The following is a 71,202-nucleotide window of genomic DNA, read 5'->3' as shown; positions in this document are numbered from 1 at the left end:
CAATGATACTCTATTTTTACTGAGACCTTGATCGAACGCACGTTCTTGTTGTCATTGATGTTATTCATGAATGTTTATGACTTCAAGAAACTTAAATTATTGAGTAGGCGTGGTGTAATTCTAGGTTATGGCTGACGAACTTGATGCTGTGCCGTGCATACTTTTGGGTTTGATCGATATTTCAATAATAATATGGCTCTTAAATTTCAGGGGAATAATTTAGCATTCAATGACTGAATGAATAGCGAAAATTTTACTCAATATTGATTGCAATTTCAGGAAAAATGGCAAAGAGTTACTTCAAGCAAGAGCACGATCTTGGTATGTACTGTTGTTTTTATTTTTTATTTTTGGTTATTTCTGATTGTTCAGATTTTTTATATGGCAGGAAAGGTTATGTATTAAATTTACGAATATGTGATATCTTTTTGTCTTCAGAGAAGAGGCGTGCTGAAGCTGCTAGGATTAGGGAGAAATACCCTGATAGGATTCCGGTAAGCAATAATTGTTGCCTTTTAAATGATTTTATTTTATTCTGTGTGTTTTGAAGTATGTTATCCATATTTGCATATATTACTGGTTTTTCAGTTCATGACTGGAGCAATATAAACTGGGAAGTACTTTTTAATTTGCATTTGAAGATTCTCCCTACAAATTTATGTGGGATTAATGATTGCCAGTGACTTATTAATCGTTGAAAGATAACATTTAACTAAGAGCACCTGCTTGGGGGAATACATATTTATTGAAGCTTTAGCCAGATGATGAAGCACCATCCACTTTTGCTATTCAGTTTGGGAATTAGTCGAAATGACAGTCCTGATTCCTGCCTAGACCAAACGGAAATCTGATTATGCTTATTTTGTTTTATATCTGGTGTGGAGATATTTAAGTTTCTTTTGATCATCATTGGGCACATCCTTAATATTTTTCCTGGTTTCGTTTTTCTAGCTTGTATGTTCCATAACAAAGTCCCGTTTTTTAACTTTCTCATTGAAGGCTGTTTACTGTTTCATTGCATGCAAAGTACAAATAGTCTCTGACTTTTAATTCAGCTTGTCATGTTCAAATAGAATGGAATCTAATATTCTCACAGACTTTATAGCCGAACAATGAAATAACTGAGTTTCATTTATGGAAAAGCATTATTTTTTTCGGGAAAAAAGAGGCTGATACTGGGTCTTTGCAGGAAATTACAAGTCTTTAGGTTGTGTGATAAGCTATTTTCTATCATTGTTTACACTTATGTTTAATTTCTCCTCGGAAATTGGAAAGCCTCAGCCAATGAAAAATTGATCATGGTGTTCAGTTGCAATATTTCTGTAGAGAAATTTTATAAGATATTTGGAACTGTTGCAAAGTCATACCCATGTTGAACCAGAGTATTTAGGTGGACTGTATTGGCGTTTATGTAGTGAACTGTTCTTGTTCTTCCATATCCAGGATTGTTTTGTCTCAATCAAGGGCTTGGTTTTTTTCTTTTTTCTTTTTATTTTCCTCTCAAAGATGAATTCTGCATTAATTACTGTCATGATTAAAATTGCGTGGAATCAGCATTCTACCCTTTTGGTTTCCTAAGCTTACTTTTCTGGAAACTTTCTCATTCAACTTCAAGGTTATTGTGGAGAAAGCGGAGAGAAGTGATATCCAAAGCATCAACAAGAAAAAGTAAGTAATTCCTAATCTTATTTGCTCAAAAATCCCTTGTTGCATTCCTCATTTCTTTTCCCATGTCCATGATATCGATGAAGTGTAATCTTATTTAATTCTTTTGAAGGCAGAGTCTGTACATATCTTGCTTCTGTAATATTGTTCCTTCAGTCAAACGGCTTTGTGGACGATGGTTGTAACATGTTCAACCCAAGTATGTTAACTCTTTTCATTGTGGTGGTGGTTTTCCCCCCTGTGCTCTCCTTTATAAAATCACAGGTATCTTGTTCCAGCTGATCTGACAGTGGGACAATTCGTCTATGTCATCCGCAAAAGGATTAAACTGAGTGCAGAAAAGGCAATCTTTATATTCGTGGATAATGTTCTTCCCCCAACAGGTGCACGGATTATGGTATCTCATCATATTATACAATATAATGCTTTATTTGGCCTTCTTGATTTGAGATGGCTTACTAATTTACTAAATTCTTTCTTCCTTTTGTTTTTGTTTTTTTTCTTTTTTTTGTTTGCACAGGTGCAATCATGTCTGCTATATACGAGGAGAAGAAGGATGAAGATGGGTTTCTCTATGTTACTTACAGTGGCGAAAACACATTTGGGCACTAGAGCCTACTGTAGCCATTGATCTTTTACTTGCACTTTTTTTTTTTTTTTTAAATATTTTTTCACCATATTTCATTTTCCTGTTGCCATCATCATTGCCTTATTCAATGTAATTTCGAGTATTTTGCGTACATGCAAAAACCTAGCTTCTATTTTTATTCCATCCAAAGTATATATATGTGCAGGTTGAGAAACTCTTGTTTTTAATCAGTATCATGCAGTCACTCTTGTTTTTGATGTTTTTTTTTTTTAAAGCTTGTTTTTGATATTGTGTTCTGTCATCAAGGTGCTTTGAAATGTTGAAAAGGTCTTATGGTAACCATAAAATTCTACCCATAAGTCTTGTGGGCGCGAGATTACCATCGTATTAAAAAGTTAATATCCAATAAAAAGGTTTTTATGCTAACTTGATAAATTTAAGGATCTAGAGTATGACTGCTGCTGCCCCATGACAATTGAAATAATATATTGAAAATCATTAGAAATGTCTCCAACTTAACTTTACAATGCAATTCAATTCTAAATAAATTTGTCGTCATCTTTATGATAAGTACAGATGCAGCTTTCATCATGTTCCAGAAAATCATTAGAAAGAACACCTGCTTCGAAAAGCAAAATTTTCACTGCACCAAAAATGGGTGACATGCAAAAATCAATGGATTTTTAACAGCAGCTGAAGAATGGCCTGCTTCAGACTCCACTGGGCAGTCATCCAAGATTACTTGTGCTCTAATGAGTTTGATAATGGTTCCATCTCAGGTAATCAACTGCTACTGCAGTTGACGATGAAAGGTTTCACATAGTCGATAAATTCAGAGGTCCTGATCCCTAGCTTGAGATCAATCTCCCCACCACCCAACCAGAAGAAATCAGGGTGAAGTTTTACAATTGCTTCATCCAAAATCACCTGAAACCGATTCAGTAGAATACTATATCAATCGAGTATAGATATAGTCATGAGTTGTGTAAATGCCGTACGCTCATTTTGAAAAAGAGTGGGATCCACCATTAAAAAAATATTTTTTTCACAAGAAGTGTGCAGTGCTTGCACACTCTATGACTCCAAATATCATTTCTCATATCAAAATACATGCCATCATGCTCCCTAAAGGATAGATATAACGACTGTCCTATTGAGCAAAAAAAAAAAAAAGGAAAAAGAACATCATTTCATTGATGTTTCTTCCTTTCTAATTTGTGATATTTTTGTGGCTGTGACAAATAAGAGTATTAATATCATTACCAAGAAAAGAAAAAGAAAAACAAACACAGTCTTCATTCATTCAATTTTGAGCACTATCTAGGTATGAACCACAAACATGCCTCCAAGAAATCATTAATACATTACCAAGCTAATTCCTTAAAGAACCCACTTTTAACAGATGTATCCGACTGGCAGAAAATCATTGATGCAGCCAATCAATACAATGGGCCACCAGAATACATTCCACAACTGACATATAGAATCCTAACTTTCACATACAGGGATTGAACAATGAGAGAAACGATATTGAACAGTAAACCCACCCAACAGCTGGCACATAAGGTTGGAAAGATTCAAGTCATAAACGGAGGACCTATAGGATGAAATACATATTGAATATAGAGAACGCTGCAATTTCCTACCAGAACATTTTTTACACCTGTTTGAAGACACCGGCTTCATGGCTGTCAGCAAGCCCAGGCAATTAAACCTAAAGGGCCAACGTGTTACTGCTACATCAAGCAGGAAAGGACACCCTAAGAGTGCTGTCTGGAAAACATGTGTCAAGTGCATATTATAACAAAAAGACCTTATACAAAGCTTCAAAACTTAAGCATGTTAGAAGAGCTAGTGACCAATAATTGTAGATAGAAGCTTCATCCCTATTCCCTGTTCTTTTAATCATTATATAAGAGTCATGAACATACAGTCAATTACTAGGTCAGGTAACTAGCAACGCATAAAACTTCAAGAATAATGCAGGATATGAAAAATCCAGTCAATGATAAAATATAAGCAGCAAAAAGATCAAATCAGCAACATGAACAAGAACTCACTTCAGCTCCCATATCAAGTTGGAATCTCTTTAGGATGTGAGAAATCTTACAAATGAATTGCACAAAGAGAGTGTTTTACCGGAATTTCTGTTTTCATGCCAATACATGTCACTGCATTGTGTTCATATCCAGTTAGCTCCACTGACGTCTCCTCAGGAGCAAGCCTCACTGCATAATCATAAATAAACCATTAATACCTTCTCGGACGGATTTTTTTCAAGTATTTCAGTAGGAAAATTTTAAAGAAAACAAATCATCACAAACGGACTCCATGATCTATATATAAGAGATTTATAAAATGCAACAAAAGGTAACAGTTCTAATAAGAGGAGCGTATATTCAACACTATTTGTTGGATTATGAAATACTGCAACAGTTATTAATAGAGTAAAACAAAAGTAAGAAGAAATGAATCCGTGAGTTGAAAAGTTGAGTCAAGAACATATCAAGATGATCTACGTTGGATAGGTTGCACAATGTATGCTCATTTTAGTTGTTTTTTACACCCATACATACTAATGTTTACGTTATTTTTTTTTTGGGGTATGGTAGAAAAGATCCCCTTTTTGCTTTGTTTTAGTAAGAAACAACCATATACACTGAGGCAAGTTCGCTCCATTTTGATCATTAACTAGATGAAAACTTTTTTTTTAATAAGTAGTGAATTCATTAACTAGATGAAAACTTACTGTTGAATTTCTTTTTAGCTATCTTTCCGTTGTTGAGTGAATACAGAAAGTTTTTAACAGTTTCAGCATTGAATCGAGCAGTATACTGCAACAAAGAAAATGTCCAGAATGCAATATATTTTAGGCAGGTCAGAACACAGATTGTTAATCACAGAGAGAGAGAGAGGCAAAAGCACCTGAACGACAACAACATAATATTTTGAATTGTTTCGATCGCTGCAATCAATTACATTTGACTGGGCTTGAGTGTTAACCTGATGGAATGAAATAACTTTAGACCCAAAGCAAAACAATTAATTGATCCTAACATGAATGCATGGGAAAGTGGTGAGTTAAATGCTAAACTTCAAAACTATTGCTTATTTTCAAAACACACGTAATCAATGTTCTCAACTAGTAAACACAAAGAAACGCAGAAGCCCTATTGTTTGACACAGTATAACTTGAATGATACTACGAGGCAACTAACACTAATTTCGATGGACAGCACTACATACTAAATAAGCAAGAAAACCAACCATCACAAAGTTCAATCCATGCAGTCAGAGATCCAATGTTTATCCCTATGAGTACTCTCACATATATCTAGAAGTATAAAAAAAATCTAGAAGGACCAAATAAGTTTTGAACTGTCATGTCATGGTGCATTTATCACGAGAGCATGTGCTTAAATGATTAGGTGATGCCAGGCTCTGATTTTTTCCTTCGAAATTACACGGCTTTAATCATAGCAGACAAACAAATCTCATGGCCAATGACCTGAGCTATGGCTCAGAATATTATTCCTAAAAAGTGTGTCTATGTGTGCCAACTTGAGCCACAAAACAAATTAAGCACTTTAAGTGATAATGTAGCCAAGTGAGAGAGAGAGAGGGAGAGCTTATAAACCAAACCGTTCAATCTCCAAAAGCATAACCCTGCGCCACTTCCCATTCCCAGTGGCGGAGTTAGGATTTTACTTTACTGGGTGCAAAATTTGAAACAAATATTTCATTCTCCAATAAAAGAACTCATTCAGTTATCTTGTGCAAATTTTCATATTCTAAAAGTATTGCATTATCGGACGATTTATTTTTAATTATATACAAAACATGTGTGATAATGAAACTTACAAATGATATAAATTTGCTATGCAAAATTAAGTAGTAACCAATCTTGATTGATGGTAAAATTAAAAGTTTTTTTTTCAAGAAGTCAAAAATGATTTGGTGCAATGATTTATATTTTCGATTTACATGTGTTACTTTTGTTTTGAATAATTCATTTTTTAAAATAAATGAGAATGATGGACTTATGGGTAGGATGCTTTAAGAGTTGACATCCCATTTTTTTGACATTTTGGGAATATTCTCATTAAATAAATTTTATGTATGTTATGAGAACATAAATTTTTTTAATGATTAAAATTTTTAAAGGGTTTTCCATAATTGAATCAAATTATTTTTATGGGTGTAGTTACAAAAAAAATTCTCATAATTAATCCTACAAATATTTTTGTGGGTGCAGCGGTAAAGCAGTTACATATATTTGCACCCACTGATGTGTATGTGGCTCCGCCACAGCCCACTCCCATTGAGTGCTTATAAACCAAGATATCATAGAAGACAATCTTTTTTTGATAAGTAAGACATCATAGAAGACAATCATGGTTACTTCACACGAACAAAATGATTATTATTAAGATTGTTAGGCTAAAATAAATTTTCATCCCTCCTAATTCGGCTAGAGTAATCGATTTGATCCCTAAAGTCTCAATTTGGTCCCCCGATTTTTGTACTTATTGCCAATGTAGCCCTAAATATTAGGGCAGGTTTGGGGGTGAGATGAGAATTTTGTGTTTTGTTTGAGAGTTTAAAATATTGTGTTTTAATATTATTATTGTATTGAGATTTGAAAAAGTTGAATTGTTTATTATATTTTGTATGAGAATTTGAAAAATGTGTAATGATGAGATGAGATGAGATGAAAATATTGTGTCTCATCCCATCCCGCAAACCTGCCAGGGGAATGTATTGGTTTTGCGACCATTGACCCATTTTCTGAAAAACTAATCAAGGGAACATCCTCATACATGAGTCCACCAAAATCTACGAATAAATCTTAAAATATGCAGTTCAGCTGCACAAATAGAGTCAGAGAACAACAAAAGGAGATAGAAGTCACAGGACCGAGAGAGTTACCAAGACGATGCTTTTGCAGAGATGTTGAATGGTGGGTGCGGCGAGGGCGTCTCTTCGTGATTCGAGGGGCCAATCGTAGTAATCGGAAGGGACCTTTTTGAAGGAGAAGTCGTTGACGCCGTTGGCACGGAGGATGGAGGAGAGGCGAGCTTGGGTGTCGCACACAGCGTGGGAGAAGGGAAGAGGAGCGAGGAGGGAAGATGCAGAGAGGTCATGGGATGAGAAAGAGAGCTCAAGTTTTGAGATGCGATGGAGGATCTGGGTTTGCACTCGCTCTAGCTCTTCTACCGCCTTTTCCATTGAGTTCTGCTAGCACTCCCCTCTCCCGTCTCTCCTTCTGCCTCTGGGTCAATGAGTCTCTATTTCCAATCATTTACGATGATAAAAGAGATTATGAGTAGCGAATAATTGAGGTTAACGATGTCTGTTTGCAACGTGTTAAATCTCTAATTCGATCACACATTTTAGTTCGGAGCAATCGTCCACCTACAATTTTTTTTACAACACTTCGTATAATCATGTTTTAAAATAAAAATATTTATATAAAATGATATTATTTTTATAAATTATTTCATAAAATACTCTTCATTTAAAATATATTTATATAAAAGATTGTGAAAAATATTGAAATCTCCAAATCACTCGTTAACCATACCAGAGGGTGTTGGGCCATGCAATTTTGCGACTACATAGTGACTAGTGAGCAGTTATTTAAACTATAAATACTATTTATCATCCTTACATCACAAATTAATATATAATTTATTATTTTCTATCATTTTATTTAAACGTACATATTTATATATTAATATATGTGTGTTTAAATAGAAGAGAAAAAAATACAAATTATATATTAATATGTGGTATATAAAATGATAAGCAGAATTTTTTTTATTTAAATTGTATTTGTGTTGGAGAAGCAATCCTCACTTTCTTTCTTTTTTTTTGAAGGAAATATGAAATGCCATTTGTTGGGAATAAAGGCCACCTGAGGCCTATAAAGTATAATATTAAGGATTGCTCAATCCATCAAAGTGATTATTAGTAAAATTATATATTTTTTTAATTTTTTTTAATAGTTAAGGATCTTAAAAAATACTTAAAATAAAATGATAAAAAAATAAAAAATTTGAAATGAATTATGAGTAAAAAAATGAGTAGTAATCCTATCAGTACCCATTACAGAGAGCTACAAGATATAAAAGATGTCACAAACTGATGTGTCATTGTATCACATTAGTTTAGGTTTTTTTTTTCCCCCTCCCCCTCCCCTCCCTCCGTTGCGAACCGGTGTCGCCGTCCTTAACAAATAGTCGATGTCGTTAGTCGAAGTTGGCCCCAAAAACCAGCTGACATTACCACCGTCGTTCCTATACCTCACCAATAGCAAACAACTGACATCTCTCTTGCAATCTCTCTCTCTCTCTATATTCCTTCCATTATCATTTTTCTCTCATATTCCTTCCATTTTCTCAACAATCAAATATAGAACAACCGTTATTTTCCTTTCATCTCCTCAACAATCAAATAGAGAAATACTCGGAGGTAGAGGGTTGTTGGCGACTCAATAGGATTGGGATGCGGGGGAATTGGCAAATGTCTCTCTGTCTGGGGGGCACTGTGAAAGGAAAGTGGGGGAAGGGGTATGAGCAAAGTTTTAAATTTCGTACCGTACCGGCCGGTACGGCCGAAATTTTTCGTTTCGGCCGTCCGGCCGGTACAGGTACTATACCTGTTCCGTACCGGCCAAAATACCGGCCGTACCGGCCGGTACCGGTCATACCGGCCTCTATTTCGGCCTGTACCGGCCTATATTTCGGCCGATACCGGCCGATATTTCGGCCTGTGTGTTTTTTTTTTTTTTTTTTCGTTTCTTTGTTTTTTCAAACTACAAACTTATTTTTTAACCCTCAATTCAGACTAGACTATTTATAATTTATATATATATGTATTTGTATATAATTTATTTATATATAGACTATTATTTTAGAATATAATTTTTATATATATTTATATATATAATTTATTTATAGATCGACTATCCCGAAACGTTATCCCGAAATGCTATCCCGAAACGGTACCGGTACCGAAATATTTCGTTCCAGTGCCTTGACCGGTACGCTATCCGGTACGGTATTCAAAACATTGGGTATGAGGCATAGCGGGGGAGTGAGAAAAAACAAAAGGAAAGGAAAGTTGGGAGAAGGGGCACAAATGAGGAAGTGAAATAGAAAAAAAAAACACAAAGAACAAAATGAAAATGGGGGAGAGGGTACTAGGGCGGGGAATTGAAATAATAATAATAAAAAATTAAAGATCACGTTAGTTTGTGCTATTCATTTATGTCTCTAATGTTTTTTACTCTATATTCTTCATACCTGTCATAGTACAGTGTGAGGAATTGGCAAGATGGCGAGGAAAGGAGCCATGGGATATGAGGTTGTGAAAGGTGTGATACCCTATTATGATAAGTGATAAGGATATGTGATGTATGAGACCCCACATTACTCAATAAGGAGAAGTTCTTACTCTTAGAATGGTCCAATAGGATTCCAATTGTATCATTAACTAGTTCTTTTAGAATATAGGTTATGTGGTTTAGTTTTTTCATTGGGGCATTACAAATGGTATCAGAGCCTATTCCAATTAGAAATGTAGAACTTGAGCCGTGCCACCTACAACAGATTTATTGTGATACCCCATTACGACAAGTGATAAGGGTAGGTAGTGTATGAGATCTCACATTATTTGTGAATGAATAGTTCTTAATCTTTATAATGGTCTAATGTGACTCCAATTGTATTATTGACTAGTCATTATAGAGTATAGGTCATGTCGTTTGGATTTTCCGTAAATGGCAAGCAACCCTAGAGTAAGTAGAGAATGCTAAACTAGTGATCGCAAGAATGAACATTTTGAAGAATTGGTCCCGTTTGGATATTGAAAGTATTTCGTTTCATTTCATCTCATCATTACAACTTTTTCAATTTTTCACGCAAAATATAATAAACAATCTAACTTTTTCAAATCCCAAAATAATAATAATGTTAAAAAATAATATTTTAATAATATTTTATTTCAACTTTCATATAAAATCATATGATCTCATTTCACTATCCAAACTGTATCTAAAATGTGACATGAGAATTAAAATTTTTCCATAAATGCTTCTAATTAGCGTGAATCTTATAATCATAAAAATAATATCTATCTAATCATAAAAAGAATTACAATTTCTTAAGTAGATATTAATCCTAACAAAAAGAGAGAGATTTCGAGTATAAGTCATGTCGTTTAGGTCTTCCATTGGGACGTTACAAAAGGAGATTTCGTTTCCATAAAATGGCAAGCAACCCTAGAGTAAGTAGAGAATGCTAAACTAGTGATCACAAGAATGAACATTTAGAAGAATTGGCCCCATTTGGATAGTGAAAGTGTTTCATCCCATTTCATCATTATAATTTTTTTAAATTTTCACACAAAATATAATAAACAATTTAACTTTTTCAAATCTTAAAACAATAATAATATTAAAAAATAATATTATAATAATATTTTATTCAACTTTCATCTAAAACTATTTAATTTCATCTCACTATCCAAACCGCATTTAAAATATGACATGAGAATTACAATTTTTCCATAAATGCTTCTAATTAGTGTGAATCTTATAATCATAAAAATAACTTCAGCCTAATCATAAAAAGAATTACAATTTCTTATGCAGATATTAATCCCAACAAAAAGAGAGAGATTTGGAGTATATGCCATGTCATTTAGGTCATCCATTGGGACATTACAAAAAGGAATTTCGTCTCCGTAAAATGGCAAGCAACCCTAGAATAAGTAGAGAATGCTAAACTAGTGATCGCAAGAATGAACATTTTGAAGAATTGACCCTATTTGTATAGTGAAAGTGTTTCATCTCATCATTACAACCTTTTTCAAATTTTTATACAAAATATAATAAATAATTAAACTTTTTCAAATCTTAAATAGTGAAAATGTTTCATCTCATCTCATCATTACAATTTTTTGAAATTCTCATATAAAATATAATAAACAATTTAACTTTTTCAAATATCAAAATAATAATAATATTAAAAAATAATATTTTAATAATATTTTATTCAACTTTTAACATTAATCTAAAACTATATGATCTCATTTTACTATCCAAACCGCACTTAAAATGTGACATGAGGATTACAATTTTTCCATAAATGCTTCTAATTAGCTTGAATCTTATAATCATAAAAATAATATCTACCTAATCATAAAAAGAATTACAATTTCTTAAGTACATATTAATCCCAATAAAAAGAGAGAGAAAAAAGAATAATCACACCACATATAAATGCCGTCTTTTTTATTTTTGGTAGACCTTTGAATGTTTGAAACTTCCGATTTAAAATTCAGTTTTTTTTTTTGTTTTTCAACTAAATGAACAGAAACTCAAAATCAATATTCTCCTGAACGATATTACCTTTTTTTTTTTTTTTTTTTGTTTAATGCATTATTCCCTCGGGTCATTGAAGAGAGTGTTCATTCTTTTTTCTTTTTGGTTCTCTTTCATCGATCTGTACATAATATACATACTTTTCGTCCCTGCAGCAGGGATTATTCCCTTCTTTGTTCTGTTCTTCATCATGTATCTATTTTCCCAGTAACGTCATGTTCTTATTGCTGGTTTTAATTTGTTTGCTTGTTTGTTTGAGATCGAATTCTAGCTAAAGCCATGAAAATCGTACCAGTTCTACCGTCTCTACAACATCAATGTGCTACAAGTAATTTATACCATTATAATTATCATAATTTTTTAAACTTCTTTCATGGGTCACAACAATTTTGGAGAAGTTAAATCTCATGCATAGATCACATATATATATATATATATATATATATATATATATATAATTCAGCAGCTTAAATAATTACAAAAAAAAAACCCTGAGAAAAGCTTGAGAAGCATTTCCGTGGGTTTAACCAGAATTGTGAATTGTTTTTAGCTAAATTGTGAATTCTATTGTTTAAAAAAAAAAAAAAAAAGGTACAACTTGGAAACTCGGGTTTCGTACTTTTAAAACCAGTTTCATTCAGGTTCCAGCCCGGGTTCTGACTCGGGCTAAACCCAAGTTTCGGTCGGGTATATCTGGATTTCTAGGCCAGAACCCAGATGAATAGTACTAGTTTGGATATTGAAAGTATTTCATATCATTTCATATAATCATTATAATTTTTTTAAATTCTCACACAATATATAATAAAAAAATTAATTTTCTCAAATTCTAAAATAATAATAATATTAAAAATAATATGTTAACAATATTTTATTAGTTAAAAACCATCTCATCTCATCTCACTATCCAAACCGCACCTAAAATGTGACATGAGAATTACAATTTGAAAAATGCTGGTCATCCCCACTGGTATCTCCCACTGGGTTTTTTTTTTTATTATTATTTTTACTTAATGATTAAGTAAATGTTTTTTTAATAATATTGTTAATTTTTTTAAAAAAAATTAAAAGTGTTAAAAAAAATACATGTAAAAAAAAGAAAAAAAAAATCAACTAATGAGAGCTCCCATCGGTGAGAGTAGAGCCACCCTTACAATTTTTCCATAAATGTTTCTAATTAGCGTGAATCTCATAATCATAAAAAGAATATCTATCTAATAATAAAAAAATTACAATTTCTTAAGTAGATATTAATCCCAACTAGGGCTGTGCATCCGGTTCCGGATCTGGCTTTTTAAAAGCAGACAGATATCCGCCCGGATAAACCTGATTGAAACCGGAGTGGATATCCGGATTTGAACCCGAATATACGGTTTCAAACTGGATATCTGGATTTTATACTTTATATTTTTTTGGGTTTTTGTTTTTTTTTTTTAAATATGCTTTTACCACTTTAAAAATACTTTTCTTTTAAAAAAAACTTGTTAACATTTTTTAAAAGGCTTTTTCTTCCAAATTTAGACTGGATATCCAGAATTTATTCCATGTTTTTTTTATGTTTATTATTTTTTATAGGCATTTTTTTTATATAATGAATATTTTTTAGGCATTTTTTAAAACTTTTTTTATTGCCTATTCAATTTTTTATAAAACAAAATAAATAATAATAGACATCAACATGCACAATACATTACATACACAATACATTACATACTTTATATTGTTGCTTACAAGGAACAAATAGTGAAAAATTTAAAGCAACAACAAAGAACCATGGAAGAACATTTGAAGTCGAGTCCCCTATCCTCTTCATTGTGAGCTGTGGGAAATAAAGAACTGGAAATCAAGAAATTAGTAGAAAAATCATATCCCAACTAATATGCATGTATATTAGAGAAAAAAGGAGAGTGAGAAAGCATAATAAGTACAATGGCAGGCCATGGAAGATGCATAACACAATCTTTCTCTTCATCTTTCACACACCACCATTATCTTATCTAAAGCTCATCTCCGAGAAATAGAAAGAGAAATAATGGTGTGAAGAAATGTAGTTCATAGTTTGAGTCATGTGGACAGTTTTCATGAACTTCACACAAAATAATCATCTCAGCAGGTCATGAAGTTCACTTCTTGAGAAAAGACAGATACCTGAATGAGACTAGAGATCAAGTGATGCCTATTAAACTGGAGTATGCGTTGGGGTTTCTGATCAGATTTCTCCAGACCCAGATGCAAACTAAAAAGGGAAAAAGAAGTTTAATGAATATAGTCCCAACATCCAGAGATCAGAAAAAAATAAATAAATAGAAAAATACCCTAGACGCAGAGATCCAAACCAAAAGATTATCAAGAAATAGAAAGGACAGAACAAACAACCAAGAACAGATTCAAATCATTCACTATCGACTATCAGAACGAGTCCGATATGCAAGAGATCTACGAGAACTTCAAAACCAAGACAGAAACCTTTCGCACAAACCAAATCTACAATATGAAATTTCAAAAACCCCCATAAAACGTTCAAATCTAGAATGACAACCAAGATTCACAAACCAAATAGTTTCTTTTTTTTTTTTAAAGAGTCAGGACCACATGTCCAAGAGTGGCCCCTCCCCAAATTTTATTAATAAAACCCTCACTTGTGGCGGATGAATACCGTGGAAAACAATCAATAACCCATTATGCCATAATCCAATAAATCCAAAACCTCCTACTACAAATACTAAACACAAAATAAAAACTAGCACTATCTTCGTCTTAGATACGGCAAATTATTTTTATCAAGTCTTAAAAGACCTCTAGTCTCCATTGGAAAGTCAAGCACCGAATAATACGTGGTATTGCACCCCGTTGCACCAAGCTTTGCCAGGCTATCAGCAACAGCATTACATTCTCTGAAAATATGTTTACAGGTAAAGGATCATCAAGATAATGCAAAATCTCCTCCAAAAAATCCTCAAGGTACCACAACCCACACCGTCTAGATGCTATCCACTCTATAATTAATTTAGAATCCATTTCAATCTCAAGAGTATTTAACCCCATCCGTTGAGCATTTCGCAAACCATACAACAAACCCATGACCTCAGCATATGTATTAGTACGGGATCCAATAGAGGCACAAAATCCCAATATGAAATTACCACCATGATCCCTGAGAACTCCCCCCACACCTGAAAGCCCTAGGTTACCCATCGAGCAACCATCCACATACACCGTCCACTTTTTGGTCCCAGATCTAATTTATCCATATCTACATCTAAAAAGTGAGAGATTCTCACATAGATATGAACTCAAACAAAAATGTAAATCCAGATTTGGGAGAAGCTGCACTGTGAGAGAGTGAGTAACCAGATTTAAAACCTATTTGTCCCAAGTTTTCTTAGTAACCAAACAGGAACGAACTAAATCGAGAGAGGAAAAGAGAGAGGGAAACCTTGTGGATCTTATTTTATAGCCTTTGGTAGAGACAATGGTGAGAGAGCGAAGCCTTTGAGTGAGGGCAGCGATTATGCAAAACATTTGAGGAAGAATCGAGCCACGGTTGCTGCTAGTCATTGGCGGCGATAGATTTCGTTTAGGGATGCTAGAGTTTCGAGAGAGAGAGAGAGAGAGCATCGATCTCATAAAATTTTTTATGTTGGGTAAATTAATTTCTAGCCCGTATTGGGATCAAGCAGAGGGAATGGTGCCTTAATCCAATGGACACAATAAGGAGCTACTTATGCTTAAAAGAAAAGCATCTGGTTGCGAATATTCAGCTTAAAAATCGGATTTCTAATCGGATCCGGGCAAGTATAAGATTTTTCTACTCACCCGGGTTCAATCCGGGCAATTATTTGCCTGGATTGACCCGGGTTTCGGACCTGACCGAAAAAAAATTCGGCCCAGTTCTACACCCTTAATCCCAACCAAAAAAGAGAGAGATAAAAGAACAATCACACCACATGTAGGAAAAATATGAATGCGGTCTCTTTTATTTTTGATGGACCTTTGAGGCATCGTTTGTTTTAACAACTCATCTCAACTAATTATTACAAAATTTTCAAATTTTTATATAAAATAAAATAAACAATTCAACTTTTTTAAATTTTAAAATAATAATAATATTAAAAAATATATTCTAATAATATTTTATTTAATTTTTAACTTTAATCTTAACTTATTTTATCTCATCTAGAAAAATAATTAAAGTTCGTAAAACTTCCGGTTTAGATATGGGAAACCATGTTCTTAGACTCGTAAAAAAGTCTTCTTTGCCGTTGGTTATATTGGAATTAGGCTGATTCCTTTAGAGAGTAACTAATAGTTTGATTAATTTACTAATTTATGGCAGAATGGCACCACCTATAGATAGTCTTTAGTACCATTCATCATCGATTGTAGTGGATTCAAATCTCTCAAGTTTCAACTATTAGAGCTGATGTCACCATAAAAATTTATCTAATAAAAAAAAAAAACTAACACTTTGTTTTACCTTTTTCTTTTTGAAAAAGTTTCCATGTACTTTTTTTTCTCACTTTAAATATTCTTAAGCAACGCGTCAATATAATTTTTATTGTCTCCAGTCATATAATTTCTTGATATGATATTTCTAATGAACATTTCAAGTGTCTGTGATACAAAATAATTTAAAATATTATATATATATATATAAACATCATTCTTTAATATATTTTAATTCAAAATATATATTCTAGCTCAATTTTCTTTCACATAACGATTTATTTAAAGATAAAAGTGTCAAAACATAAATATAAATAATAAAATCAATATTTTTCTTTCGATTTAAGTTTTTAGAATAAATAGTAATTTTATATAAAATTTAAACTTTTAAGATAAGTGATGATTTAAGAAAAAAAAAAAAGAGAAATAAAAATCGAAACGAATTTACAAAGCACGTCACAACAACATGAAGTTTCTATCAAGAATAACGTCTTCAACTTCTACTTTCACAAAATTAAATATAAAACCCCACATCGGAGATTTTTCTATTCAACTCACATAACCTCTCGTGTTCAAAATCAAAGATATTCGACGCGTTTACATGACTATTTAGCTCGCTTTTGATTAGATTGGAGTAGGCTGCAAGAAATTAAGCCGCATAGAAAGTAGGTATCTGGCTGGCTGGCATCGGGCTTTGATTGGAGTAGGTATAATAAACCCACAAAAAAGTGGGCCTCCTCATGAAGAATTCATTCCCTTGACCTTGCCTGCTCGATCTGACATTACATGCAACACCATGCGTGCTCTGCTGATCCATTACTTTCCTTTTTCCCATTTTACTTGCTCTACAAATCTTGACTACCAGCCCACCGCGCCTGACCATCATGATCCTTCTTGTCTGCGTTCAGCACGCACGTTAACATGGTGTGGGTCCTCTCCCTACATCCATATTGTTGATCCAATTGCATTCTCAAAAGCTTTTGCAACTTGTATACTCAAGTAGCTAGGGTTATAATAATTCACCTTACATGTCGATTAGAGATTATGTTAGCTGGATCGCGTCGTTCGTATTCTGAGTTTGTTTCTTGGGTCTGACGTATATTTTATTTTTTAAAAAATTGTTTAAAATAGTTACCACCAGAAAATGTATGTGCATTTTTTTAAAATGTTTAAAATATATTTAAAAAAGGGTTAAAAAAAGGATAGATTGCCTGCCCAGCAATAAGAGTTAGTTGGGCAATACAGTAGCACTGCCTTATAAATTAATCTAATATAAAGTAATGAGTTGAAAGAAAAATATTATTTATTATCTTAATATATCTATCACGAATATAATTAAAAAATAGAAATGAAGAGTAATAGAATATATAAGATTTTCATGTAAGTTGTCATTGGTTTAAACGCAAAAACCATGGTCCATGGTAGACTTTACTTAGAGGGTGGTTAAAGCAAAAGGGCCGATGGCGTTGGTATATATACTTCGAGCACGAGAAATGAATTTTCGTGATTAATTAATTCTAATAAAATGACTATTTATAATTAAAATTGATTATAAATAATCTTTTAATTGTAATAAATTGATTATAAAAATTTGTTTTTCTTGTAATAAAGTTTTGTCATGTACAAATAAGTTTTCGTATTAATCTGTATATTAATATTATTATTTTTATATTCTAAATTTAAATTAGTATTGTTTTCAATAAAATTTACTTTCTAACCAATCATATTGAATAAATGCACATAATAATGACTAAATTTTTCTGTATACTTCCTAATATTTCGGTCCTGAAGAAATAAACAAGTTAAGTCGGTCGTTCTTTCATCCATCGAGAACGTTGAACGACGTTCTCCCTACTCCAACTGCATGTTCTAGAATTTCTTTCTCTCCTTCCGATTAATATAAAAGTCCACAACTCCGCCATTGCTCTATGCAACAAATCCTACATACAAAGTTATACAAACAGCTAAATCTCTTCCATCACTGCTTTTCTCAATTTTCATAATGCACAAGAGTTCTTCAAACTCGTCTTTGGGACCGGGAGGCCTGGACCTAACCCAGGCCTTCTTCAAGCCCATCCACAGTGCCGCTCCTCCCTCCCCGACCAAGCGCCACACCAAGATCTCCGTCATCGGAGCCGGTAATGTGGGCATGGCCATAGCCCAAACCATCCTAACCCAAGACCTCGCCGACGAGCTCGTCCTCGTCGACGCCAAGCCCGAAAAGCTCCGCGGCGAAATGCTCGACCTTCAGCACGCCGCCGCCTTTCTCCCCCGCACCAAAATCATCGCCTCAGTCGAGTACTCCGTTACCTCCGGGTCCGATCTCTGCATTGTCACGGCAGGGGCCCGCCAAATCCAAGACGAGTCTAGGCTGAACCTCCTCCAGAGGAATGTGGCTCTTTTCCAGAAGATCATACCCCCGCTCGCGCAGTACTCCCCCGAAACCATTCTGCTGATCGTTTCCAATCCCGTGGATGTGCTGACTTACGTGGCGTGGAAGCTATCCGGTTTCCCGTCGAACCGGGTTATAGGGGCTGGCACGAATCTGGATTCTTCCCGGTTTCGGTTCCTCATTGCAGATCATCTTGACGTCAATGCTCAGGATGTGCAGGTGAGTGCATGGAGCTCCAAGTTCTGTTCCAGCAGACACTGCTCCGTCGGATAATTAATGTTTGTTTGAAAACATAACATCGATTTTCATTTTTTTCAAGATGTCATTTCAGTTTTACATGAGAATTAGCCATGCAAGTTTGGTCGTAACTCGTAAGGTTATAACTTATACTAACAATTGACAAAGTGTTTTGAATTTTACATCCATTTGTGGGAAATTTGAAAAATATTTACAAGTTTCTTTACACTTGATTTTCATTGATCCATTTATGTTGTGATAACCTTTTCTACTAAGTACGAAAACGACTAAAATAAAGTCCATATATTTGAGGAACAGCAGCTAATTGCTTAGCTAACCCGCCTTTTGCTTCGTGATTAACGTAGGCTTATATAGTTGGGGAGCATGGTGATAGCTCGGTGGCTCTATGGTCGAGCATAAGTGTCGGCGGCGTGCCCATACTGAGCTTCCTAGAGAAACAACAAATCGCGTACGAAAAGGAAACCTTGAAGAATATTCACAAAGCGGTCATAGGTGGTGCTTACGAAGTGATCAGCCTCAAGGGGTACACGTCGTGGGCGATTGGGTACTCGGTGGCAAACCTGGCTCGGTCCATACTCAGAAACCAGAGGAAGATCCACCCAATATCGGTACTTGCAAGTGGGTTCTATGGCATTGAAGGTGGGGAATTGTTCTTGAGCTTGCCAGCACAGCTTGGTAGGGTCGGTGTCCTGGGCGTCGCCAACGTTCATCTCACGGATGAGGAGGCGCAACAGCTGAGGGAGTCGGCTGAGACCATCCTCGAGGTGCAAAACCAGTTGAAGATATGACACATGAGTCGCAGTGGACCGCTAGCTACCTTTTGCATGCATCAGCATGTGTATGCGTACTATAGGAGTTTGAAATGTTCTGCCGTTGGGGAGCCAACTTACGGCATGGGTCCCTTGATTTTATATATTATGGACTAGTCTACTTAATATGCTTTGGTTTCGGTTTATTTTCCCCATGCAGTTTCGGTTTGTTTAACCGATCGATACCATTATATATATATATATATATATATATATAGTACAATATTAATTTGCTTTGGTATTGCAAATTAAAACATCCTTTTGTAACTTTGTTACCAATAAGAATTAGAAAAGTAAATATAATTTAAATTTTGAACCATAGATCTTCAATACATAATAAGGTTAATTTACATAGGGGCAATCAATCAGTTCATTCATTCGTGCCCTTCATTCAATTTATCTCTTAGCTCAACTTCTCGACCAATCTTGAACAAAATCTTTGGTAATCGATCAATTTACATTTGATTTATATTTTTATCTTAACCTATCTTCTTATTTTAGACGTTATTGTATTTGCATATGATACGATCATGTTCAAAATCGCTGAAATAGTTTTTCTATTTTAATATTTTGATTGCTGGTGATCTTCATCTCTAGTGGTTGTTGAGAGTGGTTTTTATTCTTCGGGAGCTATAAAACCATTTTTTTTTTCAAAGAAAAGGTTGTGTACATAGTAACAGGGCAAGCGAGTTCTGTTACATACAGTCATTTTTGCATACTCTTTATATATTTCACTGATGTGATTGGTCAAATCAATACTTATTTTATATTAAAAAAAGTGATGCAATCAATCATATTAGTGAAGTGCACAAAACATACGTAGAAGTGACTGCATATAAAATTTTTAATAATTTTTATGAGAAATGGTGTAATTCATCTCAATAAACGACAATAACAAGTTGGAGCTAATATTTGATAAGAATGCTGCTTGTTTGTTAGCCCATATGGTTTTGAAAAACCTTTATCTACCCCATTAGAGCACGTGGCCACGAACCACGGTGTCTAGGATTCGAATCCCTCCTCTTGTTGGCCAAACAAGGGAAGGGCATTCCCCCTGGGGTAGGAAAATCATGGAACTTTAGTTCTACTTATTTTTGTTTTGAATTGGTTAGGTGCTCTTTTACCTTGAAAATCATATAGTTCCATCATGGGGAATTAGCTGCACCTATAAATGATATAAATACTACCGTTGTTTTAGCGGTTAGCTATTAATTGATTGGTCGTATATTGAAATCCTATTTGGAAAGATTTGATTCATTCCGGATTCTTTAATTTGAAATGAAAGGGTTCATTTTGACCGTTCAGATTCTTCCTCCAACTAAAGAAGAAATATTGACAGAATTGTCACATATGAAATTGAGCACAATTTTGCAAAGAAATAGCCCACTTGTTTTTTGAGAAGAGGTAGGAAACATGCTCAATATCTTTTGATTGAATAGTTGACCCAACTACTTATTGTTTGAAGAAACCTTCCATTTCAATTGATATTTTTTCACCAAGGAGTAAACATGAGATAACTTCCTCATGAGAAATTTTACTAATCATTTTAATTTTCTATCAAAATAAATAACATAAATAGAGAGTGAATGTGATGGTTTTATAAAATCAATTTTCATTTGATAATTAAAAAACAAGGTATGTAGAAGTTGATCATGATGACATGCTAGTATAAGGCAAAATTCAAAAAATTATACAAGATATAAATATGGACAAGAAGCTAGAAGCTGTAGATATTATTTTAGGTCAATCTATTGGAGAACTAGGCACTCAACTAACATTAAGAACTTTTCATACCGACGAAGTATTCACAAGAGGTATTGCAGAACATATATACGAGCCCCTTCTAATAGAAAAATAAGATTCAATAAAGATTTGGTTCATCCCACACGTACATGTCATGGGCATCCCGCTTTTTTATATTATACAAACTTGTATGTAACTATCGAGAGTGATTTCCTTAGTTTGTCCATTGCCTCACATAAAAGAAAAAGAAACCAAATATGATTTCCTTAGAGCGAATGAGTATTTATTACTAGTTACCCATGGGGCTTGGTTTTAAGGTTTGGTGCAAGTAAGCAAATTAAGGGAAGTAGTTTAGCCACATAGATTGCATAAAAGTAAATTCATAAATTGATGTAGTTTGATATGATATGTCAGATTGTAAAATTACTTTTATTATAAAATAGATCTAACATATCTTATAAAGTCATATCAATTTATGAATTTACTTTAGTATAATTTCTTTGTGTTTGCAGTAATTCTCAATAAAATTGATATACTATCTCTACAAGAAATTGTTGCAACTTTGTTCACATAAAACCACGACCATCTCTTTCATAGGAGATGGATCCTAGCTTTTTGGACGGACCGAGATGGAGTGGATCAAGGTACTGCACGAGTGAAAATGTATGAAACATCATCCTTATTTTCTATATATGTTTTAGGTTACGTTTAGATGCTGAAGTAATCTTAGATAATTTGCAAATAGTAATAAATAATAGTAAAAAAATAATAAATAATTTATGAATAGTAGTAAGTTGTTTATAAATAATAATGACCAACTACTTTACCTACCAAACACAACCTTACTCGTTTGAGCACGGAGGCTTTTATAAAGTCCAGATGCATGATGATCTCTAGGTTACATTAATCCTTTACTAGAGACTCTTTGTTTCTTTTATTTTTTTCCTCCTACAAAAAAATGCAGAAGTAGAATCAAGCACTTGGTTTGCATGTCTCCTATTACTCCAATATTTTTTCTCAAAAAAAAAAAAAAAAAAAAAAACTATAGTCCAAAATAAAAAATTACTACAAAACAAAACATGCTCCTAAAATGATTTTACAAAGTTCTTGTTTTAAAATTATTATTGAAGAACAACGTTATCAAATTTATTTTTTTCAAAAAAATAAATCTTCTTCCCCTTTCAGCATAAGATAAAATAAAACCTTTCAATTCAAACATAGATATTGAATTTCTTCTTGAAAAGACGGCCAAGCCTTTTATTCTTTCTTTTTCTTTCAATAATTTTGCTTAAAATAAAGAAAATACAAATAAGAGAATAAAAATAGAATGGATAAAATTATAAAATAAACGCCTAAATTTATAAAATTATAAAGAAAATATCAAACATTTGATTCAAGTCACCCAGATTGATAATTTCCTTTTATAGAGAAACACATTTTCATAAAAAAAAAAAAATTCAATATATGGACGATAATATCACAAGGCAGCCATGCAATCTGCTGACCCGGAATACTTTAGGGGCCCAATATACACTTCCACGGCCCGACACAACTGGAACAACGCTTCCAACGGTGTCGTGGAACCCCAGCCCCGCACATACACAAGCGCGAGAGAGAGGTAGTGTTTACTGTTTCGTTCCAAAGAACTAGCAAATCAAGGTTACGAAAATGGCAGGAAGATTGGGCAACATGGCTTCTAGAATCATGGGCGGAAACGGCGTCGTTTGTCGCTCTGCGGCCTCCTCTCTTCGCCTCCGTTCCGGGATGGGCCTCCCAGTCGGCAAACACATCGTCCCCGACAAACCCGTGAGTACACTGACCCCTTTTACCCAAATCCCTAGAATTTCGATCCCGCACACGGTTGAAGATTGTCCTCTTTTGTTTACAATTTGGGTAGCATTGAAAACAATAACATCCAATTCCTAACAAGAATTTACTTTTTTTTTCCCGTTTCAGGTTCCTGTCAATGACGAGCTGGTTTGGGACAACGGTACCCCATATCCTGAGCCCTGTATAGATCGCATCGCCGATACAGTTGGAAAGGTAATAAATTACTCCTACCCTCGGAACTTCTCTATCTGATTATCTTTAGTATGTATTTGGAAGATTTTGTAGAAATCGAAGTGCAATCGTACGTGTATTTTTTTTTTTAATTTTTTCCCGAAAACAGTATGAAGCATTGGCTTGGCTGTGCGGAGGTTTGAGTTTTTTCGCGTCTCTTGGATTGTTGGCTGTGTGGAACGATAAAGCCTCCAAGACACCGTTTGTAAGTCAAAAGCTCCTACTCGATCCTTTGTTTCTGAATTTTCCAAATATATCGATTTGCTAATGATAGGTTGTCGTGTTATAAGGAACTTAGGTATGATTTGCTACATCTAGATTGATTTTTCACGTAGCGAATTTGTGTTTCCTTGTGTTATTCTGGGATGAGCTTCTTGCTATTTTTTTATGGCATAAAGAGATAGAAATTTAATTTTTGTAAGTAAATGTTCGGAAAGTATCAAGAAGGGAGTGTGATCAGGTAGAAGAGAAAATATGCAAAAAGCGGTTGTAGATGGCACAGAAGATATGATTTCCCATTTGTATTGGTAGACATCCCAAAGAGATTTTTACCTCAATTTTGATCTTAATTTGGGACCTCGAAGATGATTCAGTAGTTCTTTAGGCACTTTTTCAAGTGAATGAGCTCATGATGAATTAGGTTTCCTGCTTCTTGGAAGACCTTGACAGAAATTTTACATAGTTATCATATCAAGTAGATATCTTGGTTTTTTATCTATAAAGTTCATGCTCTTGTTTAATCATTGTAGAAGTTGTTAACTTAGCTATAACCATCAGTTTTGCTGCGATAGTAGAGCAACTTCATTGTTTCATGTGCCCCAATTGACATCTATTGATACTGTTGGGTGCTTTAAACTCATGGAGCAGTTGCAAAAGGTTCGATTCCTCTGCTTAATTATTGAACGTTATATACAAATGAGAGTGATCTTTTCGAAAGGATGATCCACTGCAGAACCCTGTTGCTGTTTTGAAGAGTTAGTTTTGAAGTTGATCATTAACTCGAACACCTTAAAATGTGGCCCATTGGATGAAAGAACAATTGAAAGTGGTCTTTGATGTTCGAATTTCTTCAAATTTAGCAAATCCCCAGTATTGACCCATCAAAAAAGAAAACAACTTTAAATTGCACCAGTAGATTTGAAACCAAATATTTTTTGATAAGAGATTTGAAACCAAATATGATGCTAAAACTAGTTCTTTTAGATGCTTAAACGATAATGCATACTGCTTGAATTGCTATTATGTTAGGAAGTGTATGGGTCCTCTCCCCATGCACTGAATCTGGTAGATCTATATGTTTCCTGTATCAAATTCTGTCTGTATATTCCTTTCTATATGGTATTCTTTTGCTCTTTACCCAACACATTTATAAATTACTTATTATTTTCTGATGCTGAAACATCATTTTTTTTTTTTTTTTTTTTCTGTTGAGCAGACACCAAAAGTCTACCCATACGACAACCTGCGAGTGGAGCTTGGTGGTGAACCTAGTTAGATCCACGGGCAACTAATTGAACAGTTCTTGTTGTTCAGTTTGTGTGGTGTCCCCTTTATTGTTTTTCGTTTTTGTATGCTTTTGGAGCCGAATGGTTAAAATAATGTGCCATGTCTATGTGTCAGTGAAACAAACATCCTCAAACATAAAGAAAATTTTTATTTTGCTTGAATGAGTTTATGTTATTTTCACTACAGATGCATAATTTCATGTTTTATTTATGATTACTGGATATTTTAAATGTGTGCTGTGTTGCAGTATTTGGGATAGGCTATCGGTTGTCACCGAGGAAACCTGCAATATGTGTATATCTACGAGAAGGGTAGTGTAAAATGCTTATTTTGGGTGTGTAAATAAGCATTTTGTCACTGATTAAATGTAAACAGTACAAAAATCAAGGATAAATGAAAATGATGGGGAATGAATAGCGTCTTGAGGAGCAGCTGGATGAAATGGGAGAAATCCATTTTGAAGCTTACATGGTGGCATAAATCAAAAGGAGTTGTTGTGATATGGTTTCCACGCAGGGATAGCCAACATTTTTTAAGTGTGTGACTGTGGCTTGACAATTGGCATGTAGAGTAGCGTCTGGATATAGCTTGTTTTGTTTGTGTTCTATTGTGCCAAGCAGTGTTGTCTTTTCGCAACATTTATAGCTTTCTATTTGCTTTTTTTTTTAGTCCGATCGAACATTATCTTTTAATTTGCTTGAATGTATTTATGATTCACGCCTTATGGCAAAATTCTGAGGCGACTGGTGCAGAACTATGACCTCTTTTGTGGTGGAGCCCCTCCTCCTCCCAGCGCTCTCATGCCCAAGCTGATCCCAGTTTTATCCCTTTTTGTTCCATCTCCAAGCATCAAAACTCTTTAAGAGGTTCCTAGTTACCGGAGTATTTCTTGTCAATGCTCCCTCCCAGGTCCCACTCCGGCCCTTTGCCACCCCTTGGTCTCTTCCCAACTGTCTCATGTTAATTTTGTATCTCTCTTGCTCATGCGAGAGTCGTGATTTTGCAATGGCTTTTCGGCTCGAATTAAAGAAATCGTAATGTAGGGCCATTTGACATTGTGAATTTCTAAGTTAATATATATTTGGGACTCACTCCTCTTTCGATAATCTTTTATCTTTAATTCGATTAATATTTGTTGAGAGAAAAAAAAAAGTTGTGACCACTTTACAACTGGATGATCTGGCATAAATGTTAGAATTCTTCATGTAAATTTCTAGAGAAATGATAGTTGCAGTCGTAGTATGTAAGTGCCGTGCAATCACTCTGAAAAAAAAAAATGAATAAATACAAGATTCACATGAAAAATATTGATTTTCTAATAGTAGATTCTCTTTTTCAAAACGACTGTACGATATTTATACACTCCATGACTGTACATAACATTACTCAAAATTTTAACTCAGCACATAATTGAGTTCTGTTGGTTGATTGACTGCAAAATAACACATCCCACCTTGGGTATGTCTTATTAGAGTAGCGTGGCATCAGTACACTCAAGCCTTCAGATGTGGATGAAGCTGCTCGTGGCAACATGGATGACTCTGATATGCAGCCACACCCTTCATCAAATGGACTTGCCTGTAGTTAAATTACTAGATGATCTTTCTTCTAGCTGAGTTGTAATGTATTATTTTGTAATTTTAGAAGCTGTTATTCTTAGCTGTATAACGCTGGTACAATGCTATAAAGATTCTTTAGTTTGTTAGGTTTGTTGGTCTATTTTTAGTATAAAGCAGCAATACTCTGTAAAGTTTTTTTTGGCAGTATCAATCGAATGCAGTAGCATCCTTTCATCCATCTTTCTCTGCTCTCTTTACCCTTTGCTATTCTTACATGGTATCACAGAGCCACTGAGATTAAGGATATTTTTCGAATGGCTCCTGATAAAAACAAATCTTTTTTTTTGGATTTCACCAACATTACCAATCCCTACAGACTCGACCATGGAGACAACCCCTCACTACCCTTGGTACTTGACCTTCCCAACACTAAGAATTATACAACCTGGTCAAGAGCTATGTCCCGAGCTCTTCGTGCCAAAAACAAAGCTTGGTTTCATCAATAGAACCTTGCTAAAATCAAAAAAGACCACTGACCCCCTTTATGATGTATGGGAACGATGCAATGACTTAGTTGTGTCTTGGCTTCACAACTCAATCAACCCTTCTCTTAAATCTAGTATTGCCTTGGTGGATAATGTTGCATAAACCTGGAATGAACTCAAAGATAGGTTCACCCAACAAAATAGTCACATAATTTTTCAGCTCAAAAGGGCTTTATTAGGTTTGCAACAAGATAATGATTATGTTAGTGTTTATTTTGGCAAACTTAAAACATTGTGGGATGAACTTATCATATATGATCCTATGCCTGATTGCACCTGTGGAAAACTTGCTGTCGTACTTGACAGATACCAAAGGGATTGTGTCATTCAATTCCTCATGGGTTTGAATGATTCATTCCTTGTCACCCGTGACCAAATCATGCTTTTAGATCCCTTACCTCCCATAAATAAAATCTTCTCCCTAATCCAGCAGCAAGAAATGCAACACCTCATGTTGTCTGGCCTTCCTTCACCTGACTCGATGGTTCTTATTGTCAAACAACCATATTCTTCATATAAACCAATTTTCAAATCATCCCAACAACCAAAACGTGACACTCTTTTGTAGCCATTGTAAAATTCAAGGGCATGTTCTGGATACATGCTTCAAGGATGGGAATGCCCAAGCCCTCATCTGTACTCACTGTCATATGACAGGTCACATAGTAGACAAATGCTATAAATTACATGGCTATCCACCTGAGCATAAACTACATGGCAAGGCTAAGCAGCATGGCATCTCTTCTGCCAATATGACTTCACTTGAATCCAACGATTCACCAGATGATAACTTCACTTTCACTAAGGACCAATACCAGCAACTGTTATCCCTATTGCAGACAAAATAGGTTTCCATTGCTAGTCACTCAGTCAATAATGTCCAGGCAAATCGTGGTCCTTCTTCCACCATGAATGGTATCACTTGTTGCTTCACCTCTTCCATTTCCACACATCACACTAACACACACTTGCCTTGGATCATTGACACTGGTATTACAAACCACATTGTCTGCAACACCTCCTTTTTTTCTTCTATCACATCTCAAGTCTCTTTTGTTGTTAAACTCCCAAATAATCACACTGCACCTGTCACTCACATTGGTAATGTTCATATCAGCACAATATTAACATTAAATAATGTTTTATGTGTTCTATCTTTCCATTTTAATTTGCTTTCTGCCAAACAGTTAATCAATTCACTCTTTTGCTGCTTTATTTTTCTTTCTCAATTTCGTTTCATACAGAACCTTTTGTCGTGGACCACGATTGGCATGGGTGAGATGAAGAATAGACTTTACCATTTGCTTGCTACACCAGTGTCCCCAACAGTCATTTTTGATCATTTCTCTACTTCATTACATAAAAATATTTCTGTTTCAACTACTTTCAAAGATGTTGATCTAATTTCTGATCTCTAGCATTGTAGAATGGGCCATACACCTATTTCTAGACTCAATGTAATCACAAATCCCCTTATTCAAAATCATGTTTCCACTATTACCCATACCAATCCATGTCTCATATGTCCACTTGCAAAGCACCATAAACTGCCATTTCCAGTTAGCTCATATAAAAGCAACACAATTTTTCAACTCATTCACTGTGATATTTGGGGACCCAACTCAGTAACAACATATGATGAAACAAAATACTTTTTGACCATTGTAGATGATTACTCTAGGAGTACTTGAATCTATTTACTAAAGGCCAAATCTAATACCAGATCATGCATTGAAGCTTTTTGTAACCTGGTTGAAACTCAATTTCACACCAAAGTGCAAAACCTTAGAAGTGACAATGGCATTGAGTTTCAAATGACAGAATTCTTCAATAAAAAGGGAATCATTCACCATAGAACTTGTGTGGAAACCCCATAACAAAATGAGATTGCAGAAAGGAAGCATCAACATCTTTTGAACATAGCTAGAGCTCTCAAATTCCAATCTAGTCTTCCAAATTTATATTGGAATGACTGCATCCTCACTGCAGCTTACATCATTAATTGAGTTCCCAACCCCTTGCTTTCTAATAAAACACCTTTTGAGCTTCTCTTTAACAAATCCCCCACATATTCTCACATGAAAATTTTTGGATGTCTCTATTTTTCCTTTACAATATCTCAACACAGACAAAAATTTGACCCTCGAGGTAGACATTGCATCTTCCTTGGTTATCCTTTTGGGGGTAAAAGGGTACAAGTTACTTGATCTAAACACTAAGTCAGTTTTTATCTCTCGGGATGTTACCTTTCATGAAAATATTTTTCCCTTCCATCATCAATCTAATATCCCATCATCTCCCAACTTGTTACCTTCTGCTTCATTTCATCCAATTCTACATTCTTCTATTTCTTCTCCTTCACACCCAATTAACACCTCCTTGCCCACCCTTTCAGAAACATCATCTCCATCATCTACTCCTTCTACTCTCCCTAACCTTTCACCAGAATCTCCCAACTCATTCATCACAGATTCTTCATCTCCACCTCCCCTTAAGAGATCTACTCAAACAAGAAAAACTCCTCAATATCTCAAAGACTTCCATTGCCACCAAGCAGCCTTCATCTCATCCACTCAATCAATGAGCATGGCATCAGCTTCTTCAGGTATTCCTTTCCCCATTTCTTCCTCACTTTCTTATGCCAATTTATCATGTACATTCTCTTTATTTTCTGCTACTATTTCCTCACACTATGATCCACTCACTTACAAACAAGCTGCCAAGGACCCCGACTGGTGTAAGGCAATGGATACTGAAATTGAAGCTTTAGAGCTTAACAATACACGGGTCCTTACTGACTTACCCCTGGCAAAACTCCCATTGCATGCAAATATGTTTATAAAACTAAGTACCATTCTAATGGTACTATTGAGAGAAAGAAAACAAGGTTAGTTGCTAAAGGTTTCACCCAGTAGGAAAGGGTGGATTATCATGAAACTTTCTCACTTGTAGTGAAAATTGTCACTGTCAGAACCATACTTGCCTTAGCTGCAATCAAAGGGTGGCACTTGCAACAATTTGATGTTAACAATGCTTTCTTCAATGGTAAACTCAATGAAGAGATATACATGCAAACACCACCTGGCTACACCAAAGGTCAACCTGGACAGGTCTGTAAGCTACTCAGAAGCCTCTATGGACTCAAACAGGCTTCACGCCAATGGTATGACAAGTTCTCTACTTCTTTGATTAAATTTGGTTTCACCCAATCCAAGTCTGATTACAGTTTGTTTACTCATATCACTGATACAAGGTTTACAGCACTACTAGTCTATGTTGATGACATAGTAGTTGCTAGTAATTCACTTGACTCAATTTCAGACCTCAAAACCTTTTTGAATGCCAACTTCAGAATTAAAGATCTTGGATCCTTAAGATATTTCCTTGGCATTGAGGTTGCTCGATCCCCCACTGGTATTCACCTCTGCCAAAGGAAATATACTTTAGATATTCTTGCTGAATTAGGGCAATTAGCTTCTAAACCTCTCAAGCTTCCAATGGATCAAAACCATAAATTAAGCAAGTCTTCTGGGACACCTCTAGCTGACCCCACCTCTTATAGACAACTCATTGGTCGTTTACTTTGCCTAACCTTAACCAGACCAGACATTAGTTATCCTATCCAAGTGCTAAGTCAATTCATGGACCACCCTTCTACATCCCATCTTGCTGCAGCCCACAAGGTATTAAGATACCTTAAAAATACACCTGGTCAAGGAATATTCCTGTCCTCCACTTCTTCAATCCATCTTAGAGGATATTGTGATTTAGATTGGGCTTCATGCCCAGACACACGGAATTCAGTCACTGGTTTTTGCATTTTGTTGGGTCAATCACCTATTTCTTGGAGATCCAAGAAACAAACAGTTGTCTCAAGGTCCTCTGCTTAGGCAGAATATCGTGCAATGGCATCTATTTATACTGAGTTCACTTGGCTTCGACAGTTGCTCATGGATCTTTCCATTTCTCATCCACAAGCTGCAGACTTATTTTGTGGCAACCAAGCTGCCTTACATATAGCAGCTAACCTAGTTTTTCATGAAATGACAAAACACATTGAAGTGGATTGTCATCTTATACGAGATAAAATACAAGAAGGCAACATTCACACTGCTCATGTTAATACAAAGTCACAGCTTGCTGAAATCTTCACTAAATCCCTTCCATCTTATCTCCTTTACTCACATCTGTCCAATATGGGAATAGTCAACATCAATTCTCTATCTTTTTTTTTTTTTTGGGGGGGGGGGGGGTATTAGAGCAACATGGCATCAACACACTCAAGCCTTCAGATGTGGATGCAGCTGCTCGTGGCAACATGGATGACTCTGTTATGTAGCCACGCCCTTCATCAAATGAACTTGCCTTTTGTAATAAATCTGTAGTTAAATTACTAGATGGTCCTTCTTCCAGCTGAGTTGTAATGTATTATTTTGTAATTTTAGAAGCTGTTATTCTTAGTTGTACAACGCTGGTACAATGCTGTAACGATTCTTTAGTTTGTTAGGTTTGTTGGTCTATTTTTAGTATAAAGTAGCAACACTTTGTAAAGTTTTTTTTGGCAGTATCAATCGAATGCAGTAGCATCCTTTCATCCATCTTTCTCTGCTCTCTTTACCCTTTGCTATTCTTACATGTCCACGCATGCGCTGAGTGCTTGCGACAGTGGCAAGGCCAGCATCATGTAAGAGTGTATATGTGGCAAGCGATTAGGATCTGTACTCTGTAATGTTGGTTGCCCTCGATTCAAACTAATCTTTTATTTCATTTATGGATCAATGGTACTGCTGCATATTTTCCAGTAGGATTTGTCATTAATTTGCAAGCAAGTGTCGAAGATAGTCACTATCACATAGACCTCGATTATCATGAGCTGCAAGTTGGATCAGTTTTGTAGGCAAAGAGGTTGCCTTTTTTTTTTTTTTGACATCGGCAAAGAGCTTACCTAGCTGCGTACCACATATTATAAATAAGAAACAATTCTCGCTGTCTTGGTATCAGAGCTAATTCTGGTATCTAATTGTTGTGAATTGTTTCTTCTTTATTAAACTTATTTTGTTTTTTGACAACCCCCACCCGGAGTTTCTACTTTGGTTGGTTCAGGATCATCTTTCGACAAGTAGGTCAGGAACCCGGAGGTATAAGTCTTGTGTTAAAGCCAAGGTTGGCGTGTGTAGGGTAGCTATAGGTTCAAACCCGAGGGCCGAGAGTAGTAAGTTCGCAAACCCCTGAGATGCGACGGTCGGTGTTGTCTTAGGACAAAATGAGTTGGATAAATAGATCCAATTCAACAATTAGTTCCAGGTCGGCTATGCCGCCTGACATAGTTAATGAGGAAGACTGTGCTTTCGAAGCAACAGAGTCGTCTGTGCTGGGATCGTGGAAGATTCCAAAACTTGATGTCAACAAGATCTATCGAACCAACTGGTTTGAAAGATCTTTACACACACAATTTTGCGTGCGTACTGTTGAACAAACTTATGCTATTTCCAAATCTCAAGAAAAATGTTATCTTTTCCCAAAAGAACAGATGACAAGATTTTTGAATGAAGGATTTAGATATATTCATATTGGATCTGTCCAGATTGCTGCCAAACCTTTAACAAGGAGAGGTATCAATGCATCCGTTCTATTTTGTTTAAGGGATGACAGATTCAATAATTTTGAAACAAGTATTCTCGGAATGATCCAATCCTCTTTAACGGATGGACCAGTCCATTTTAATTGTTTCCCCGATTTAACTCTTGCTATTGATGATGAACATATTTCAAAATGTTTAACTTTAAACATTTTAACTTCTGGTTATGATATGCTTAAGGGAAGTAAACTCCTTACTCTAATTTACAGGATTTATTATCGTCTTTTAAAAACGAATTTAAATCCAAAAGCTATTGCAAAACCCATCCAGGGAAAAACTCTTTTGATCCAGAGTTCAACCCCAGATGCTGATGTTTCAATTCCAAAAATGATTTTTTGGAACGATATAGTCCTACCCAAAGAATGGATTTTGGAAGAGGAGGCTCCTCCGATTCCTCAAAATCCAGTTGATTGTTACCCAAGTAACATTCAACAATATTTGGATGTAACTATTAAAATTAGTTTTGATCAGACTAGATCTCCAGGGCTAAGAAGAAATTCTTATGCTGGATCTAGTTCTTCTTTTGAAGGGTCAGAAATTCCAGTAAGAAGAGATCAAAATCTCAAACAATTTCTGGAAGATTCTGTTAAAACTGCCCAACCCGTTAATCCTGTTTTGAAACTGAAAGGACTCTCTACGTCCTCTCAAGTTACTTCTGCTTTTTATTCTGCACAGGATGCTGGATCCTCTAAAGACCAGTCTACTCATAATGAAGCAGATAAAGAGGATGACTCCTCTGTATCACCTACAGCTTCAGATATGGTAGCCCCCGTTGCACCACAGATCCATCACAGTTTAACTGTGTTGAACAAACCATTTGCGTTTGATCTTGTTTATCTTTTTGAAGAATACAAACTTTCAAAAAACAGTGCTAGGCGAAAAGCCTATCATGCAAAGTATTCTGAAAAAGAAAAACAACGTGTTAAACGAAAATGGAAAGAAGAAATGAATAAGCAGCAAAAGCATATTCTTTTCTTTGATTTTGTTGAAAATATTTATATTTCAAACAACACTTTAAATGTTGTTAAAACTGATTTTGTCAAGGAAGAAGATAAAATGGTAGTTCAGTCAAGCCATCCACCTTTGGAGACTGTTCTCATCACCCACATGGGAGTTGAGATAACTGCTTCACCTTTCAAAATCTCGGAAACTGTTTCCAGAGATCCTGAGAAGGACAAGATTCTCAAAGAAACAAAAAATGTTATTTCTGAAAATAACTTTGTGAATCTTGCTCTTCATACGATCGGACAACAGTTAGATCGGATTGAAGAAAAGGTTGAAAAACCTGATCCTATTCCTTTGGTTTTGAATACAGATCAACCAAAGAAAATAATTGAAAAACCTTTAATTATCTTACCTGAAAGTCGAGCCAAAATTGATTTTAAAAATCTCCAGGCAAAGACTTTAAATAAGATTGACCAAATGCTTAATGATCTGAAAAGAGAACAGCCTTCTACTAGTGCTTTGTCTAACAAAGAAATAGAAGAAGAAGTTCTAATTGAAACTACAAAAGAGTCTTCTAACGATCACTCCTCTGAAGAAAAGGATCTTGATTTACTTGAAAAGAATTTTCAAGATATAATTTTAAAACCTGAAATCGCCAGATTTTCTTCAAAAGGACCTCAACCAATGAGTCTAACGAAGAACTGGTATTCCAAGCCTACTTCTCCTGATTTACAATTTGAAGAAAAAGTTTTTCAAAACCAATCTTCTTACTCTGCTGACAAGGTTTACGAATGAAATATTGATGGTTTCTCTGAACAAGAAATCATGAATACCATGAGTAAAATGTCCCTTGTAGCAAATGCTTATGTGAATAATAATATCAGACAACCTGATATTGTTAAGATTTTAACACAAGGATTTTCCGGTGTTTTAAGAAACTGGTAGGATAAACACCTAACCAGAGATGCTAAGGAAACCATTCAGAACGCTGTCAAGTGTAATGATGAAGGGTTACCAATTTTTGATGAAACCATTGGATCTGCCAAATCTGATGGAGTTAATCCTTTGATTTATACAATTTTAAAGCATTTTATTGGTACACCATCTGATATAACTAGTCGCATCAGTGACCAGTTAAATAATCTTAGATGTCATCAGATGTCTGATTATAGATGGTACCAAGATGTTTTTATTTCAAAAGTAATGCTTCGTGATGATAGCCAGAAGCCTTACTGGAAGGAGAAATTTATTGATGGTTTACCTCGCTTGTTTGCATACAAAGTGAAGGATGAACTTACTATTACTGGGTCTCTTAATTACGACACATACACCTATGGTGATATCTGTGCAGTAATCAAGAAACTTGGTATTAGTATGTGTAATGATCAAAGAATGCTCCGAGAGCAGATGAGAAATAGCAAGAAAGCCAAATACGAAATGGGAACATTTTGTGAACAATTTGGACTTCCTGCTATAGCTCCCTCTAAAAGGTGACACAAGTTTTCTAAACCTCATGGTGGTATCAGGAGAAAACCCCATGATGAATTTTATAAGAAAACTTATAAAAAACCATTTTCTAAGCCATTTTCTAAGAAAAAGAAATCAAAAGATTTTTCTCAAGGAAAATGTTATATCTGTGGCAATCCAGGACATTTTGCTAATAAATGCCCCCAGAAAGCCAAAAAAGATAAAAAATTTTAAAAAAAAAGCTTAATCAGTTGAATATTGATAATAATGATAAAGAAGAACTATTTCGACTCCTAGAAATAGCTTCGTCTTCATCATCTGATATCCTTGAATTCAGTTCTAGTGATTCAGAATATCATTTAGAAACTGAATTTCCAGATTCTACTGGTCCTAAGCTAGGTTGCAATTGTAATGATACTTGTATTCAGAATAAAGGAAAGACAATTCATGTCTTAACCAAATCTGAAGAACAAGAGAATTTATTGCTAATCTTGATTTCTCAAATAACAAATCCTGAGCTTAAAAAAGAATATCTTCTTAAGTTAAGAAAGGTTATGGTTCGTCAAGAACCAGAAACCCCTAAGCAAATGATTAGTTTTCAAGAAACCTTGGAAAGATTTCAAAAGAAAAAACCCAAGGAAATTTCTACAAATGATTTACAACACGAAATAAATCTTGTTAAAAAAGAAAATCGTTGAACTCAGATCTGAGGTTAACAACCTTAAGTCTGAAAATGATATTTTAAAACAAGAATTTTTAGTGTTTAAAATTGATAAACAACTTGATCAGGATATTCCTTCTGATAATGAGCAAACAAATGATTCTGGTTCAAGCCAACATGAGTTAGCTGCTGATAACCAGATTTGTTTGATCCATCATACCATTCCTCCAAAATGGTTTTCAAGGGTTACTATCGTAGTCGCCCATGATTTTCAATTTTCTGTTGTTGCTATGATTGATTCTGGATCAGACCTGAATTGCATTCAGGAAGGACTCATTCCTAGCAAATATTTTGAAAAATCCTCTGAGAGATTGTTTTCTGCGAATGGCTCTCAGATGAAAATTACTTATGAGCTTAACAACGCTTATGTTTGTCAAAATAGTGTTTGCTTTAAAATCCCTTCTGTTTTAGTCAAAAACATGTCTGACAAAGTGATTTTAGGCATTCCATTTATTTCTGCTTTATATCATTTTTTGACTGAAAAAGATGGTATTACAACCGATCCTTTTGGTCAAAAGGTCAAATTCAATTTTGCATCTTGTCAAGAGATTAATTAAGATAAAGGTTTGAAATCTTTGCTTTCTGCAAAGTAAAAACATCTTAATTTCCTCCAACAGGAAATAAGATACAAAAAGATTTCCGATCAATTATCTTCACCAATTTTGATTTCAAAAATTGATGATTTTAACAAGCGTCTTGTTTTTTATGTTTGTTCTGATTTACCAAATACTTTTTGGCATAGGAAGAAACACATCGTTTCTCTACCCTATATCAAAAACTTTAATGAAAACACAATCACCACTAAAGCCAGACCAATTCAGATGAATAGTCAGACTTTAGAATTCTGCAAAAAGGAAATTGCAGATTTAGAGAAAAAAGGCATAATTAGGGAAAGCAAGTCACCTTGGTCTTGTCCAGCCTTCTATGTCTGGAAAAAAGCTGAGCTAGAGAGAGGTACCCCTCGTCTAGTCATTAATTATAAACCTTTGAACAAAGTCTTACAGTGGATTAGGTACCCTATTCCCAACAAAAATGACTTAATTCATAGGTTAAGTGATGCTGTAGTCTTTTCTAAATTTGACCTCAAATCTGGGTTTTGGCAAATCCAGATAGTCGAGTCAGACCGGTATAAGACTGCTTTTGTTACCCCCTTTGGTCATTACGAATGGAATGTGATGCCATTCGGTCTCAAAAATGCCCCAAGTGAGTTTCAACATATCATGAACGATATTTTTAATTCGTTCTCTGCTTTACCATCGTTTATATAGATGATGTCCTTGTTTTTTCAAAGTCTATTGATGAACACTGGAAACACTTGAATTCGTTTCTAGATATCATTAGACTCAATGGTCTTGTCGTTTCTGCGAGAAAGATCAAATTATTCCAAACCAAGATCAGATTCCTTGGTTATGATATTTCTGAAGGGAAAATCAGGCCCATCCAAAGAGCCATTGATTTTGCCGACAAATTCCCTGATGTCATTCTTGACAAAAACCAATTACAGAGATTTTTAGGATCTCTAATTATGTTGCTGATTTCTACAAGGATATGAGGAAACAATGTCGTCCTTTGTTCAAACGACTTCTTTCCAATCCTCCTCCTTGGACAGAAATCCATACTAAAATAGTGAGGAAAATCAAAGCACATGTCAAGACTCTTCCGTGCCTTGGTATCCCCACTTCTGATTCATTTAAAATCGTTGAAACAGATGCCTCAAACATCGGTTATGGTGGCATTCTGAAACAATCTGTTTCACCAGGTTCTTCCGAACAAATTGTTCGTTTCCATTCTGGAACCTGGAATCCTGCATAAGAAAAATATAGTACTATTAAACAAGAGATTTTATCTATAGTACTATGTATTTCTAAATTCCATATCTTCTATCTTTCCCTTGCTTCTCTTTCTTCTCTTCTTCTTTAGTCAGCTCCGACTTTTCATTCTTCTCGCTGGTCACTGATGCGACTAGTTATATCAGATGGTGTACCAATAAAATACTTTAAAATTGTATAAATCAAAGTATTAACTCCATCAGATTGGGCAGATCCAATATATATATGGGATCATTAATGCCAGTTGAATCGTAAAGTCATGAGGTCAAAGTCGATTGATATCCTGAGAGATTGTCCAAACCCGTGAAAATGCCACAAACATTACAAAGATGACGGCTTGTAGGTTTGTGGGTTCATGATCGGGCAGGTCTAATCGTCTTGATTCTCGGTGCACGAGTAATATTATGTCACGACACGAGTGATGCTACAAACATGCAGAAAGGATTCACGGAAATCGGAATCCATTCCTCCGTGTGATGTCTGTTCGTGAATCTTTTCGGGCAGCTAGAGACTAGAGTGCTTTTTTACTCATCATTTTACATATTATTTATATTTTTAATATTTTTTAAAATTTTTTTTAATTTTTTTCTCTTAAATTAATTGAATTTTTCTATTTATCATCCATACACCATACATTTAATAAGTAAAAAAAATTAAAAATTAAAAAATTATTTATGACATGTGATGGTACGCATAGATGATAAGTAGAATTTTTTAACTATTAATTACAATTAATGATGGTCTCCCAACTCATGATTTTTATTTTCGGATTAAGAAATTGAACCTATAACGTATTTACAATTAATTTACTTTAGCTAGATGGTACGTACCATGCACCTTCTTGGTGATATAATATTGAAACTTGGTGATATAATATTGAAAGAGTAATGTCAAGTTCAAGTCTCAAATAGACAAGTTGATCCCATACAAGTATTTTGTAAAAAAGTGGGTCTCACTAATAAATAATAATATTTTTTCACACTTTTTTTTAGATGAGATTCATCTTTTTACAAAGAATTGTATGAAATTTGTCTATTTAAAACTTGGACAAATAATTTCTGAACCTTTGAAACCCGATCACATATATAGCATGTACTTATCCCTTGGTACGTAACGATAAAAGGTGCACTTAGTTATGAAAAAGAATTGAGAACCTTTCAATTATTTTTTAAGGCATTTTCAATCCTATAAACTACTCCTACGTTCAATCCAATCATACATGTTTTCACATGATGGCACATGGGTTTTTCTGTTTGGCTGAAAATGAAACTTAGAAAATTGAATGGTTGTAACATACTTGATCACAAAGATTCGTACCAACATTGGAAATGGAAGTTATTAGATTTATATATACTGACTAGCTAGGCGCGCTATAGGTTACTCATGTAAGTAAGTCCAAGCGTGATTTGATCCCAACCTAACAAGCTTCAAAGTTACTCGATCCCGAGTTTAGTCACCTGCATGCATGATCAGGGTGATTTGTGCCCTGCACTCAGAGATCATGCTCTATTAATCACAAGAGATCAGCAGTAAGAGCAAGAGGTTTACAACTGAGGCTGGGCATCTAGAGATCATAATCCCCATGACATGTGCATCGCCCTGGTAGCAGAGGCTCACCATACGAGTACTGGAGATTAGAAAGCCTGTAGCGTTCTGAATTGTAGTTATATGTAAATCAGCATGGTAAGCAAACAGAACCATATATGCCTGTCTGTTGGAGCGAATTGCATGGATGATCGGGCCGAGGGCTGCCCCCTCTTCCCCTGATCAGCACTGCTTAATTCCCCCCTGATCTGTTAAAAGATAAAGAGCGAATAACCAGTACCCCGGCCATGAATTTCTAGGGTTTTTTTGTTTCCCTGAAAAAGAACACTACTGAATTATGTACAAAACTTAATTTAACCTGATCTCGTCTGTTCGGTTATATTATTGTTGTTCGATCTTATTCACCAGAAGATCGAAGCAAAGTACTAAATGGAATAGATCGAGAAAATAGACTGCAGTAGTACTACTATATAATAATGTACACGTTATTTTACATGACCTATATATATATAGTTTTGTTTTCTAGAAAGGCAATTGACAACTAACAATGCAGAAAACTCCAAGAGTCCATATAGTCAGTGCCAAATCATGCTTATCGCTCATGTTGCACTGCCAGGTTGTGCTGGCTAGTGGTATTACCTTCCAATGTGCCCACATATATGGGTCCTGTTTTAATTAATTTCTTTAGACCATAAAAGAAAAAACAAGGAAATTAAAGCACATTCATCTCCTATAAAACCCTAGGTTCACTTCATCAAATACACACTCAAATTTGCTCTAGAGGCCTTTCCCTATTTCACAAACCATCCATTAATTATTTTGGTTTTCTGTGAAATGGCTTCTAAGGCTTTAGCATCTGGTGCCCTCCTCCTCTCTCTCAACCTCCTTTTCTTTGTGATGGTCAGTTCTACTTATGTCCCTTGCCCACCACCCCCAAAGGGTCACAAACACCACCATCACAAGCCCTCCCCGGCACCGAAGCCCACTTGCCCCAAGGACACCCTTAAGTTGGGGGTGTGCGCCAACTTGTTGAATGACTTGGTACACCTTGTTGTCGGTACCCCACCAAAGACCCCTTGCTGCAGCCTCATTGAGGGTCTTGTGGATCTCGAAGCAGCTGTTTGCCTTTGCACCGCCATTAAAGCTAATATCTTGGGCATCAACCTTAACGTCCCCCTGTCATTGAGCTTGCTGCTCAACTACTGCGGAAAGAAGGTCCCCTCTGGCTTCCAGTGCGCATAAATCTACCCTAGATTTCACCATGTATCGTTTACTCTTTATTTTAATTTCCACTTCCCCATTGATCCCTTTTATAATCGTGTGACTGGGCTTTGGCTTGTTTATTTACGTATGCTATAAGCATTTATATATCAATAATTTGTTGCTGTTTCATTGTTTCGATGGATGCAAGGTTCCTCACCTTCATCTATTTTCGACTAAGTAGGGATCATCTTATGCTGTAAAAATAAACTGACACTGTTCCAGAATGAAGTGAATTATATATTTGTGTTCATTGTGTTTACTTCTTGCTCTCTAATTAGTATAGCTTGCGATTACTTCCATCTAGAAAGTATTTATGCTGTTTCAATCTTCTGTACAAGGATCATGTGGAGGAGATTATGGGGATTCTTTAATCTGCTTTAAGATTTGGTTCCTAGCTAGCTAGGAAAGCTCGATTCAATCAATGGTTCTGAGTAAGTCTCTACTCCTGCATGGGTGTTATTTATTGTTCCCCAAGATGGAAGAGAATAGCATTTATACTCCTCTCTTTAAGATCACGTGTACTGGTTAAAAAAAAAGAAAAAGTTTCAGTTAACCCTCTTCCAACCAGATTATGCCTTCTCATTCATTCCATAGATCTAGCAGCGGAAAATACAGCATGCTAATGTGCTATATAGGTCTTGGAGGACAGCAAACTACTTTTTTGTAATATTTATTAAGGATCATACAAGTGGACACCTAATAATTAAAAGCAAATGGAACACTACTAGATTAATTGGTGAATTTGCGGTAGAAACAAACGAAGCCCTAACAATGCTCATTAATATGCAGCTCATTTTTTTTTTTTTTTTTTTAATAAAGATGGAGGTCGAGCCTCCTTATTATAAATCATCCTCATCGAAAGGCTGTGGAGAAACCCGTGGAACAATAAAGAATAAAGCCTCCCAAAAAAACCAACAAAGCCAAAGCAAAAACCAAAACCAATCTAAGGCCTCTACCCAGAACTTTTTTTTGATCTAATAAAAGAACAACCCCCCTTATCCAAAAGAAAATGACACCGGAGACAACGAGGAAGCTCAGAACTATTATTCCAAATCTAGCAAACACCTGCAGCACCCATGCGTGCAAATCCAGCTGCCAAAAAATTGCACTCCCTATATATATGGCGAAAACAATAACATAGCACTCCCTATATAGTATCCAGCTCACTTAATATGCATTAATAGAGGGGAAAAAAAGAGAGATTGTCATCACTAGTACTTATTAATATCAAATCAAGCAGGAATCAGTACATGAATCGATCGCCTCATGGCAGCTCTCGGCCTTGAGAGCGTTCAATATAATTATATAGTGTAGGCATCATAGCAGAGACAAAGTGAAGCACGTACTTACAGCTGCGGAACAGGAGACTTCTATAAGACTACATGTATATGATGTCGTCTCAACAAATGGCATGAAAATTAAGTCGATGCATGGCATAGACGTTGGGTCTTGCTGTTATCTTCCCAAGACTATGGCTTGTTTTTGGAATTTCCATCAAGATATTTTTCGTGTATGGAGCTTCGACTATGATTTTCTGGCTTCTAAAGGATTGTGACAGAAAGTTGAGACTTTGATAAAGATATTGGACGTTTGAGTAGATCAGATAGCTATCGTTACTGCAATCCTCACTTTACACTCTCCTGTATACTATTTTCAGTTTACTTTTCCTACACCACTCTCTGTCCGATACTATATATGAATTCTCCGCATGCATGATCGATGGCTTCATGTATTATACTTGTATCTGCTCCTTTGTTTACAAGGAAAATCCAAATATTTATTTAATTTCCATTTTCCATCTTGAAAAAATAACCCTGAAAACTCCTATTCACAATGATAAATTTATTTTCAAAATCATACTTAAAAAGTAATTATAAACTTGTTCAATGTTTATGTGGCAGCTGAATATATAAAGCTAGTTTATAAGATATTGTATTCATAAATCTTCTAGGACTGTGATTGTTATTGAAGGCTTCGGTTTGATAAGTTTCCCAACAAACAAAACCAAAAGAAAAATCTAATTACTCCATTAATTCAATTTCAGAACTAATGAATAATGAATTAATTTTTATTATATATCTTAGGAAAATTCAAGTCTAATAGATCACTCGCACCAAATTAATAAAAAGTTCCCAAACGCAATTATTTCATGTTAACAATGAAAGAATGGGTCGAAAATGAGAAGCAAAATATTATATATATATATATAGGTTCACGTGTCCACATCGTGAAATGAACTCATGAACTCAACAATAATACATATCTGTACCGCGTACTGCAAACCCTATGCTCTATATATGATCTGCTTAGATTCGGCTAGATCACAAATTTCCTTTTATTATAAGCCAAAAAAAATAAATTTTGAGGATGGACAAGAAATGTAACCCCATGACATGCATGCCTTGCTGTAACTTTCAGAGATATAGTTCAAAACCATGCAGAATCACTCTGAAGCACATCCCACATAAAGACAATAAAAGATATTAACTCAGAGATGCAAGACTCTGCAACAAAGAGATAAAGTAAATATATAAGAAATCATGGAAAACAAACAGTAGAAGCCATGGGAATCTGTGAAACTGAACCGGTTCTGATGTCGAATACGTTCACAGTTGTACCGATCAGACAGTCACGGATTTGAAATTGAAATTCGCGAAGGACCAACAACGCTCCAAATTAACCGCCCAATTTAATTTCACAATGGAAGTACTCTTGAAATGCTCTATAAGTTTCCATGGTTTTTAGCAAAATTGATGTTCTAATTTGATACATGGCCCTCAGTTTTGCTTCCTTGTCAGAGAAAATAGTCACGGGTGCTCATAAAATTCCGCTATATAGTCCTAGCCGACTCCTAGGTCGATCAAACCCTAAAACCCATCACAACCCAATCGAAATTTCTAGCAGTAAGCTGCTTCGAGGACCCAAAGCCATGGGTCCAAAGGTTAATGCCATGATCTTCATCTCCTTGATTTTCACGTTGAACGTTTTGTCACTAGCACTTGCTTGTGCTCCATGCACACAGCCACACCCACCTTCCCACCGTCCAAGCCATCCGAAAATACCACACCCCAAACCACCAACTGCGAAACATCCCCCACATCATGGAGGGCACCCAAAAGGATCCCCACCAACCAAAAACCCGCCTGCACCTCCCGTAATTGTTCCGCCAATTATTATATCGCCACCTATAGTTACACCGCCGGTATCTAACCCACCTGTGACATTTCCACCTCCTTCTTCTCCCTACCCACCCTACACTGGTAACCCTCCTTCTGGAGGCGGTGGTGGCGGCGGCGGAGGAGGAGGTGGCGGCGGTGGTGGTGGAGGTGGAGGTGGAGGTGGAGGTGGTGTTCCTGGTCTCAACCCTCCGCCTTCCCCTCAACCAACTTGTCCTATCAATGCCCTTAAACTAGGGCTTTGTGTAGATGTGCTTGGAGGTTTGGTGCATGTTGGATTAGGCAACCCTGTTGAGAATGTATGCTGCCCGGTGCTTAAAGGTCTGCTTGAACTTGAGGCGGCTGTTTGTCTTTGCACTACCATAAGGATTAAGCTTCTCAACCTCAACATTTTCATCCCCCTCGCCCTTCAAGTCCTACTAACTTGTGGGATGACTCCTCCTCCTGGTTTCGTGTGTCCTCCTCTCCTATAAGGTTTCTTTTTTTTTCTTTTTTCTTTTTTTTCTTTTTTTTTTAATGCGCTTAACTAATGCTGTTCGTTATTTAATAATGTTTCCGAGTCTTATTAGAGTTTGGTAGTTTTTGCGTCTCCGGTGCTTTTGTTTTTTGAGTTACTCCTTGCAAAGTAATTGACTTATAATCGTGGTGCTGCGACTGCGTCCGGTAGAAAAGAAAGATACACGAGTTCGTGCTGCTTGGAGAATTAATGGTTCCACTATGTCTCTCATGAGGTACTCATGTATTTGAAGAGGGTTAAGCCATCTTTGTTATGTCTTGAAGTAATGATCTGCTCAGAAAAGAGAAGGAAAAAGTCTCAATACGCGGGTCTTCTTGCAATAACTGAGAAGGAAAAAGTCTCAATACGCGGGTCTTCTTGCAATAACTCTTTGCTTGGGATCGAATTGTCAGAATCTCTGCTAGACTTCTTGGATGTTCCTAACAATATTAGGACTTTACATTTTTTTTTTCTTTAGGTGGAGCTTCATATATTTCGTGTGCACGTTCTTGGCCGGTCGTTTCTCTTTTTGAATAAATTCTTCATTGCTAAAAATAAAAGATCCGAGCTGCATGGTTGTCTCTGATCAGTATCTTTGTTAAGAAATTATATATATATATATATATATATATATATATATATATATATATTTCTTAAAAGTTTACTTTTTTTTCCTATCCATTTTCGAATTAATTCGTTTTACTTTTACTTTATAATTAAGTTGGCAGCAGGCATGCATAGAAAACCTCACATTTTATATATTGATATGATGCAGTACCTGTAATTTATATAATTTTCAAGTGACTTCTGAAATTTAAACGCTAGCTCATCATGTTTTTCCTGAATTGAGGCATTTCTACACCAAAAGTACAAATATTCAATATGACTCACTCACTTCAGGATCTACTGATCAGGGAAGAGAAGAAGTAGTCCATCTTAAACGGAAAAAACATTACCAGTCAAGGAGAGGGAAGAAATGTTAATATAAAATGTGAGAAAAAAGTACTTGCCGTTGTATTCCCCGGATTGGATAGACGTCGACGTAATTACTAAAATATAAGGGGTATTTTCTGTTTATCCATATATGGAATGCCTTAAAAAAGTCATTTCTCTAGCACGTTATAATTAAGGTTGTTGACAAAAATAATGGTTCACGGGATCACTAGTACTACTGCAACAAATTAGGTTAAGGGGACCATCTAATATTTCATCTAATAGAATCAAGAATATTATTCGAACCGAAAATACTAAAGATCACGTCGTACCTTTTACTAGTTGTTCATGTTCCAGATTCCCAAGCACAGATCAAATACTAAAACCTTCATGATTCCCCCACGTACAGTGGGTTTGTACGTACGTAGAAGAAGAAAAAGGGTCGATCCTAACTGGTAAATGAATGACCGAGTCTTATGACTAATTTGACGATTAATGGAAGAACTTCGGTATATTTTTCTTGTTATTAAATTTGGTGGCGAGTAATTACGTCTTCATTTGATCATGATTGCATAAGCTGACAGCTAGCTCTTGCTAAACATATCGGTAAGCCATCAGTATCAGCATCTCGAGTCCTCCTATAGATCAGCAACTGTTCCCCACCCCACACCACCCACCTGATGTGTATTTTATCTTCTTTTTTTTAAACGCTGAAACATCGTCCTCTGCCTCTTCCTCACTCTCTCTTTCCTCTTCACTTTTGGCGTCCACACTTCCCACCTCCACCACGTAGTCAGTACTCTCTCCCTACCTCCCTTTTAGATCTCATTTCCTTAAACGAACAGCTCTCTAGCTTACGACATATTTAAGGATTATTGTAATTTTTCCATCTTTATATGTATCATTTTTTTTTTTTTTTTTTTTTTTTTTTTTTTTTTTTTTTTTTTTTTTTTTTTTTTTTTTTGCTTTAGTTGGGTTTTCACCTCTGGATCTTGTCATTCCTGATCTGCAAGAAGATATGCCAACTAACATGTTCTTGGATTTTTTTTTTCTTTTCTATTTTCTCGCGAAACAAACTCGTTTACTACGTACTGTTAATGCTGGCTTATAAGTGGAACGCACGTACTTACTTAAGAGAGAGAGAGAGAGAGAGAGAGAGAAGTTTTTTCTACTACTGGGCTCGAAGCATTTCAAATGGGTGAGAGGAACGTGCGATAGGGAGGAGGGGAAAAAAAAAAAAATGCTTCATGCCACGTAAGGTGTGTCGCTGACGCGAAACAATGGCCGATGAGAATCGTTTTCCCAAATTAAATACATACAAAGAAAGTTTAATTTGAAGAAACTTGTGGATGAACAGCTTGATTAATAGATTGGCTTGAATTCTTGAATGTCGTGTAAGTGGAGACCAAATGGGAGCATATATGAATGCATGCATGTAAACGGCGATCGATGAAGTGAAATGAAAGTATTTTTATTCCTTTTCCCATGTAATCATGAGAGGGATCGTATTTTGAAATTTTCCTCGTAAAATTCTGAGTCACGGGGAGAACAGCACATGATGTAGTACTAGTGGTTACCAAACGCCACATATTTTGTCATCATGCCCGTGAATTAAGGATGCGAAAGGAGTCGTACGTACTCGAGTGCCTAAAGCTGGAGAAGTACTATATTTATATATATATATATATGTATATCTATCTCTCTAATTCTCTAGCTCTCCAAGGAATAAACAGCATCTTTATATAACAACCATAGTAATTCTTTTGACGATCCAACCTGCATCCACTCTGAGGGCCCTAGAGATGCTGACTTCATGTCCACCATTGAAATAATTAGTATAATCTGTCCAATTACTTTCTAGCGTATGAGAATGCATGTAACCCCTGGGTATTATGGTTGTAACGATAGTTCTTTTATATTATAATTATAAGTAAAGACTATCAATAAAATTAAGATATCGTCTTCTTCTTAAAAAAAAAAAATGAGAATGCATGTTAATTTATTGTTTGACGTGGCTAGACATATATACTACAAGAGTCTAGCCACAACAATCTACGTACATTGGATCATCAATTGTTAAGAGGCTGATCAATTATATATGTTGCGATTGAATGTTAGTCGGGAATAGCAGACATATATTCAATATGATAAAATGCAATATTTGTTACCCCTTTATATATAAGAGTCCATGACAATTAAGGGCATTCGAGGATTGGGTGCATGCATGGCCAGAGCATAGAAGTCTTCTCGTTAAATTTCTTAATTTGTTCTATATATATATATATATGGACCCAATTGCTACCTAATGAAGGCATGCTTGTTGAACAAATAATTAACAAAGCTCTGCCGGAAGGAGATCAAAGTTTCTTCGAAAGATCAATGAAAAAAGTTACAATCAAATGTGGAAAAAAACGAAAAGAATAAAGACGACAGAAAGATAATATTGATATTCCATTTCAATCAAATGGGTAAACATCAGAAAGGAAACTTATTCATTATAATCCCTCAAATCCGAAAGCAACTATAACAAGGAATTAAAACTAGCTAGAGATTCTCACTTACACCACACACATAACAATAGAATATTATAGTTTCAAACGAGGGAAATTAAAGCCATGGACATACAATAATAAGAAACGAGATTTGTATTAATTCTACGCACACTGGAATCCAGATGGAGCTCTCCTTGAACAAACATTGAGAAGCAAGCTGAGAGAAATTGGGATGTTGAGGTTGATGCCCAATATATTAGCTCTGATGACAGTACAAAGACAGACAGCAGCTTCAAGGTCAGCAAGGCCTTGGATGAGAGTGCAGCAAGGAGTTACCGGAGGGGTGCCTATGGTAACGTTAAGCAAACCGCCGAGCAAATCAGCGCATACTCCAAGTTTTAGAGCATCCCTAGGGCATGAACCCCGGGAAGGGTTGGGGTTTGGGTTCGGATTATTTGGGTTCGGGTTATTTGGGTTCGGGTTGTTTGGGTTCGGGTTGTTTGGGTTCCTACCGTTGGGGTTGGGGTTGGCCGGCCTTGACCTTGGACTAGGGCATGTGCCACTGCCACATGCAGTGACAAGTGCAAAGAAGAGAAGATTGAGTGAGAAGAATAGAGCCAGTAAGGCAGAGCTTTTGGAAGCCATCTCCCAAACCCTAGTAGTAGTACTTATAGTGCTAGATCGAAACTAGAAAAGTAATAGAAGAACTTGTGATGATCAGGATATAGAGGATTTGAAGTGAGGGGTGGGTATTTATAGGCTTCAAGATCGAGGGAGATCGTGTTGAATTTGATGTTATTAGAAGATAATTAAAATATCACATAATAAAACCCAAACCCCCATCATGTGTCGTCCAAGGATTTTAGCTGGCAAAGCAACCAAATTTTGGAAAACTTTTGGATGCTTGTGGATTGTGGGGCATGGCAAGTTGCCATCATGTTCATGCGGTCTTGCATTAACATCATCTATATCCGTGGATCTATCCAGCGATTTTTGCTTATTTGACCCCTCTATTCTACTGCATCAACAGAACCCAGATGCATGATGAAATTTGGACCTCTGACTTAAAGGTAACGAGGCCAATGCATGTACTGAAATTTGCCCTACATCAGCCTGCATATATACTGACTGTATATCATTCACCTTGGGGAAAAATTCCAGTTCCTACTATTTGAGATTAGTGACGAGCTAGCTAGCGGCAGTACTGGAATATCATTTCCACTTCCATCTACAGAGAGATCATTAGTTTCTTCTAAGTACGGTTGCTTTCAAATCTGGCTAAGACATACATACGGCCAATGAATAAGATAAAAAAAAATTCTGGTTGGTTGTCGATTCACACTAGTGATGATCTGTTTAACCAATGAACTCCAGATCTTTCTTTCGTTGACGTATTTTATTTTAACTGCCAATGTCTAGTACTCTACTCCATGACGATTCATGTAACATTCTTTTGAATAGATAGCCACATAATTAAGGCCGTTCAAGAATAATTAGTAATCATGAGCTAGCACTCGATCGAACAAAGGGAAGATCCTTTAATTTAGGACAACAACTGAGAAATCCGGCCTCAAGGCCCAAAGCAGTATATTTATTATGGAAACTGTGGCAAGCTATTTCTTTCCTGAAAATTAATATATCAGATTTTTAGTTAGCTAGCTGGACAAGTACTAGACTTCCTTCATATACATATATATATATATATATATATATATATGTTTTTAGTATACTTTAATCTTGGCATGTTCTGGGCGGAGGTTTGCTGCTAGAAGGAAGTTCACGGGTAACCCTAGAACCGTTATGGGCTCCACGGGATCTTTATAATATGAAACTCTGCATCAGGCCGAAAATTCCTCTTTAACAATATTGTCTGTAGTATATATGTTATTTTCTTTTTCTTTTCACACTATCGTGATGTGGAGCCATCTTTAGTTCTACTAAAAGAAGTAGCTGTTGCCTCAACAGTACTACTGACCTTTTTATCATGTCTGGAGTGCATGCATGCGTCCTGCTCCTCATAATATAAATAGACTAAATGTTTTGTTCTCTGCAGAGGCAAATTGCAATATTAATCTGAAGTTGGTAAAAAGTTGGTTCTCCTGATCTTCACGAGATGTTTTATACAAATTATTGTCATGATGTGTAGGGCAGCACTGCGTACGCGTGTAAATTAAGAATAATGTTATATATTATTATACTTTTTACTTGCAATTTTAGCATTTAGAAGACTTTAGTTTTCTTTTGAAATTTAAATTCCGAATCTTAAATTTTATGATTTTCAGTATATATATCAATAACTGACATGTAGAGGAGAAAGTTTTTTTTAAGTACATTTAGCATTTTTTGTAAATTAATTATAATTATTTATATTCTTAAGGTTTAATCAAATCAGTAAATATCTAAATGTTATCTATACACAGATTGTCGTTTCTGATACCAATAGTACTTACAAGTCTAATAATTGATTAAAAAATCTTAAGAATACGGATATTTTTAATACGGGCCAATCGTTACGTACATGATCAGTGTGACATATATATATGTTCGATCGTAAACTTTCAGAGACTTTATATGCATTCAAATTTGTTTCCCTTCCCACGACATGAATTCTGTATCACAAAGATGAAAAGACCCAATAACTGAACATGCATGAGAGGCTAACTATATACTATGATATTTCGGCTAGATATATAGATAACTAGCATGCATGTATAAAAATGTAGCAATCAATTTCGTTATGAATTTCTCTTGCTGAAATGGATCAGCATTAATAATAATGAAAAATATTGGACTAGCTAGCTAGTTTTCTCTTCGGTATCATGGATTTGTCAATCCTAATCATGGCTGGGTTCTGATCTGATAAATGATTACATCTTTAGGGTCTATGATCCCTTTGATTCCTTGAGTACTGAACCTTCTTCGGATATAAACACTCGTATTATATATAAGAAAGCACAAGATTTAATTTACTAAATTGATAAGCATTTCAGTCAATGGTTTCCAGTCATGTACCCTATAAGAAAAACGAGTATTTGTGATGGATTATTTATAACTATAATGATTATTTATGATAAAAACAGACTCATTTTAACAGAAAAATCGAAAATAATAACTTGAAATTTTTTTACGAAAAATAGTAACATGAAACAACGGCCTTTAGCTGGAATTTTTGTTTTTATTTTTGTTTTTGTTTTGTTATAATTTTTACGAGGACCTAATGATCATCTAATTAGATGGAATATTATAGAGAAGGTAGAGTTACAAAGATATTTAACAACAATGTTTTCCTTTACAATATTAATATTATTAACTCATCTCATCTAATCATTATAACTTTCTTAAAATTTCACACAAAATATAATAAACAATTCAACTTTTTCAAATCCTAAAATAATAAGAAAAAATCTCACAACCGGTCAGGGAAGAATCCAATTTTAACAACAGCCAATAAAATTTTGCCACCTAAAACGTGCATAAAATCTCCATCTATACCCACATGCACTAAATTCCTCATTGTCTTCTCTCTTTCTCCCTACCCCCACCCCATCGCTGCAACTCCCCCCTCTTCTCTCTCTTTCTCTCTCTCTCTAAAATACGCTATCCTCGCTCTCCTCTCAGGCATCATCTCTATTTCAGAGGCTTAATCATGCCCAAAACATGAGTACTAAACCGAAATCCCACAAGAGGGAATCTGACAAGAACAAGAAGAGTGTTGGTAGTTCTTCACTTAACAGCCATTGGAGAGCAAAACAAGATGAGTTGCAGAAGCTCGACTTGTCCCTTAAGTTTTAACCAGTTCTCTGTATCTTTATATATCTTGGTTTTTTTTTCTCTTCCAGTTTTTCCCAAATGTAATTATGTCTCCTTTTTCTTGATCGAGTTTAGAAGTCATTTTTCCATTTATGTTTACGATCAACTTCTGTAAATGCATTTTGGCCACAAAACAAGAGATTTGGTAGCTACTTTCGCTCACGTTGCAATTTCATGACTTGGAATTACCCTCTATTTGAGTTTGACTGGACTTCGAAGTTGGAACTTTGAAGTTGCTTAATTTGGGATGAACAATAATCTTTGAAGTTACAATTCATTCTCTCTTTTTTTGTAATTGCGATGCTTTGCAAGAAAATCTGGCACTCCGTAATTGAAATTTGAGGAGAGCATATTTGAGAGTGAGAGAGAGAGAGAGGGGGGGGAGGAGTTGCAGCGACAGGTTGGGGGGGAGATAGAAAGAGAGAGAAGTGCAAGAAGAGATAAAAAACAATGAGGGAATCTAGTACTGCACGTGGGTGTAGATGGAGATTTGCTGCACATCCGAGGTGGCAAGATTTTATTGGCTGGTGTTAAAATTGGGTTCTCACCCGATCGGCTATGAGCTTTTTCCAAACAATAATAATATTATAAAATAATATTCGAATAATATTTTATTCAACTTTTAACTTTCAATATCTCAACTCACCATCCAAACCTCACATAAATCTCTTGATCTCATTTTAACTGACAACATACTTTTGTCTCTCTGCATGAAATAATTTGCACACTTTTGTCTCCCTCTGTAATAAGGCTGTATTTTATGTATAAATCGATGCAAATGATGTAATTTTCACACAGTAGTTGACAATTAATATATATTAGATTAAAGAGGTTTAAAATTTAAAATTTATTTTTGTAAACCAACTAGCTCTGATCTGTTCATATATATATAATCAATAATGTAGAGAGTTTGTAAGTAAAAGGTTCATCAATATATTATAGAAAAAATAATTATTCACTAAGTCAGTGTACGTACACACATCTTGATCTGTACAAGCTGTGCATCTAAACCATGCATACGTTTGAAATATGACTATAAAAAATCCCACTGGCATTGGCTCACCGCTCAAATGTGACCAATTATGATAGTTACCTTTTGTAAGAAAGAGACACCCACAGTAAGCACTCATTGATCTCCTTCTCTTGGAGGTTATGAAGTAGACCTTAAGTCACTTCATGAGCCTTAATGGCTAGCCTTTAATGGCCAGCCGGAGATTACACTTAGAAGAGCTATTTATATAGTCTCTCTTACCTTTGGATGAGACACTTGCATCACAAACTATCTCTCTCTACTACGCATTGCTTTCTCACTTCCCTCTCTCTAAAACCAGACCATCTCTCTCTAAAACCTCCCTCGTCCGAATCCAGCTGGGGGGAAGGGGAGCTTCGGCTCCTTCTTCCTCTTCCTCTTCTCCCTCTCCTCGCCAACCTTTGTCTCCGGTTGATTTGTTTATTTTTTTGGTTTCTTTCAGATTTCGGCCGTATAAGGAAGGGTAGCTGGTTCGAGCTTCTCTGATGACCATCGTCCAACATGCACACCACCGGAAGTAGCCTCATCCGCTGATCTTGCCGTCAACTAGATTGGACACCATTCGAAGCGGCGCGTTGCACTGAAGCATGATTTAAAGGAAACGCGTGGGACACTCATCCAATGCGTTTCATCTTCCGTCGACGCCTTACGTGGCAGCTCAGGGTCTAATGACTCCAACAATGTCTTGACCGACCGATCAGCTCCTTCCCAGTCATGCACGCGCCACTACTGCCTGCCCTATTGTTTTTTCAATTCTATTTTGTTGGTGTTGTTTGGTAGTTTTCATTTTCTATATTTCCGACTTTATGTCGTGTGTTTTTGTTGGTATTTGTTTGTTGGTTGGAAAAATAAAGTGAAATAAGCTATTGGACTTATGTTCATAACAGTGTTTGGTTCCTCCATCTTCCGATTAGGAGGATGAGTGTAGTGTTTACTTCTCCTCTTTTGGAGGATGGAGTTTAGATGCGGGTTGGTTCTACCTCTATTTTATACAGAGATTGATACTCTCTCTTCTGAGAGTTTTTGAAGTCCAGACAATGTCGCCGTAAAGATATAATTTGAGTACGGGGAGCTTACATCAGGAATTTAGTTTGGTTTGTAATTTTGAGTCACAGTTATAACTTCTTTATAGAATGAAATAGTGTCTATTTCCTATAAAAAAAAATATTTCTCTCTAGTTCTAACATCTAAACTGTGGAATATGTAAGCATTGCTCTGATATATTATCACGTAGCATATTCCACTATCGCCGGAAGGATTACGGATGAACAACGACAATGATGACAGAAAATTTGTAAAACAACTGCATTAAATTTAAGATATTTTTAATAAAATAATATCGCTTTTACCATATATTTTAATTTAGTATTTCAATCGCCTTTTTATTCCGTTTCCGTCGCCGTTTCCTCAAATTAGAGATAAGCATAAAGCTAAAGATACGTGCATGCCTTAACATGACTAATTAATTAATTATCCGATCGATCGAGTCACATCCACAAAAAGTATTGATTAAGCAATTCCAATTGACATGACATATGGCTAGTTAATTTCCAAATGATATGGACATGACGATCAGTTAATGTAGATCAAACGGCTAATTTTTACGAATTATTAATTAGTTTAATTTCAACAGCCATGCACGTGAATTTCCATATATAAAAATGTTAATATAAATAATGGATTAATTATCCGAATTAATGGTGCGATTTTAAATTTATAAACCATTTAATTAGGTGATCATTGATTGCAAGATTTTAGATCTCAAGGGCCACGGCCTATTTAACATGGAGTTGATCAGTTCTGTTATCTAGTGAATCAAAACTAATTCAATTATATGAAGGAAAGATGAAAAATGCACATATTTATTTTCTGATTTGTAATTTCTATCATAATGATCAATTTCGATTTTTTTAAATTATGAAGAAATTAAATTGTAAATATTATTTTCCTTTTAAAACGATACGACCACCCTTAAAACGATCTCAAAAAGTACAAAATATCTTATTAAATTTTAAGAAAAATAGAACTTCAATTAAAAAATATTAATTATTTTTTAAATATTAATGAAAAATTATTTTTTACAAAATAATTTGGAAGAATTAGAAAATATTTTTTCTGGTTTTAATGTCTTTTGAATTTTTTTTTATCCTTAGAAAAATATCCATATTTTGTTTTTTATCAGTGATATTACTAATTATAGTTGTGCTAGGGTGTAGCACGTACATGAGTTGTCACGAGATATAAAGAAAAATTTTTTTTTTTCATATATTTTTTTTTATACTTTTAAACATTATTAAAAAAACACTTCCTTAATAATTAAATAAAAAAAAAATTGGTGACCATCCTCGGGACAATTCCTCGGTGGGTTTAGCATTATTGTACTAATTATAAATATACGATCAGTTCCGTACTTTTTATGGAAGGGCTAGATTGTAATTTTCTGGTAGTTTGAGTGTTGAGTTGAATGTCAAAACTGATATTTCGTGGAAGCTAGCAATTCTAAACTAATTGAACGAATCAATGATATATAACTTGAAAGGAAATTTAAAAAAATAATAATAATAATAATGATAACTTGAATGAGAAATTAATTGAATGATAAAATACTTAAAAAAAAAGGAATTTGTGCATGAATTTTTCCCTAAGGAAATGAAATTCCTGTTAGGCGAGAATCTCTTGTTTTTTTGCCAGCTCAATAATGCCGATTGTCCACTTGATTTCTATATTTAGCTAAACTTACTGTCTACTGCCTCGTGTCCATATTTAGCTCTTTCTATAAATACTAGCCCTGGTAGCAAGTCTTTACACTTTTATAGCAAAACCACTTTAAACAATATCATTAGTACTTATCGATCGATACAGATTATTTAGCAGTTTGAGTTTGGGAGTTGAAGTTTCAGAGAGAGAGAGAGAGAGAGAGGAAGATGGATTCGAGGAGGTCTTTGTCTGCTTCTCTTTTCATGATCTCAATCAAGTACCTTATCTATTTCACCCATGTAAGGGGTAATTGCCACAGTACTTGCCCTAAACCTAATCCAAACCCTAACCCAAACCCGACTCCTGCCAAGCAGAGCTGCCCCATAGACGCCCTAAAACTGGGAGTCTGTGCCAAGCTGCTTAATGGAACGGTTGGTGCCGTGGTTGGGACCCCACCGGATACCCCTTGCTGCTCACTTCTAGGAGGGCTTCTCGATCTTGAAGCCGCTGTCTGCCTCTGCACTGCCATTAAAGCAAACATCCTTGGCATCAACCTTAACGTTCCCGTTTCGCTGAGCTTGCTTGTCAATACTTGTGGGAAGAAGCTTCCCTCTGGCTTCAAATGTGCCTAGCTAGGCACTTCTTCAGATAATATATATATATATATATATATGTTCAACAAAACTTGTGTGATTAATTTCGTACTTGTGGATTTTAATTCTGAAATTGCTATTGTATGCGTGAATTTCTACTTTTTTAAAAAATGGTCAAGGCTTGTCTTATTTAAGGAAACTAATTAATTGGAATGGTATAAAAGAAAAGAAAACATGCATGCAGTAGTACTAGTACTCGATATATCATAATTAATATATCATAATTAATACATGCAGCATGTCATGCCCATCGACTAATGATCTGCATATACAGTAAGTACAATTCATGATCAGCACGTTGTATGCCATGCATGCATGCTTGTCATAATTAGAATTATTGCGCATCGATCGATATATCTGCACAAAGAGAACCTTAAAACCCATTTCTCTGGCTGACAAAGTACTTTGGCCAGTTTAAGAATGTAGGAAATGCAGCAAATTGTTCAGCCAATTAGCTGTCATAGGACTAGCAATTAATTGATCAAGAGGCATCTGGCCATGAAATATATCACGTGGGTGGGGCTTCGCAATGAATGGTTACGTACGTACTGGAATATATGATCGTAAGTCGTGATCTCGATCGGTGTATTAATTTCTTGTTCTACAAATTAAATAAGTTGCAAAACAAACTTTGGATAAAGGGTTTGACCGATCGAGGGTCGATACCCATGCACGGAAGGAGATCCACGTACGGTCTCTGTGGAAAGCCCGCGTGCGTGGCTGCTACCGGCCCCATGCAAAGGGTGGTTTAGGTTTAGTGATCAGTAACATAGAAAGGTCACTAAAGATCATGCATGTTGTAGTACAATTTGTAGCATGCAAGTCTACCATGCATTTTATTCACATGACGGATGCATGCATGTGACCTTCAATATTGCCGGCCAATTAAGAAAAGTTGCAGATAATTTGTTTTGCATTCAAATATCTATGGGTGCCTTTTCAATAATTTTAAGCAAGTTAATGATATTGTTTCCACCTGTTTCGATTTCCCTAGCTTCATGAATAGCTGGTTGTTTCCAACCAACCTAGGTGCTTAATGCAAGTTTCAGCTTATGAAATTATTATGTGCAAGGCAGACACAATAATAATACTACTCATGAAGCCGACAAAAATTTCTCTCATGATTAAGCAAACACTTGCACTAATTTAAGAATTTGAATCAAAAGCTGACGTTGAACCCAGTCACGAGTTCATGTTGAAAATTGGAGGTCGGAGAGTGGTTACCAATTAGGTTCTACTGTTCAACATGTGAATCAACAGTAGTAGTAGTGCTACTGTGACACCGAGAAATTAAAGGGTTAACTTTTCCACTTATCACAGGTTTTATGTCGGTTGTGTTGTACACATTCTATCAACCATCAAGATTCAAGAATACTTAATTATTATTTAAATATTTTGGATTAAATCATTTCTTACCGAATTTCTACGCAACTGTCTAATCAGAGTACTGTAATAATTCGTTTAGTTTATCATCTACATTAATGTTCTTTTAGACCACGATTAATAGATTCTTTAAAATATATTATTAAAATTTATTTTTTTTATTTTACTTACTAATTTTTATAAAATATCATCTATTAACTTATCTATTTTTTCTTTATATTATTTAAATATTATACTTTTTAATATTTTTTATTCATTTCAAATATTTTTCTAAAGTCTCAATCATATCCTCACATCTCTAGTATCTCTCCGTATCTAATCTCATATTCTATTTTAAATTAATTCAAATTTAAGGTCTCATTCCTCCCAAACATGAGGAGTTCTTCTCTTCCTCCTGACTTTTGATCTCTCTGTGCAAAAACCAGAAATCAATACCTCCAAAAACTCAGAAGCATACACAGATATTCGCACCAAGCACAAACCTTATTAGCTGCAGGAAGAAAAAAGAAACCGATAGACCTTTTACACTCGTACCCAATCCAATAGAAACACTTATGAACCCAACCCCATGCACCACTTTACCTTCCTCCAATCCACCAAGATCACCTTCAAATCCGTCCCCTGTCCAACCCATTCCACTTTACCTTCCTCCAATCCACCAATATGAACTTTGGATGCAGAGGAAAGATTATCTAGAGGGCCAGAACCCACTCAGAAGCAACGGGGAGAAGTTATCTTAGTTAGACAACGGAATTCTTGAACTGGACTTGCAAATTTGAAGCAAACTGAATGCAAACCGTGGATGATGGAATAAGATGAACTTTGAATGCAGAGGAAAGAATACCAGAAGAAATTAATTAAAGAGATATGCTACAGATCGAGCAGTCGCTGTAGCAGTGCACACATTGCACACACTGCGTGGCTGCTCTTATTTTTTTTTCAAAACGCACAGACCTTCTATCCCTCTCTCTCTCTTCCTCTCTCTCCAACATCTCTCTCATCAGCTCTCTCTCATCTCAGCTCTCTCTCTCAACTCGATTCTCTCTCTCATCCTCGTGTCTCTCTCTCTTATCGACTTTCTCTCTCATCCTCTTCTCTTTCTCTCATCTCAGCTCTCTCTGATCTCGGTTCTCTCTCTCATCCTTGTGTCTCTCTCTCATCAGCTCTCTCTCTCATAACCGGTAGTATTTCGAATTCGGAAGAATTTCGTGTGAGTGGTTTGGATTATGCCACGTAGGGTGTATCTTGGCTGCTCTCAAATAGTGGCTTCTTCCCAGATTCACTACAAGAAAAATGGGTATTTGTGACATTTTTTTGCAACGAAAAGACTATTTGTGACCAAAACATACTCATTTTAACTGTTTAGTCATTTCGCTAGAATTAACTGGTTGCAAATAAGTGATTTTTCTATAGTGATTGTTTCTTAATTAAAAAATGTTTACATTCATTAACAGTGTCACGCTATATGTAGCGGTAATATTGTAGCAAATTGAAAAACTGAGATGAAGTAGAGTATTAGTTGGACGTGTAGTTTAAGCTAAATTTTTCGAATTTTACAGGTACAATAAATTAAAGATGACTGGAAAAAAAAAGAGAGAAAAAAAGAGATAAATTTTATATTAGTTAATATATAAAATAACGTCACTTTATAAAAATATTTTTATTTTAAAATATATATTATAAAATATGTCATGAAATGCATTGCTCAAATATCATTACTAAAAATAAAAAATCTTGGTGCAGAGGCCATATTGTTTTGAGTCCTGCCGGGGTACAAAGTGATCCCAAAGGATCCCACAAACTGAGTATAATGGCACGTCATAATTTTTTTTTGTTCAACTTTCATTTTTAGCTCCAATTGATCCCTCTCCTTGTTTCCTCAACCCCCACAAACCCAGTACCGTCATTCATTTCTCCGTTTCTTTCCACGTCGTTGTTTGGGCTAATTATTGGGTAACAAGCCCTAAACAGAGAGGTAGCTCTGCCGAAACATCTGGATCTTTCGGTGCTCGTCCTCTTAAGTTTTGACATATTTCTAGACGCTCAAACCACCGTGACGCACATTTTATCTGGGTAATAATCCATTCAAAAATAGAGAAAAAGACAAAGAAAACAGCTTTAGTTATTTGTAAGATTATGGGTTTCTAAGTTTTTTTCTTCGGTGCAAAAGATATAATACAATCACGCAAGCAATGAAAAGAATTTTGTCCAAAGCACGTGGAATGGAATAATGTAGATCTGGTTTCTCAAACACGAATTTGGTATCGAAACATAATCCCAAAAGGAATAAGAGGGAGAAGGCAGATCTGCCTTATAATATAAAGATCAAAATGGCGTAAGGATGTTCAAAAAGAGGGAGAAGGCAGACGGAGGGGAGATTTCGAAGTCGCGGCGTCGCGTACAATACTAATCTTTTTTATTGGTTCTCGTAAACTAACAAAGACTAGTATGTATGTGTGTGTATATATATATATATACACACACAGCATGGCTGCTTCAGGGGCTCTGGTAAAGGAAAGGAGGAGGGGATAGGGTGTCTGACGAAGTGAAAAAAGAATCAAAATTGACGTGATTATGTTCTATGTCAGTTTGTGCGATATCTTTGTACGTTTGCATCTATAGAATTTTCCTATTATTTGATGTGCTTACGAAGAGAGAAAAAAAAAATGCCTTTTTAATTACATATTTTCATATACCCATTTGTCAAAGTAAGAAAAAAAAAAAGGAAAAAAACATAATAAATATGATATTTAGAATATTTCAGGAGATAAATGATATTTACAGTTTCTTTTTGAAAAATTGAATAAATATGAGATTTATATAAAAGAAAAATTAATAGCAAATCACATTCTTTTTTAAAAAGAATACGTGGTGCTTACATAATCTATGACTGTATCCATCATTACTCATTTCAGAATATCGATAAATAGTAGTGAAAATATTGAGTTAAAATATTTTATTGAGTTTTGGAAAATAAAAGAGAAAATATTGAATAAAAATATTAAAAAATTATTTAAATATAAATTTTTAATATTATTTTTTTTAGAAATTTATAAATATTTCATTTTTTTCTATTTTATTTGAGAGTTTATAAAATTGTAATGGTTAAATAATAATTAGATGAAAAAAATTAAAAATTAAAAAATAATATTTTATATTTAGACGGTATTTGAGAATGAAATATCCTATAATAGCTAAGAGTTTCCAAATAATCCCTTAGAAAGAGAGAGCTTCCATCATTCAGTAGCCCATGGACGTCGCAATGACTCAAAAAGAAATAAGGCCTAGTTCTACTAATGGGCTGAACCGTACAAAGGTATCACGAGGAAATAAAATTCTCTGTGCTTCAAGATGCATGCATGGCATCATCATCATGTGATCGTAACTCCGACCAAGAAATGCAGAAAAAGATGTCATGTCAACACCACAAAAAGCATATTTATCACCGGACATAAAAACGTCGATATGCCGGAAAGAAAAAAGATGTCATGAAAGCATTTCATCAGGACGGGCATAAATTCGTGGGTTTATTGGTAGAGGGAAAAGTGCATAAAGATCAAGGAAAATGAGTGTACAACTAATTTATTACTCTACTAATTTATCTTTATTTTAAGTAAAATTAAAATTATCTTTTAATAAAGTGTAACAATTATATTGATTGATTTAAAATAAAATGTAAATTAATTATAAAATAATTGTAGGTGTATCAGAAATTAAATAATATAATCGATCACTTCCTGACCTTTTCGTATATATATATATAAAAAAATTATTTTTATCAGTTACTATTCACCACTTCACACTTCACATCTTATAAAAAAATCTACATACTCAATGAAAAACACATCTACAGCTTATGAAAAGTTATAGGTATAGAGTATGAGAATAAATAGTAACTAATAAATATTAAATCTCATATATATATATATATATATAATGTGGTTTGTAAACATATAATAAACGTTCCTATGGAGTATTTTTTATGTTTGAACTTTTTAGCAAACTCTTGATATCGATCTTTCGATGCAAGCTCCTGTAAGCATGCACATACATACATACATATCCATCCATGCATGCAATTCTCCGTTCCTATCTTTTAATACTATTCATAATAAATTCTACGCATGATGCCATATTTCCAATATTATCCTTATAAGTCCCGATTCAAATAATATGGAAAGCCTCTTAATTCCTTGACCACATATTTATTTGTTTGGCTTCTTAATTCCTTGACCACATATTTATTTGTTTGGCTGATGTTTGCTGGCTAGTCTAATTAGATATATTATCTTTAGGACTAATTATTAAGTACCTTCAAATTATGGATTTATAATTTCTCAATATTATCACATGATTTTATATAATTAAAGAGTTATTTTATTTTCAAGTCGGTGTGTAGAGCACATCATCCAATACTTCACTTAAATTATAGGATTTGATTTGTAAGATTTATCTTTCAAATCAAATTATAATATATAAGCACTTTACTATATAAGTTTGTGGTCTACACATCCGCTTGAGAATATTATTTTTCATAACTAAATATTAGGAAAATGCTATCTATATAGAATAAGTACTCTATTCATAGGCCTCTACACCACACACCATCCACATAACGTAATTTAATTTGAAAAATAAATTTTAAAATTTGAGTCTTACAAATCAAACTATGTCATGTGGATAGTGTCTAGTGTATAAGCCTATGAATAGCATTGCTCATCTATATATACTTACAATTTTACTTACATAACCATTCATGTGTCAGCTCTGAAAGTGATAAAAATTTTAAAATTTGAAATTCAAATTAAAAAATAAAACACTAATAAAATGAGGTTGTCAGATCAGTACGCACATATAAGATTGTGCGCAAAGTTGTGCGTGCGTATAATAGACTACTCTAAATGTTAATAGTTAATATAAGCGCGCAATCTCAGCATCATAACACTAGTTTGTGATAAGATAAGATTAAAAAAATAAAAAATAAAAAAAAAATGTCATGCAATCTATATTATAAAAGTAACTATAATAATTTTTTATTGTTTAGAGGTATCGTACGTCTTGATGATGAGCTATATATATAGTACTATGCATGCAGATCATGTAGCATCAATGAGCAAAACCCAAATCATGATGAATAATTTTGCCCCCTTTTTGTGAAAGACAATAAAAAAAGAACAAACTATACATAATATTGTAATTAATTAGATCGATGTCCGTCGATATATTAGTCGAATTGCCCCATCCACAAATCATGGCATCATCTGCATGTAGGTCCAGAGTTTTCAGCTTCCGTCTTCAACTCCTATATATCTCTCTTATTTATTTTTACCTTAAAATGTCATGAATTATTTGCCGACTGTAAGACAGTGTGCGTCGCCGGCCATGCATCACCCTACATGGCACTTAATAATTAATTTATCTGCTTCGATTATCTGGTGATGATCTACCCAATCATCGTTATCCGACACCTGCCCAAGTCTTTAATAAGCAGATATACTTCAGCCACTAATTTTATTTGTTGTGTGGTCATGATTGGCTCTTGGAGGACATGAAAGATCAATATTAATTCGAATTTTTGGGATCCCACCTAGCCGATACCATATATACATATATATATATATATATATATATATATCATATCCATAATAATCCACATCATGACATCAGTATCATTCTTGTAAATATAAGTTCTTTGATTAATTATAAATTATTTCCAAAATGTACTGCATGTGTGTCAATATGGTGCATATATATATGGTATATGCTTGAGTTCCCGAAGCTCAAGCACTGAATTAATTAAGGACCAACAATATGAGCCTATAACGATAATTAATTAAAAACGTTAATGCTGGCATGTAATTATTATATTATATATGCTTCATATTTTCCATGTGTGATTATTTCTTTTTATCACACTAAACTGATTTTTCAGCACGCGCGGGAATTAGTTCTCCAAGTATTCAGTCGACATTATTCCATTAAAAATTAAAAATAAAAACAATAAAAAATAAAAATAAAAGCCCAATCAATTTCTCACATGCTCAATTAATTTGTGCGTGGTTCAAAATTATTTCGACGTCATGATCTATGCATGTTCACGGCCTTTTCTTCTCCTCGATGAAACTCAATTACATAGCAATATGCATTAATGGAAATGCATCCATTATCCAGCTAGTACTACTTGCCCTAAAAGGCTAATAATATATAATTAGAATTAGTTAGATAGAACCTGATTTCGAAAATTCTATTTAATTGTCGCTTCTGTCGACCTATATAGCTTAATTCGTATCTTGACATCATGGGAAGAATCTGTAGATGACTCGACTACAGCTTGCATGCCACATATGTGGCGAATTATAATGGTTAATTTACGCCCATCTCTTTTACTAAAAAATTAAAAATAAAAAACTCTACAGTACTCATGCATGCATTAAAACGGAGTGTTCTCTCTCATACGTTAATCATGTCGACCCAAAATTGGATCTTTCCCACCATGATGGTGGCTTTCAGGCCCCACCATCTAATCGAATTTATGGTGGAATTATTGATCTGGAAAGGCGGCCGGAAGGAATTAAAGATTCTTGATTGCTGGAATTATATATATATATATATGGTCCTCAGATTGCAAACGTGAACCTCTAGGTATCTTGTGTGGAGGAGAAAGAGACCTAGCTTCAATCAAATGTATTTGTCCAGAATCCAGACACTGTTGGATTAGCCATGATGATCATGTCCTCATCATGTATGTGGGAAGAGGATTAATAATCGAATGGCTCATGTGTATATATATGTTATCCTTTTAACACTTTTAAAAGATAGTATATATGTAATATAAGAATCCTAAACTATTCAATCTATATATGCATGCTGGGTGTTATGTTGGCAACAACCGCAAATTAAATAGTTTTAACTTTTGGTTTGTTTTGTACCTTTATTGTGCATGATATGATCAATATATAACTAGTAGTACTTATTGTGGTCCATTCTTTACCAAGTAAGCACAATTAATTGAGAGAACGATCCAAGTTTCATGAAAATTAAAAAAAAAATGACCACGCGGGCGGCCATTGGAAGTAATTAGGGCAATATTGTCTATTATTTTTTCTTTCAGTGTAGATCATTGGAACGTCTTGAGCAGTGCTACGTACTAGTACTATATAATATATAGTATTATGCATGGGAACCGGCCCGACTGATTAAGCCAGCCTTAATATTGGGGGAGGAATCATGCTAGAGGCCGGCTGCAGCTTGATCATGTCAATTAATTAGTTCCATAATTGATTTTTACCATCCTAAATACGACTAATTTATAATGACTTCAACATTCTTCAATTGTAAGTTTGACTTGTGATCTTTTAAAATATAAGCGCGCACACACACATAGAGATATAGATAATGCATTCGTCGAACTGACAACTGATCCAAACGTTAAAACACTATAAATCAGTGACTTAAATATTAGGTGTGACCAATAATTAAAGAGTTTTTCTACACTTAAGCCTATACAGTAACCAACACCACACACCGCTTATGTGTATTTCTTTTTTTTTTTGCTATAGTAAAACGTGCCTGTTTTACTCATAGACAAATCTCTCCACTTTTTCTCCAAATCAGTTCGAATTTTCTTCCTCCAACTTCAGCGTTGCCTCTCTCGCTAGTTCCCATCGCTCTTTTGCCGTTGTCCGTTTGCTGTCGTCACGGTGTCTGCGGTGGCATTTGTTTACCAAGTAAAGTGTTGCGATGCCTCTCTCCCTCCAGCCTTTTGCCTCTGCCTCTTGTGTTCGTGTGTTTTTTTTTTGTTCTATTTCATCGTCGAGATGCCTGCGAGCACTTCTACTGTGAGCTTAGAGAGAGAGAGAGATAGAGATAGAGGGATATGTTGCAACTATAATTAATTTTGTCTTTCGTTGGAGAACCCAAACGCCACATTTCCTGTTTTCTTTCCAGTGAGCTTTTCGCTAGAAACTAAAACAAAACAAGAAAAAAAGATTACGCTGTTCTCATCCACTTTCTTATTCACATTTTCATTTTTTTCGTTTGTTGCAATAACGGAAACGATTTTATTTTTCTCCGAGCTTTGATTTCTCTGACTCGTCTTTCTCTTTTGTGATTGAATAAACTCAAATTTTCGAAAGTAGAATGATCATGAATACATAAAAAGAGCTGGGCGTTCAACGTTTCTCTTGGCTGGTTGGGTCCGATTAAATTCCGAGCCGTCAAGCCTTTTTCAAAACTCATATGTTGGGAAGTCAGAAATGGACAAAGTTCGAGATGTGAGGCATCTCGCGTCTCACGCGTCTGAGATGCTTCGAAGGGGAGACAGAATCGCTCAATCTTGGTGCTTAGTGGTGTTCGCATCGTTGTTCGTGGGGGATTCGTTATTCGTTTCTTTCGTGAGGGATTTGACAGGAGTAGATGGAGGGGTAACTCGAAGGCATTAGACCGTTGACACTAAACCCAGTCCACCACATCAACTGGTGTGGGGTGTTAGAGCCTAGACCGGCTTTAGAGTAGATTTATACATAATTAAATGAATATGTATTGTTGGCAGTTTCTGATGAACATAGATACATGAATATTTTCAAATTGAGAAAAGATATTTGTATGAATTGTGTAACTATGGCGTAATTATTTTGAAAAAATTTAATAAAATAAGAGACCAACATGAAAAATATTAACTTTTTAATAGTAAATTTTATTCTTTTTTAAAATAATTATGTTACGTTTATGTAATTCACGATTATACGTAAAATTACTTAGCTTTCAACGGAGAAAAATAACTGACATCTCGTACTGGTTGACGTGGCCCGGCCCTTACCTCACAGCTTGTACAATATCGAACTAAATAACCTTTCACAGCTCGTCCTTCCATTAATCATCCAGGATGAACATTTCATCGATACAAGATATGTTTTTTTTTTTGGGCCCTATAAATATGGCACTAGCCCTACATCCATATTGTGCCAAAGGTCGCTTCGCTCGTCTTCCCACCATCCTCCAAACTTCATAGGCAAATTAATAAAATCCCGAATTAAGAATGAGTACTGCCCTGCCCCAAACACAGGGGGAAACCCTTCCAGATGCCTGGGACTACAATGGCCGTCCAGCCGAGAGATCTAAAACCGGTGGCTGGATGGCGGCCGCCATGATATTAGGTCTCACATCCACTCTCAGTTCCCTGGCGTACGTCTTTTGCCTTTCCCTTCTAGCGATCACGCTAATCCGTGATTCTTTCTTCTTTGGTGTATTTTTCTTCAGGGGGGGAGGCAATGGAAAGGTTAACGACGCTGGGTATTGCAGTCAATTTGGTGACTTATATGACTCGAACCATGCATTTGGGCAATGCTACCTCCGCCAACACAGTCACCAACTTCCTCGGCACCTCTTTCATGCTCTGTTTACTCGGTGGCTTTGTAGCCGACACCTTTCTTGGCAGGTTCTTAAAATACTCGGGTTTTAGTTTTTTTTCTTTGTATTCGGTCTTCAGTATTAAAAGCTTCCTTAAAACCTATTAATAAGTCAAGTTTGCTTGATCTGCGTCCTCTTCCTACAGGTATCTCACAATTGCAATCTTCGCAACCGTTCAAGCAACTGTAAGACTTCTTAATTAATTAAGTAATAGGGATTAGCTTCATGTCTCGCAAACATGCATCTTTCTTATATGCATGAAATTCATCGATCTTATATTTACTTCTGTTATAGAGATCACAGAAAAACTCAAATCTTTGTGTCTAGAAAACTATTTACTAATTTTAGACTCCTTTTGGTGATTAGGGTGTCACAATCTTGACGATCTCAACCGTAATCTCCAGCCTCCGTCCACCCACATGCGCCGCGAGAACCGTTACACCCTGCATCGCCGCAGGAGGCATGCAGCTAGTAGTTCTCTATATGGCGCTGTACCTCACCGCCCTCGGCACCGGTGGTCTGAAATCAAGCGTGTCGGGCTTCGGCTCAGACCAGTTCGATGATTCGGACAAGGAAGAAAGAGCCCAAATGACTAACTTCTTCAGCTGGTTCTTCTTCTTTATAAGCATAGGCTCACTCGTCGCCGTAACCGTTCTTGTATACGTCCAAGACAATCTTGGGAGACAATGGGGTTACGGAATTTGTGCGTGTGCCATTGTGCTAGGTTTGGTTGTGTTCTTGTCGGGCACGAGGCGGTACCGGTTCAAGAAGCTTGTCGGCAGCCCGCTGACGCAGATTGCAGCGGTGTTTGTCGCCGCCGGAAGGAAAAGGCATTTGGAGCTACCTTCGGATACATCCTTGTTGTTCAGCGTTGATGACGTACTTCCAGATGATCAGGGAATAAACAAGGAGAAGAAGCAGAGTTTGCCCCATACCAAGCAGTTCCGGTTAGTGGTTACGTACCTTAGACCTATCTACCTCAACTAACTTATTAACTGTATAGTAGCTGTTTTCTCCATTTTCCTCGCTATCTATTTGTCCTCTCTTTTTCTTCTTGTCTGACTTCCTTTTGGATCTATTCTTAGTGTTTCAGAAATTACTCCCGTATGATCTATTTCAAAATGGGATCTCTTTTTCTTTTGTTATTTTTTCATATAATCGGGATCCAAGATTAATTAATAGGACTAGGCCGGGTTTGGATTGAAGCATAAGGCTTATCTCTTTAGTGGGTCATAATTGTAGACCGATGGATAAATATCTTTCAAATATCAGACACCAAAATTATGGATCCAGGCAATTAAACCCCTGCGCGAAATGGACAAGCCTTGTTTGTTTGGCTAGGTTCATGATGGAGATCATGATTCATTTTGATATACTTTAAGACCGATATATAACACATGGCAACATGATGTTAGCTGCTTGGGACTAGTAATATATAATTATCTCCTTGTGATCTGTATTTCCCATCGAAAAAAAATCTACACTCTTCATACTCGAATATCGGAACTACAATTTATTTCGTGTCATACTTAAGATACCCCACTTGTCTGTATGATCTGTAATCGATAGCTTACGCACGACCACTTGTCTCAGCGTATCCCTCCTTCCCCGGCCAGAGCTAGCAGTCACGGAAAATTTGCCACGTGTTCTGTTTCGTTCCATCAACTTCTATTAATAGGAAAAAAAAACATTTTTTTTAAGATACTGTCCACGAATATATTGGCTTGATCTGTAGTACAAAATTATCACAAAAAAAAAAAAAAAAAAAAAAAATCATGCATGTGCTCGATGCAGTACTGTCTGATCTATGTATCTTACCAATAATGAATCCACGAGATATTCACATCATGTTGATGTTATACATGCATGCTCCTCCAATTTAATTCACCGATCGACTGGTGCACATGACGACACCCCAGTCAACAGGAAAGTAAAACTCCCATTACTTTTAAATTATGGTTATTATCCCACCAAAGAAACCAGTTTATTTCGTAAAGCATTAAATTTTTTTTCTTAATTAATTTATAAATTGGTTAAATTTAGACAGCTCTCTCTTTTGCAGTTTCTTGGACAAGGCAGCAATCAAGGACCATGAAATGTCTAATGGCGACGTCTATGAAGTAAACAAGTGGAAACTCTCAACCCTTACAGATGTTGAAGAAGTGAAATTGGTGATGAGAATGTTACCCATCTGGGCTACCACTATCATGTTTTGGACAGTCTATGCCCAAATGACCACATTCTCAGTCTCACAAGCAACCACCATGGACCGACACATTGGCTCCTTTGAAATCCCCGCAGCATCCCTGACAGTCTTCTTCGTTGGCAGCATTCTCTTGACTGTCCCAATTTACGACCGGATAATAGTTCCCATTGCAGCAAAAGTGCTTAAGAATCCACAAGGTCTTACTCCATTGCAACGCATTGGGGTTGGTCTTGTTCTTTCAATCTTTGCAATGGTGGCAGCAGCACTGTCTGAACTAAAACGTTTACGAGCCGCCCGATCCCATGGTTTAACGGATAACCCAACGGCCGAGATACCATTAAGTGTGTTTTGGCTGGTTCCGCAGTTTTTCTTGGTCGGATCTGGAGAAGCCTTTACGTATATAGGGCAGCTTGATTTCTTCTTAAGGGAATGTCCAAAAGGGATGAAGACTATGAGCACAGGGCTGTTTCTGAGCACACTTTCGTTAGGGTTTTTCTTTAGCTCTGCACTGGTTGCTGTCGTGCACAAGGTGACAGGGACCAAGAGGCCGTGGCTTGCAGATAATCTAAATGAAGGGAAGCTTTACAATTTTTACTGGCTTTTGGCATTTTTGAGTGCCTTGAATTTGGTGGTATATTTGGTTTTTGCGAAGTGGTATGTGTACAAGGACAAGATGCTTGCTGACCAGGGTATGGAGTTGGAGGAAGTAGAGCCTAGTTACCATGCATAAGGATTTCACTTTCATTCGAATCATGTCAATGTTAAAGCGAGGCTGAATGTGTTAGCAATCCTTTTGTGTAAGAAAAGAAGAATGGAAATTAGCAGTTCAATTCTCCATATATAATTACGTATAGCTAGACAAAACACAAAAGATTTATTTTGGTAGCTTGCTAGAAGCAAGAATAAGAAGCTGGCCAGTTTCCAAATTACAAACTGGCCTACGTACTTAGTATCAACGTCGTGTCTATACTCGGTGATATTCTTTAGATAAGAATATTAATCCCATATGATTTGGTGGATGGAATGTCATAGATATGAGTTTTCCCGGCCGGTACAAAGCACAAGAGATGAGACACACACTGACACACACACATATATACATACATATATATATATATATATATATATATATATATATAGTTAGTATATATTCCTATCCATTGACTTACTTTCCATCAATTATACCATTGGTAGCGAACGTCTGCTGTTCCCGGCCACCTCAACACCATTTTGTGAGCTCTCAGCTCCTAGCAGCTCATTTATACCCCTAGTACTAGTAATGATCATCGGGTCTTCCTAATGGTTAAAGGTGCATGCTGGCTATTATTAATTTATTATTATTATCCGATTATCTAGATTACCAAACCTTTATCGGCGTTTTTACTAAAAACAAATTAAAGGTCGGGGGCAATTTTTTTTTTTCTCTTTTTCCATTTTTACCTGTCGGATCATGATACCCTGGACATCTTTTGAGGTAACAACACAAGAACATAATTAGCTAGCCAAATTAAAGGGCTCGGAAAGGACGAAGCAATTGGATCGATTAGCTAGGTATATATATTCACTTCGATCTGGACCTCTTGGGAGAGAAATTAATTAAATTTAAAAAATGGATATTGTGCGCTTATCTGTTGATCGAGCAACTAGTTCATAATGATAATGTTTGCATATATCAACGTAAAGCTATATCCAAAAGAATTGAGAATCCATTTCGTTGAGTTTTCTGAGTTTCACAAGTCTGAGGCTCCATGAGATCGACGCGCGTGATGATCATGTACGTCGCCATCAAGCCTATGATATCAATATAGATGCTTCAAAACAGCATTAGTAGGGCTACATCATCAGTACTGTGTGGAAAAATTCTGGTTTATATATATATATATATATATATATATATATATATATATATTTAGGGACCTGTTCTTTAACGAGTTAATATTTCTCAATTCGATAAGGAATTTAGACAGAGCTACATATAAGACTAGAACTATGACATTGGAAAAGCAAAGAAAAGAAAAAAGCCAATATCATATACAGATATATATGACAACTAGCTGCACACCGAATCCTTAAGGTTAAATATGATCTACATGAAATACTATTGCCGGTTGAGAACGTGGGACCTTTTCCTTCTCATGAGGTTCTTGTCACGAGACTGGGAAGCAACCTATAACGTGGGCCATCGACCTCAACTAAAAACAAAACGTCCTATGCATGCTGCATTGTCGATCCACAAACACTCTCACTCTCTCTCTCTCTCAATAATATTGCAAAAACATCAATAATTTGATCAAGGACTACTACGGCATGCATGTGAGGGGATTAAAATTTTAAAATCAATCACGTACGCACACCAGTTAAGTCAATGAATAAATGAATCACGCAAGGTACTGGTCATTTATGGAAGGAAAGTTAAATTTGGAAAAGATGATTTGAAACGGCAATCTCCTGCCTTGGTTATCAAAGCAACTATAGTTATTTCATTTGGCAGTGAAATCTGATATATAGGGATTATGATGGACCAAAGATCAGGAATGACGAACGCAACT

At 35.4% G+C, this 71,202-nt stretch overlaps 9 protein-coding genes across 10 annotated transcripts in view; 7 read left to right on the top strand and 2 right to left on the bottom strand.

Moving 5' to 3' along the window:
* The window catches only part of LOC121234880 (autophagy-related protein 8f-like), a 3,104-nt gene extending 636 nt beyond the window's left edge, over positions 1 to 2,468 (top strand). For both annotated transcript variants that reach the window (XM_041131013.1, XM_041131014.1), the window contains exons 2-6: positions 280 to 321; positions 439 to 494; positions 1,616 to 1,668; positions 1,930 to 2,048; positions 2,186 to 2,468. In XM_041131013.1, the coding sequence (XP_040986947.1) occupies positions 285 to 321; positions 439 to 494; positions 1,616 to 1,668; positions 1,930 to 2,048; positions 2,186 to 2,277 (357 nt within the window). In that variant the 5' untranslated portion in view covers positions 280 to 284 and the 3' untranslated portion in view covers positions 2,278 to 2,468. The remainder of the gene's footprint in view (positions 1 to 279; positions 322 to 438; positions 495 to 1,615; positions 1,669 to 1,929; positions 2,049 to 2,185) is intronic.
* A 245-nt stretch (positions 2,469 to 2,713) lies between these two features.
* Positions 2,714 to 7,570, bottom strand: LOC121234879. Its single transcript, XM_041131012.1, has 5 exons — positions 7,184 to 7,570; positions 5,180 to 5,257; positions 5,004 to 5,088; positions 4,394 to 4,482; positions 2,714 to 3,181 (listed from the first exon to the last, which is right to left on the bottom strand). Exons 1-5 carry the CDS (start codon positions 7,481 to 7,483, stop codon positions 3,038 to 3,040), a joined length of 696 nt encoding a protein of 231 aa, XP_040986946.1. The 5' UTR covers positions 7,484 to 7,570; the 3' UTR covers positions 2,714 to 3,037.
* A 10,313-nt stretch (positions 7,571 to 17,883) lies between these two features.
* On the top strand, positions 17,884 to 19,693 carry LOC121236215 (L-lactate dehydrogenase A-like). Its single transcript, XM_041132753.1, has 2 exons — positions 17,884 to 18,699; positions 19,083 to 19,693. Exons 1-2 carry the CDS (start codon positions 18,091 to 18,093, stop codon positions 19,524 to 19,526), a joined length of 1,053 nt encoding a protein of 350 aa, XP_040988687.1. The 5' UTR covers positions 17,884 to 18,090; the 3' UTR covers positions 19,527 to 19,693.
* A 3,179-nt stretch (positions 19,694 to 22,872) lies between these two features.
* Positions 22,873 to 25,018, top strand: LOC121235868 (NADH dehydrogenase [ubiquinone] 1 beta subcomplex subunit 8, mitochondrial). Its single transcript, XM_041132300.1, has 4 exons — positions 22,873 to 23,096; positions 23,247 to 23,333; positions 23,461 to 23,556; positions 24,787 to 25,018. The coding sequence occupies exons 1-4, from the start codon at positions 22,959 to 22,961 to the stop codon at positions 24,844 to 24,846; spliced, it is 381 nt and encodes a 126-aa protein (XP_040988234.1). The 5' UTR covers positions 22,873 to 22,958; the 3' UTR covers positions 24,847 to 25,018.
* Positions 25,019 to 39,832: 14,814 nt separating this feature from the next.
* On the top strand, positions 39,833 to 40,619 carry LOC121234765 (14 kDa proline-rich protein DC2.15-like). The gene has a single exon (XM_041130854.1). It carries the CDS (start codon positions 39,941 to 39,943, stop codon positions 40,346 to 40,348), a length of 408 nt encoding a protein of 135 aa, XP_040986788.1. The 5' UTR covers positions 39,833 to 39,940; the 3' UTR covers positions 40,349 to 40,619.
* A 2,596-nt stretch (positions 40,620 to 43,215) lies between these two features.
* LOC121234764 (36.4 kDa proline-rich protein) lies at positions 43,216 to 44,363 on the top strand. Its single transcript, XM_041130853.1, has one exon. The coding sequence runs from the start codon at positions 43,299 to 43,301 to the stop codon at positions 44,016 to 44,018; it is 720 nt and encodes a 239-aa protein (XP_040986787.1). The 5' UTR covers positions 43,216 to 43,298; the 3' UTR covers positions 44,019 to 44,363.
* Positions 44,364 to 47,411: 3,048 nt separating this feature from the next.
* Positions 47,412 to 48,205, bottom strand: LOC121234763 (pEARLI1-like lipid transfer protein 3). The gene has a single exon (XM_041130852.1). It carries the CDS (start codon positions 48,109 to 48,111, stop codon positions 47,629 to 47,631), a length of 483 nt encoding a protein of 160 aa, XP_040986786.1. The 5' UTR covers positions 48,112 to 48,205; the 3' UTR covers positions 47,412 to 47,628.
* A 7,025-nt stretch (positions 48,206 to 55,230) lies between these two features.
* On the top strand, positions 55,231 to 55,809 carry LOC121235258 (14 kDa proline-rich protein DC2.15-like). The gene has a single exon (XM_041131586.1). The coding sequence runs from the start codon at positions 55,231 to 55,233 to the stop codon at positions 55,633 to 55,635; it is 405 nt and encodes a 134-aa protein (XP_040987520.1). The 3' UTR covers positions 55,636 to 55,809.
* Positions 55,810 to 65,987: 10,178 nt separating this feature from the next.
* Positions 65,988 to 69,410, top strand: LOC121234205 (protein NRT1/ PTR FAMILY 6.3-like). Its single transcript, XM_041130049.1, has 5 exons — positions 65,988 to 66,194; positions 66,298 to 66,475; positions 66,593 to 66,632; positions 66,814 to 67,394; positions 68,510 to 69,410. The coding sequence occupies exons 1-5, from the start codon at positions 66,077 to 66,079 to the stop codon at positions 69,381 to 69,383; spliced, it is 1,791 nt and encodes a 596-aa protein (XP_040985983.1). The 5' UTR covers positions 65,988 to 66,076; the 3' UTR covers positions 69,384 to 69,410.
* Positions 69,411 to 71,202: the final 1,792 nt, after the last annotated feature.

The sequence above is a fragment of the Juglans microcarpa x Juglans regia genome, chromosome 6D, assembly GCF_004785595.1.
Source record: "Juglans microcarpa x Juglans regia isolate MS1-56 chromosome 6D, Jm3101_v1.0, whole genome shotgun sequence".
NCBI classification, from domain to species: domain Eukaryota; kingdom Viridiplantae; phylum Streptophyta; class Magnoliopsida; order Fagales; family Juglandaceae; genus Juglans; species Juglans microcarpa x Juglans regia.
Note: the sequence above shows the minus strand (reverse complement) of the source record. Positions and strands in the feature narration are given on the sequence as shown.

Excerpts from the sequence above, each read along its gene's own strand:
- LOC121234879 (XM_041131012.1), bottom strand. The coding sequence starts at position 7,483 with ATGGAAAAGGCGGTAGAAGAGCTAGAGCGAGTGCAAACCCAGATCCTC. Across the intron at positions 5,258-7,183 it reads TCTGCAAAAGCATCGTCTTG|GTTAACACTCAAGCCCAGTC; the intron begins GTAACTCTCTCG and ends TCATTCCATCAG. Across the intron at positions 5,089-5,179 it reads ATTATGTTGTTGTCGTTCAG|TATACTGCTCGATTCAATGC; the intron begins GTGCTTTTGCCT and ends TCTTTGTTGCAG.
- LOC121234765 (XM_041130854.1), top strand. The coding sequence starts at position 39,941 with ATGGCTTCTAAGGCTTTAGCATCTGGTGCCCTCCTCCTCTCTCTCAAC.
- LOC121234763 (XM_041130852.1), bottom strand. The coding sequence starts at position 48,111 with ATGGCTTCCAAAAGCTCTGCCTTACTGGCTCTATTCTTCTCACTCAAT.
- LOC121236215 (XM_041132753.1), top strand. The coding sequence starts at position 18,091 with ATGCACAAGAGTTCTTCAAACTCGTCTTTGGGACCGGGAGGCCTGGAC. Across the intron at positions 18,700-19,082 it reads TCAATGCTCAGGATGTGCAG|GCTTATATAGTTGGGGAGCA; the intron begins GTGAGTGCATGG and ends TGATTAACGTAG.
- LOC121235258 (XM_041131586.1), top strand. The coding sequence starts at position 55,231 with ATGGATTCGAGGAGGTCTTTGTCTGCTTCTCTTTTCATGATCTCAATC.
- LOC121235868 (XM_041132300.1), top strand. The coding sequence starts at position 22,959 with ATGGCAGGAAGATTGGGCAACATGGCTTCTAGAATCATGGGCGGAAAC. Across the intron at positions 23,334-23,460 it reads TCGCCGATACAGTTGGAAAG|TATGAAGCATTGGCTTGGCT; the intron begins GTAATAAATTAC and ends TCCCGAAAACAG. Across the intron at positions 23,557-24,786 it reads AAGCCTCCAAGACACCGTTT|ACACCAAAAGTCTACCCATA; the intron begins GTAAGTCAAAAG and ends TCTGTTGAGCAG.
- LOC121234205 (XM_041130049.1), top strand. The coding sequence starts at position 66,077 with ATGAGTACTGCCCTGCCCCAAACACAGGGGGAAACCCTTCCAGATGCC. Across the intron at positions 66,195-66,297 it reads GGCGGCCGCCATGATATTAG|GGGGGGAGGCAATGGAAAGG; the intron begins GTCTCACATCCA and ends ATTTTTCTTCAG. Across the intron at positions 66,476-66,592 it reads GCCGACACCTTTCTTGGCAG|GTATCTCACAATTGCAATCT; the intron begins GTTCTTAAAATA and ends CTCTTCCTACAG.
- LOC121234764 (XM_041130853.1), top strand. The coding sequence starts at position 43,299 with ATGGGTCCAAAGGTTAATGCCATGATCTTCATCTCCTTGATTTTCACG.